The 72,089-nt window shown below is 35.1% G+C and overlaps 1 protein-coding gene and 2 long non-coding RNA genes across 5 annotated transcripts; all 3 read right to left on the bottom strand.

Moving 5' to 3' along the window:
• Positions 1–18,175: 18,175 nt before the first annotated feature.
• LOC123317737 lies at positions 18,176–19,135 on the bottom strand. The gene has a single exon (XM_044904345.1). It carries the CDS (start codon positions 19,133–19,135, stop codon positions 18,176–18,178), a length of 960 nt encoding a protein of 319 aa, XP_044760280.1.
• Positions 19,136–32,391: 13,256 nt separating this feature from the next.
• Positions 32,392–32,933, bottom strand: LOC123317395. Its single transcript, XR_006538164.1, has 2 exons — positions 32,750–32,933; positions 32,392–32,483 (listed from the first exon to the last, which is right to left on the bottom strand). It is a non-coding gene; the product is annotated as an uncharacterized LOC123317395 (long non-coding RNA).
• A 3,155-nt stretch (positions 32,934–36,088) lies between these two features.
• LOC123317524 lies at positions 36,089–39,064 on the bottom strand. 3 transcript variants are annotated; one of them, XR_006538179.1, is made up of 4 exons: positions 38,775–39,064; positions 38,417–38,508; positions 38,120–38,240; positions 36,237–36,273 (listed from the first exon to the last, which is right to left on the bottom strand). It is a non-coding gene; the product is annotated as an uncharacterized LOC123317524 (long non-coding RNA). The 3 variants fall into 3 exon arrangements; XR_006538178.1 differs by lacking the exon at positions 38,120–38,240 and having other exon boundaries at positions 36,089–36,273; positions 38,775–39,043; XR_006538180.1 differs by lacking the exons at positions 36,237–36,273; positions 38,120–38,240 and adding an exon at positions 37,404–37,625 and having other exon boundaries at positions 38,775–39,051.
• Positions 39,065–72,089: the final 33,025 nt, after the last annotated feature.

The raw sequence follows: 72,089 nt of genomic DNA, 5'->3' as shown, positions 1-72,089 counted from the left end.
TCAAAAGAATTCAAAATCATTACCAAAAAGTTTTTACTTCAGAACCAGGAATACTTCAGCGATTTCTTTTGATTTTTGTTGTTAAGATTGTACTGTTTTTGCTCGCCCGCTGTGCTCTCTTCGCTCTCATTGTTGCTTCATTTTTTTTCTTCATTTTGCGTTCATGGGTGGAGGTTTTTAGGGAACTTCGTATCACCACAAAAGACTAGCATCTTAGGCTGGATGAATTCCTTCATTTTACAGAGTGGAAAAAAAATAATGTTTGTTATTGAGTACTTTGTTAGTAGTAAGTATAACTGCCTGTAAAACTATTTGATTTCTTTAACTTGTTAATAAAGTTTGATTTGATTTGATTTGATTTGATAAGTTGACATTCAATGTCCACATCCAAAATATTGTGAGTAGATCGTATAAACTGCTAGGATTGGTTATCTGGAATGCCTAAGGTTTTCGCGAGCAGAAAACTACCGAGAATCTTTACAACACATTCGTGTTAAAAAATCGAGGGTGTTATGATTTTTAATTAGAGAGTAGTGGACTGTATTGAAAGATAATTGAGTTGGAGATGGTATAAAAACATTTATTGAGTATCGTTCACAATCATAAAATGAATATGTCACCTGCATGAAGCTAATACAGTAAAAGCAACTAATATTAACAACATCTATAAACTCAGAGAGACAATATCCAATTAAAAACAAGAGATGGTCCAGAGCAGTTCAAATGAGAAGTCACTTGATGTCAGACTTAGACGTTGAGGAGTTCAATAAATTCAATATCAACACAACGGTTACACAGTGATAGGGCAATCAATTGAAAATTGATTGCGAGAGCCTCCTTTTTCTATCAGAAAACGCGAAGGTTAGAATACTGAATTTTAAAGAGAAGACGCGAGAGTACAGAGAAATAGGCCAGAGGTGAAACTGCAATGTCTAAGTCTGATCATCAACGAGAAATCGATACATTAAATTTGAGTTGATCAATAATGTTAATGTAAGTATGAGCAGAACAAGAGTAGCACAAGTTAAATGAGAAGCACAGAATTAATGAATTTGAGAAGCACTAGAATATTAAAAATAATATGAAAAGGGCAATAAATTCTAATTAAATGAGAAGTTCGATAATAATTAATTAAATGAAAAGGACAATCATAATTAATATGAGAAGAACATAGTATAATTCATATACATTGAGATGATCTTGAAGAGTGCAAAAATTTATCAATGAATTCAGCATTTACAGAGACGAACTGCTTACAAGTAAGCACGATTAGAACGTTCATCAGAAAAATAGAAGAAACAATTGATAAATTAAGAGAAGTCATGAGAGTACTGAGTTGAATAAATCTCTAATCGTAGATTTTGAGATGTGCTGAAGGCTGAGAAAACTAACATGCATGTTGAGTCCGCTGAATGAATATAGAAGAGAAACAATGAGAGTACATATTATAAAGAGTAGACCATACCAAGTGAGTAGACATGAGTGTTCAAGCAGACTTTCCAGGGTGGAGCCTAGGTCGAGGTGTATCGAGCATTAACACTGATCGCTTAACGAAACTTGAGGTGTTCATATCCTGTTCTGAGGAAAACAGCTACATCCAGGGTCCACCCTGGAGAAGATGAGGATTCATTCATCTGAAACTCAACACCATGAATTAGTCATATGTATAACGAGGTGATCATAAGAGTTGTCTTAAAAATGATTAAACTGATTCTAATAATAAGGAATATTATGAGCAGACAATGAATCAGTAATCATTTTTATTGAGATGGACTTGAGAAGTTTCAATCCTGGTGCTACATACCCATTTTCATGTGAGAAGATCTAGAGAAGTCTGAAACTCTATATAAATTATGAAATATAATAAAATATACAGTTCTGAGAAGACAATAGTTCGAGTTGAGTTGAGTAGACGATTCAGTTGAGCAGTACTAGCAAGGATTCGGAATCTATTTCTAGATTCTGAATCTCTTGCACGTGGACTAATTTCTTTAGAATGAAATTATCATGAAAATGGTGTAATTTATAATTTTGAGCAGTCTGAGTGTACTTTACCTTATGAGATGAACAATTTAGCACCAGGATTGATGCGAGATGATTTGAAAATTGAGAACAACTAAAAGAGGTGAACTTAAATGAGGTGTTACAAAATCACATTGATAGCAGCGCGAAGTCAATTCAACCGAGCTAACAAAAAGAATCTTAAGAAAAAAAAAATGTGTGGTTTTTCACTCCTGAAAAACACTGAAAGTGGGGCCGCTGCGTCGTTCAACCAGCGCACCGCCGAATCGGAGTACCATACGCGGCCACCGGAGCTGGTCAGGAGCGTAGACTAGAGAGAGGTTGGAGGAGGGCTTCGCTCAATTTTTAACACATTCGTTAGATCCCTTTTAGAATACGCTTCCATCATATGGTCACCATTCTACTCATAGGCGAAAAATGTTATCGAGAAGATTCAGAAGAAATTCTTGCGATATTTATTCTATAGAAAACGTGGGGTTTATTATTTCGACCTTCCCTATATGACCTTCTTGAAGGACCTATCTTTCAAGAAGCTGGAATCTAGACGCATTATATCAGGTTTGCTTTTCATGCACAAGATCATAAATGGACAAATTAATTGCCACCAATTGTTGGCTCGCGTTCAGTTTTCCGGTTCCCCAATTCGATCATAGAAATAATATGCTTTTACGTGTCTCGGCACCCTGTTCGAATTTGGGCCTTAACTCTCATATGTCCAGAGCTTGTCATGCTGTTAATTGCTACTTAAATAATGTAGATATATTTTTCTGCACATATGGTGAATTCGAAAAACATGCTGAACGACTCTTTTTGTTTTGATTTTCTAGAAAGTTATTACTGTATTTGTGTAATCATGGTAATCGAGATAATTGTTCACTATTTCATTTTTAGAATGTAGTCTATTATTGGACTCAGTTCTGTTGATTACAAATAAATAAATAAATAAATATGCTACATTTCATTTTGAATGTTAATACTCAATGCATTTATACAGATGCAAGATGAAAGCGTTTTTACTCTTTGACATAAATGGGCAGAAAACAATATAGAAGTCGTATAAATTTGTCTCGCCCTTTCCGCGTGGTAGACGTAACCGTGTGAATATTGGTGGACATTTTCGAGTGTTGAGAGACATAAGAAAGAAGATCACTGATCATGAGTTGATTGTTTCTAGGGCAGACAAGGGTAATTGCTTAGTCATTATGAACAGAGCAGACTAAATTGCCAAGGTAGAAACTTTTCTTTCACAAAATAACTTCCAGGAGCTCAATAATAACCCTTAGAATGGCTTTATTAAAAAAGCTAAAGAACATCTAAGTATGTGTGAAGAATTCCTTACCGAACACAACAAACTACACATTTTACCCAGTAATCCAGCAATGCCCAGACTGTACGGATTACCAAAAATCCACAAATTGGATATCCCAATAAGACCAAAAGTGTCCCAGTGCATGATCTCTCCACCTTTTTGAACTCCTTTATAAAATCAATCACCGATTATAAACATAGGTATTCAGTACTCAATTCCATGGACTTGACACGTAAGTTGCAGGATCTCGAGATGAACGATACTTACATCATGTTATCCTTTGAGGTTTGCAACCTGTTCACATCGATACCTAGAGGGGAATGCATTCCCCTAGTTTCTGAGTTGCTCCGCGAACATGACGTTCCTGATTCCAAGCTCGCCGACATCCTTACTCTGTTGAAGTTAGCGTTATCCCAGGATTTCTTCATTTTCAACGATATTGTGAATAGACAAATTGATGGACTGGCCATGGGTTCCCTCTGTCTTCCCTCCTGGCTGACCGTTTTCTTGAGAAGCTTCAGACAAATGATTAGGTGGAAAATAATAGTGCGCTGGTACAGGTACGGGGACGGTATCATCGTCTGAACGGCGTTCCTGATGATGCCCATGCTTGGTTGAACTTCATCAACACAATCCACCCGAGGAGTTCATCCTGGAGCTGGAAATCAACAGATCTGTAAACTTCCTCGATCTCATTATCTCCAGATCGGAAGATAGCTCCTTGACGTTCGAGATATATATATAAAGAAGACACAAACCGATCATATAATACCAGCCCGATCGTGCCACCCCAGAAGCCATAAGATGGCAGCCTTGCGTTGTTACATTCATAGAGCCCTCAACATCCCCTTATCTCAGGCTAACAGAGAGAAAGAGCTCAATATAATTAAACACATTGCATTGAATAATGGCTATGGCCCAGAGGTAGTTGATGTGATCAAAAACAGTGTACTAACAGAGACAGAGACAGAGAAGAACCTTAGCATACAATTCAGATGTTATGGACAACACCTCGAAATACTGCTCTCTACCATACATAGGACACTTAGGCAATATCTCAAATCTTCGAGCGTTCGGTTGACGGATTTAAGATCTCCTGTTCCGGTGTACGTTCACTAGGCTCCTTAATAGTGAACTCAAAGGACACTGTCAAGAAACTGGACCGGAGTCCAGTAACTCAATTGTGGTGATTGTGACACATCTTATGTGGGCCAAAACAGGAGAAAACTCATCACAAGAATAAAAGAACTTTTGAGCAGACCCCGGATATCAATATTTGGCCTTTTCCTGACACCAGATCAGCTCAAACCGGAACTCTCAGGTTCTACACAACATTACGGGCAATAAGTACAACTTGATGATGAACCTATTTGAGGATCTTGAGATCAGTCGAAAAATGCAGTCCAACAATTACTGCGTAAATACACAAGTGAATCTTGATAACGTCTTGACCCCATTGTTCAAGAGGTTGCTCCCATGGTGATCTTCCCCGGCTTTTTGAAGGCGGCATTTTACTGCATTTCATTGCATTACACTTATTTTAACGTTTTGTCGATGTGCTATATTAATTTGTTGTATGTTTGTTGACATCATAATTTTGTTTATAGATTATGTCATTGTAAGGTGGCGCCACCAAATTTGCGTGTCACTTGTTCTACTTGTCATAGGTCACGCTTCATTTAAAAGTCATTCATCATTTCTCTGTCTTGTCATCGAATGACAGATACCTGTGTTTATATTTGTTTGTTCTTTCTGGCGAAAGACTGGACTTGATTCTAACATTTAATTTTCTGTATCTGTTGAATTGTGCTGGTTGCGTAGATTTGACTCTCCCGCATGCCGCCTGTGATGTTAGTCATGGACGGGTGATTATCAAGATAAATTCTGCACATCTCTTTTGTGATAACCATAGTTCCCTTCCAGGGAACCCTGATAATGACAATTTTGTTGAAAGCGCTTTAACTACAGATTAAAAACTACACACTGAAGTACTTCGTTTCAATTATTCTTATAAAGTTGTCGTTTGATTTATTAAACTTCGGAAACATGCATGAAAATACCAATAAACCATCTGAAATTTCAATGCTCAAATTCAAATGACTTGTATAGGTATTTCGAAAGGCGGATTCAAGCTCCTGAAAATATAACATATCGGTAGGAAAAGCACTAACAAGTCGCGATTTTTTTCTGAAACATCTGTGCGTAGTGCTCGAGATTAGTGGGTACTTTCTGTTAGTCATTATTTCTTGAAGCACTTCTTTTTTTGCTCTGTACAACTTGGAAGTTATATATAGAGTGATTGATAAATATTGCGAAGAAATTCAGGATATTTTTCCCTAGCTTATCGGAGTCGGAAAGGCGTTTTAGGTGTTTGTCCGGATTGCTTCGTCTGAAAGATAACTTATGACTTGAGAACGAGTTGTCCGATTTTGATAAATGAATTTGTGTGATGATTGATTTTCACTAGCTCACAGAGCTTCTCTAGGGTATTTCGGTACCTATACGGAGAATCAGGATAACATGATTGATGATGTTTGATGACATATCAGAATCTATATTTTGTGCGGCCTTTGAAGAACTTTTGTTTTCAGCATTGAGAAAAACATATTTTTTTCAAACAAATTCAAATTTCACTTCGCATGGCACACTTGTGCAAAGAGAAACGAACGAACGAAATCATATTTCAGGGTCATTTGTCGGAATACAGCCCTGTTTTCAAATATTTAGTTATAATTTCCAATGTTTCCTGCCGAGATTATGAATAATAAAAGCCGTCTTTTCAATAACTTATCATTCTGAGTTATTCACACACCGAGGGTGTTTGTCCTAAAAACTATATTTAAAAATATTCATTATTGAACTATGATATTAGGGGATATGGCGGGTGATATCTTTTTTCAAAATTCACATAATAAATGTTCAATGTACGAAAATTCCATTTTTTCTGAGCAATACGAACTTCCTTATATTGCAAACACACTTGAGAAATATATCGTACTTATCCGTCATTCTATCTATTATGTATTTATTTGATAATTTCGAAAGAACTCATATAGTTCAATAACACATTTTTCAAATATATTTCTAGGCAACGTGCTCAAACAGTTATTGTGGTGATGTTTTCGATTGAAAAATAATTAAAAGGAGGGATTTTGATATTGGTCACTTTCAGCTTAAAAGAATAGTGTGCATTATTGAAAATTATATTATTACAAACAATAATAATACGAGGAAAACTGTTAATGTGTAAACATCTGGTACGGCCAGCGACGATAGTAAGTCTCTATTCATTGGCGTGCCTTTATCAATCGACCGCTAATTATGGGTGGAAATAAGAAAAATAGAGCCCCGAAATGCAAAAGTTGCAACAAACCATTAGAGAAGATTCATCCTAAAATTCGCTGCAGGGGAGAATGTAAGTGCTGGCACCATGTACAAAACAATTTCTGATCATAAAGTGTTAAAAATATCAAAATCAAATTCAATAAAAAATGCGTTAATCTCAAACATATAAAAACCATTTAAAGAGTTGATTATGATGAATTCCGTAAACATCTGCTTAATTCTATTCAAAATTTGAATACCATGGATGAATTGGATCGAAAAATCAGTGAAATAAAAAGCAAATGCACATCTTTTAAAACGATAAAAATTATAAACAACAATAAATGGTACAACCATGCAATTCAGAAACAAATGGAAATGAGAGATAAAGCCTACAGAAAAATGACAAAATACCCTAACATCGAAAAATATAAAAACCAATTTGACGTACTCAAAAAAGAAACAAGTTATATGATTAAAAAGGCCAAAATAGAATATTTCAATAAACAACTAACAAAAACAGGAACAGACTGAAGAAAAATGTGGAAGTTACTGAATGATTCAATAAATATTAAAAAACCAAATCGTTTAGACATCAACAAATTGAAAGCCGATGGGAAGGACGTGAAAACAGATCATGAGATTGCATCTTCAATCAATGAATATTTTATAGAGTCCGCAACCAACCTTCACAAAAAGATACCAAAACTGAACAGCGACAGTAACCATCGTGTATCTAACAACAAATGCCTATACTTCAAAAAATGTACTGAATCTGAATTGAAAAAAAAATTGTTTTTTCATTGAAAAACACATCCTCGAAAGGAGATGATGGAATTTCTGCACGTGGCATGTAAGAAATATTTTATACAATAAAAGTAATTCCAATTAATTATGGATCATTTTTTTCATCCTTGAAAATATCTAGAGTACTACCAGTATTCAAAAAGGTAAAGAAGGATGATATGGGTAACTACCGACCAATCTCAATCACATTAACAGTGTCAAAAATAATAGAACGAGTAATAAAATCGAGACTGATCGAATTTTTGGAACTTTCGCAATATCAATATGGTTTTCAGGAAGGAAGCTCTACCTTGGGTGCTACAGCGGATTTGATAGAGGATATCATAGAAAAAACGGAAAATGGTCATTTTGTTGCCGCAGAATTTGTTGACTTTAGGAAGGCATTTGACACTGTAGATCACGAGATACTTATGAAAAAATTGTCTGATATGGGTATACAGGGTCCAGCTTGGAGACTTCTCAAATCATTTTTGGAGGAAAGTCTACAATATGTGTTAGTAATCAAAATGAAAAGCTCTGCGAAAAATGTTAGATGTGGCATACCGCAGGAATCAGTTTTGGGACCACTGCTCTATTTGTTGTATGTAGAAAATCTTGTAGAGGTGAAATTGCGTGCTAGATACTATATGTTTGCAGACGATACAGTTCTGGTGTTCCATGGAAAGAAATTATTTGATCTACAAAATGAAATAAACAGCAATTTGGAAGCATTTTACAAATTCTATATGATTTTCAAACCAAAACCAAATGAAAAAACAGAAATCAACCTCGATTTAAAAAAAAATAGAGAAAATATCAGCAAAGTAACATACTACAAATATCTCGGACTGATCATAGATGAAGACTTGAACTGGGGAAACATATCGACATGATCTTCAATAAACTGTGTGGATTGATCAATTGTATGAAACGCACAAGTAACTTACTTAGCATGAAGAACAAACTGATGTTATATGTATAATGCACATATTAATAGCGTTCTAACAAACCTCATAGCAATTTGGGGAAACACTACACAGTTCAACATTAACCATCTTCAGAGGTTACAATCTCAAATACGCGACAAGTACAGAATCATTATATGAAAGCTTCCCGATCCTTCCAATAAAGAAACTGATGAAAACTGGACTCTGTACTTTTGTATACAAAATAAACAATAATCTTTTGAAAAGTAATATTACCCTTGAGAATTCACCACACAACTATCCCACAAGGTACAGAGACAAGTTTAACTTAGATAAAACTATTCGATCAAACTATGGCAGAAGTAGACTTACCTAGCTTTTCAGAGCCAACTCTACAATGAACTCCTGAAGGCAAAAAGACTTTTCGAATCCCTACATCAATTCAAGATAAAACTAAGGACATATATTGAATTATAATAATAAGCCATTATTCTTTTCTGTTCTTGTATATAGGTACCTTAAAAATGTATATCTGCGATAACAACGCTTATGTTGATTTGCAGTATCATCAATAAATAACAATAATAAATTTGCTAAACAAAATATCGGCAGGTGGCAATAAAAACTATAACTAAATAATTGAAAACAGGACTTCATTCTCAAAAATGAACATGCAATATGATTTTTCTTCGTTCATTTCTCTTTTGCTACAAGTATATCATGCGAAGTAAAGAAATTAGTTTTTAATTTTTTTCTTAAAAGTCAAACAGATATTAAATAATAATAAGTGCAGAAAAATCAGGTGATGAATAAGAACTTCGATAATAGAGATGAGGTGTCGAAAAATGACTTTTGATATTTGTATTTTGTCACTCAAATTCCTCATTATGGAAGTGTGGTATGCTATGAGTTCACCTTCGAATGTTTCAGGTTTAAACCCATTAAAGCCCCATCGAGCGAATCAGTATTTCCTGACAAAGCGACAGAAGGAATGTCATCTTTTTAAGAATTGTTCTCGCTTTTCTATTTTCAGTCAAGTTGATATGTCGGCCCTCTGCCGACTGAATTACGAAACTACTTTGTCAGTACTGCAAAGTCAAAATAAGTTTTGTTTCTTATGTTTTCTCTCATCTCAAGTTGTCCAACAAAGTATTATAATTATTTCAGATAAATTATCGTTCCGAAGATTTAATTCGATGGTGAGGAATATCCGTCAGAGGTAAGATGTCTAAAACACTGGTGTGTGCACTTGTCCCTTTTTGCAAGCATCAACATTTCAGAAAATCGGGGATATGGGATCAGTTTCGTTTCGGCGCCACCATGTCATTTGATTCGTTCTATCCTTGTTCTACCACAGGAATTTCAATGATACTCTGTCGTTTTATTTTGTTTTGCGTTGATATCGAATATCGATCAACGAGTTCAAAATATGAACTAGCCCATTTTGTCAGCTGTTAAGGAATATTTGTGATTTACAGTTTAATTTTCGTTGTAAAAACAAATCTGTCAATATTTTAACACTATGGAATAAGGGTTCGAAGGAGTATTAACAATTCTTCTTCAAGATAATTTCCGTTTGACAAACGTCAATGTGTTAATTCAATATGATATCAATAAAACACAGTTGATTGGTCAAATATCCAATAAATTCAATTGACGGAAAGGGAATTTTCACTACATCAACTCAGGAAAAATATTTGAAGAACAGACTCGAATAGATTTATGTATTTCTGATTCTCAATACATGCTCACAATTCACATTACGTATTTCCAATACACTTTCTTCGAAATATTGCTGAAGTCGCCAAAAAACTTAGCTATGTATATCCGTCCCGAATATTCGTTCATCTGATTTGGTTATGCCTCAAATTCCAACAACACCGAATTCTGAGCTGTAGTTCTTGATTGCCCATACGGAAACTGAACTTACTGAAGGACATGTTGATTAAATGAATGTTTTACACCCTTTCTCGAAACTAATACAATTTCCCACACTAATAATCGTTTATAAATTCAACATATTCGTAAGTCGTAGAAAAGTATTCAAATTATATTCAAATATCAATTGACAATGCTCTGTCAAATTCTAAACAGCGCTACCTACAGTGGGAAAAACGAAACTGGTCCCATATCCCCACGAAATTAAAAACAAAATCGAATCAGTGAATACACCAGAGTTTTAGATATCTTAGTCATAGGGAACAGTTGTATACAATTTATTCAATGGCATGCTCAGAAACGTTGCCATTGAATAAATTGTATACAACTGTTCCTTGTGACTGATATTTCTCACCATCGTATTATAATTATTATTTGGAGAAGTTATATTGGAATTATTGTCTGGGTTTCTGAATAAAAATATTGATTCCGAAAAAATATTTTTACCAGTGTTTTCAACTGGCAGGAGTTAATTTAAACGATTTTTCCGTGCCAGAGTTTTCTGCTAAATTCAATTGACGATTTAGAAATACAATTTCATAATTTTTATACTTCCAAATGAATGCTTTTTCTCATCTGTAGAACTTGTTCCATGAGCTGAATTATATTTATGTCTCTTGAGATTTCAGTATGAGGAAAACCTATTTCATAACATGAAATTGAAATATTTTAAATAGAAACTTCAAAACTTCCACATAAACGCTTTACTTATCAAGATGTTAAGATGTTTAGTATCTACTTCCTTCGCAAACTTAGTATACGCTACCTCAACATTATTACCTAGGTTTACTTCAAGAAAGAATCTATGAAATAATAGGAATTTGTGTGTAGGTACACCAATATCATCGCTCGATTCACCCCTTTCAAATGAAGTATTTCTAAAGAATGTTTATCTTTCTTTACGAAACTAAATCAATCGTCAATTCACTTCCGATAATTCCGATAAATATCTTGATTCACAAGAAAAACACAGTTAGGCCGTAGAAATCTCGAAAATAGTACTGACAAACGTCAAAGTTTGTTTACATTTCGCTGCGCCCTCAACGGATTCGCGAATTGGTCATATAATCTGTCATAGAAACTTAATAATACGAGTTTATTTGTCATAGATCGAATGTCGGTACGTCATTATTGGTTGAATTTTTTAGATTCTTTATATATTGTACTGTCCTGACCTTAAATTACCTTGCGCTGGTCAGTGATGCTTGTAGAATTCTTTTTACTTCGAAGATACTTACGAATGACAGCACTTTAAAGACACCTTACTACTCTATGGCCAAAAATCGTGATCGTCTGGTTGTGGTAGGCAGGGGCTTGACACTTCCTTACCCCCACCCCAAATACGGTTTTTAGTTCTGCAATCAATCGCTATGTGGCACTGCATACGAAAATATATATCATATTCTCCACAGATTACTGTATTCTGGCATATTGGATTTGTGAACGCCAACAGTGTCAATGTCAATATGTTTTAATGCAAATTCTTGTTTACAAACGAGATCTTATACGAGAGTAAATTAAAAATACCCATTTATTGAACTCGACAGTTTTATAAGGAAATCAATTTTCTTGTAAAAAATATTTGATTCAAAGAACCACGTAATTATAACATTAATCGTTTATACTTAAACCAATCCAACCAAACCCTTTAAAAATTGTGTTAATGGAAATGAAAGTCAAACTGTGTAGTCAGTTATTAAGCCACTCCGTGGGGTCAATGATGAAGCTCATTTCTCAATGGGGTAAGTATTTTTTCAGACATAATAATACAAAAATTTACTATTTTCCTTTTTAGAAATCAAGCATTCGCTTCAGCTTCACAGAGAGGCTATCGACACTGCTGACTTTATACTATTCTTGGATGAGTTATTTGATTCGTTGAATGTATCCAGAGCTTGGACATCCACTGCGAAACTCTTAAAGAAGACGGTTAGTATTCAAACAGAACACAATGTTTGTTGGGAGCAGGCGATACAAATTTTCAACATTATTTCATTTTATTGTCCTCGAAAGAAAAGATCCATTGTGGTGCCCACTTTGAAGAATATAGTGACAACATTGAAAGCATTCCTTTACCTTAGGCAAAAACTGTTCAATGATTATCACTTTAAATATATTCTCACTGGGGCTTTCAATCAAGATTGTTTAGAAAACCTTTTTGGGTACATTAGAGCACATGGCGTAAGGAATACTAACCCAAATGTTGAACACTTTATTACATCATTCAAAACTTTAGTTATTAATAATTTCATGTCAGTGCATACCTGGTGATCTAACTGTGAGGAAGATAAAACAGGGAGTCGTTGTTTAGAGACTTTGAAATCTTTCCTGCAGGAAAATATAAAATCCACATAGGTCTTTGGGCAACTAATTTTTTCTTTTCCAAATTATTCATGCATTCTAAGCTTTGGCATGCTGTTTTTGATTTCTATTGCCGACTCCCAACAAACATTGTGTCCTTTTTGGATAATGTTGAAGATTTCTGAACATATAATAATTTCAACCTCATTTCCTATGAACAATATTATTACTGTTTATTATAATTATTGTCTTACGAAGATATGTGACCCTATTGACATTTTACCTCTGCTCATATATTCATTGCCATACTTATAGCTTATGTATTTCCATATTTTTTTTTCCTGTGCTGGAAATATCAATATATGTATATTTTTCATGAGATGTTTTATTTCTCCTTTAAATTCGCCCTAATAATCCATATTATTCTATCGACGTCTAAAACACCAGTGAATGGGCTAATTTAAATTTCGCGCCTTGCAATTGCAGTTTCCTGTTATACCGACATTACTCCCGGTTAGTTGGGTGGCAACCGCATGGGGGCGCTGAGGGAGGGATAAACTGTATTTTTCACCGGAGAACGTGAGTGTCAGATCTATTCTACTCTGTAATCTGTGGTGGTAGGACTCCATATTACGTAGGCAACCCAAAGTACTTACCCTGATTACTAATAAAAAAATTGACGGGAGGTTGGGAGATTCGAAAGAAAAAACACATTCAAACCCAAACAAGAAACGTTTATTTCGGGTTTCATTGGGGACGATTTCCAATGTCATAGCTCTAGGGCGCAGCAGAGGGGAGGAAAAAGAGCTGCGAGAAAACCTCCCCTTGGAACAGCAAGAACTACATAATCTACTATACAGGTATGATTTTACGTAGCTACGGCAACAGGTTCAACTGGCGAGAGAAAATCTCATGTGAAATGCACACTTGGTGGAATCAGTTACATCTACAGCTATCAGCTCCTTAATGATGACTCTTAACCGATATTTCAGTGAGATGAGTTACGTTCAGCATGCAACAGTTCTGAATTGGGTAGGGTTCAGTCAGGCGGTTGTGGGAAGGATTAGACTCAGATGCAAGGGCATCCAGCCTAAAGGGTTGGAGACGCAGTTACAACGGTACCCGGCCTCAAGGGTGAGAGACGCAGCTGCAAGGGCATCCGGCCTCAGAAATCGACGCAGATACAACGGTATCCGGCCTAAAGGGTTAGAGACACAGATTTCATAGCTACATGCTTAACAAAACACGTCACAATCATTGCGATCCAGTCATCCAGTCCAGACAACTCGGTCCACCTGAGTACCACCAGTAGGTGGTGTTTTTTTTTGCGCTTTGGGTGCAGAAGGTTGTACAAACTGCTCCCTTGATGAAGTAGATGCAAACTGAGACTGTTGGAGATCATCTGCCTTCATGACAACATTATCCTCGTCCTCTACATCAACAGTTGCTGTGCACTCCAGATCCTCAACCTGCTAACACAAAAAGGAAAAAGATGTCAAATCTCTGGAAAATGATACGTCGTAGTGAGGTAAACCATTGTAAGAACAAAACCGCCCAATTCGAGTACATTTTGACGATATAAAAAAATCGACCTGACACGACGTTTTCGACAAATTCGCCACTAAATAACTATGTTTCGTTTTCAAACGGCCACAATGTACTATTTAAATGAAAAGTGTTTGACATTCGTTCTTTATTTCGTTGTCATTGTATGTTAGGTATTAATTCACAATGTGCAAAAATGTACTTTTCTCATTATTTTACAGATGCCAGAAAATGAAGAATAGTGGCAGCGCGTTTCCCAGGTGACTGAACAAAAGTGGAACTTTCCCCATGCTGTTGGAGCTATCGACATGTCATCATACAATGTCCACCTAAATGTGGCAGTGAATAATTCAATTATAAATCATTTTTTACTGTAGTCCTATTTGGTTTAGTTGACGCGAAAATGCTTTTTTCATTTTATGTTCGGTTTTTCGTGTACTACGAAAACCTCCCCTATTAGAACCAGGGAAAGCCAAGTGGGTTCTAATGGCGTGTGTGTACCTCCACAATTTTTTACGCTGAAGTTCAATTTCGCATAATTTATATTGTCCTTCAGGTGCTATGGATAGAGAAGAAAATGGGGAGATTATACCTGGTTCCTGGAGAAATGATTTATCAAGTTTTACATGTGATTTATACTGTCAATTCATGTTTCTGTAGATTTGAATCATGTTTTGTTATATTTAGGTTTTGTTTGCAATAAAATATCTTCTCATAATTTTTCACTTTTTTTGGCCCTTTTATGCACTGCAATATATCTATACTTTTACAGTACCTATACTACAGTAACTAAAGTTATTTGCTACTCACCTTTTCCAGTTCCCCTTGATACTCGTTCCTTGTTAATTTCTCTCCTGTGGGAGACAAGCAAGGAGAGCATTTTTCCTTTTGCTGCATCAGGGGACACCCCCAATTTGTTGGAAATTTCTTCCCAAGCATCATTTTTTTTAAATTTGTTATGATGGTATTTATGATTGGGAAGCCACAGTTCTGCCTTCTCCTCGTAGAGCCCAATCAAGCCAAGGCATTTTTCGTGGTCCCACTCTATTTCAAATGGATTAATTAATAACGAAATTAAGATTCACGAGACCTCATCCAACTTCAATAACAAATTAAATACCAAGACCCAATAACTTATCACGGTCCTCAGGTGTTTTCGATGACATGACGCCAGATGTGCAAGGAAATCCGAATGCCTTTGATGATTCGTCAGTTTACCGACATGGGACGGAACGGGATCGAGCTTTTTTAAACGTTTCGAAACAGGCTTCGTAAACTTTATTCAGCGTCGATGAGTGTTTACACCGCCTGTTCATTTTGCGTGCATTGTTCGCAAACAGTGCCTTAGCCCGGGCGTACTCGAGCGGCTACGCGCTCACGCGAAACGAGCGTGAACGTGCGGCAAGCCGCTACAGATCCCAAGTAACGTATTTCAATACAGCGTTGTCCACTGCAGGCGACTTCGAGCGGGCGTTTTCAAGCAGCTACAAGCTCGTACGCGCGATCAGCCTGAAATGGGATCTGTAGCGAGTGTAGCGCGTGCACGCCCGTTGGCTCATTCATTTCAGTCCTGTTAAATTGAGATTCAGTAAGGATTTTGTGCCTATAAAAGCTTGAATGGCTTCATCAGTGACCGAATTAAATCATCTTGGAAATCATCTTAGCTTTTTTCCTTCAAAGGAATTGAGCATAACTTTTGGCGGCCAAGAAATGGGGTTTTTTAAGTTTTTCAATCATATGTCTTCAAGAAATACGGATATCGACTGATTACTTGCGAGAAAAGCTATATAGTACTGAATTCTACGTCGAATGAGATCAAGTGTGAACTTTTTCTCACTAATGGATCCCAAAGTTGGGACAATTTCCTGAAACATTTTAAAATGTTATATTTCATATTGATTTCTCGGAAAAATCTTTGAAAGCAGCGTATATATGAGAGAAGTATAAAAACGTATAAAAAAGTTGTAATAAAGCATTAAATTTCACATCGATTGAAAACACGCGTTCATTACACAAATACAATTTTTTCGTTAAGATTCCAGATTTAAAACGTCATAGACCATTTCGTGGTCATGGACAGTCAAGGACAATATCTCTGAAATTTTGATATACATTGATATACTCTAATATCGAAACGGGTTGAGGAACGCCGCCTCAATCGAGAATTTAGTGATCTATAATAAAAAAATTGAGCTTTGATTATATTCAGTTTTCCAGGGGAGATACAATCGAAAAAAAAACGAAAACACGCATTTTTGGCCACCAAAAAATTAGCTGAGGAAGAAACCTAGGATAGTTTTTCTGGATGAGTCGTTCAAACAATTGAATACTTATTGGAAGAATTGTTTCTCGTTGTTTTCATCGCATTGTCAGTAAAATAAAATTCGATTCATTCAGTAGTAGTTGGGAAATATATAAGGTCCGTTCTTCGGTTGACAGTAGAAATGGTTGAATTCTCGATTTTATTTTGGCTATAAAAATTGCAGCCATCGCGAACAACAAGCAATAGTTGATTGAGAACGATCCTTCGGCTCCAACACTGAAATGAACGCACGTAGCTGCCTCCAGTGGACAACCTCTGTAGCGCCGCGCCGCCTGTTTTGTAGCGGCTACAAACGCTCGTTTCGCGTGAGCGTGTAGCCGCTCGAATACGCTTCCAGTGGACACCCGGGCTTATAATGAAACATTACTTTACCGGCATGTGGCGAAATGAGCTCGAGCTCTCTACTCTCTACACCGCCCGTGCTACTGTTTGCAAACAGTGTTCGCGAATAATGCTCGTTTGGTATAAATGCGCCTTAAGAAATAAACTTATGATTGATCTCCAAATTTCCGGAAGAGTGTTGGACTTTTGTCAAACATTTTTTCAGACTTTTTACTCTATTCTTCTTCCTTCAATACCGTATTCCATTTATTCGAAAAATTTTCGTCCATTTATATTTGACTTTCATACAGAGGTATATTATGTAGATATGAAAAAAAAAATTATTTTATTTTATAGAGCATCAAACCGCATTTTTAGGAATTAATATTCTACCTACCTGTACAAATACAGTAATTGAAATTGAAACCCTTCAAAAGGCGTTTAAATAATCTATTGTTTAAAAAGTCTTATTATTCTTATTTTATTGTTGATGGGTAAAACCTTTACCATTTTGAGCTTCCTCTAGCAAATTTGTAACCATTAAAATCAAGTTCTTTTGAACCTGTTTGTGTTTTTGTCTTTCTGTATTTCCGTGAACAGTTGTATCATACTATGTCCATTTGAATGTTTATATCAATTGCTACATGACTTGTCCTATACAGTTGTTACTTGTAATTATTGTACCTTTTGGACCAATAAACACTATCACCAATGTATAAAGACCACTTGGTCTTTATACAGTGCTATCACTACCATCATGTTTATTATTCTGAAGTAGAATTCAATTATGTAAAATATTTTCTTGTCGAACACACATTGAAACATGCAATGAAAATATTCTTAATTATGCTTAAATAAACCGAAAATACACCATCATTTTCTTGTTTCTAATTCCGGCCAAAGCGAAAAATTTGTGGATATATTTAGACATTCAAACTATAAGTTTTTATACTCCAAATTCTCTCTGAGAATAAAATTCAATCAACATATCTAGAGCTCAACTATGAAGGGTAGATCCTCCATGAGCTCAACCGAAACAGCATTAGTACTTGGTAACTCAGGGTGGGGGATTGTTTCACCACTTTTGTAATAGATTAAAACAACTCGAAATTGTAAAATGCTTTATTGAAGAGCATTTCATCTCTTCATCGCAGTGGACTGTACTATACTGACTCGACTTGCACACTCGCGGTGCTCATCTGCCTTATTATTACTTTTTACAATGTTGCCGGATCACTAACATACCGCCGGCCTTGAAATGGCTACATTTAAACAAAAAACAAAAAAATACTGCTACAGATAATGTTTTTAAAATGTTGTGAATGCATGAACAATGTAAATGGTAAGTATGCATACAACTAAGTCTTTTCTCTTTCAATCTTAAGTTTTTAACATTCCTCCTTCTCGCGACTTGAGTTCATTTTCAGGCCTTTTGAGAATGCTACCGCCGCTGTAGCGCACTGACACAACGCGCACAACGCTGTCATCACCTGGATGGAGACTTACGATTCTTCCCATTTTCCACATCAGAGGAGGTAGGTTGTCTTCCTTTACCAATACCAATGCTTCATTCTTGATGATGCTGGAACCATTGACCTTCCATTTCAACCTAGTCTGCAAGCCATTGATATACTCATTGCTCCATCGTTTCCAGAATAACTGTACCATCTTTTGCCTCTGCTGATACACCTTCAATCTACCATCAGGAATATCTACATAATTAGATTCAGGCAAACTTGTGAGGGGTAGTCCAATGAGAAAATGCGCAGGCGTGAGTGGAGACATATCATCAGGACTAGAGGAAAGGGGGGTAAGTGGTCTGGAATTGAGTATGGATTCAATCTGACACAATATTGTTGAAAAATCTTCATAACGCAATTGACTATCACCCATTATTCTTTTTAGATGATGTTTCGTACTCTTAATGCATGATTCCCAAAAGCCTCCAAAATTGGGCGCCTTTGGTGGAATAAATTTACAAGTTATCCGCTCATTACTAAAATGCAAAGTGATCAAATCACCATTAGACTTGAAGAAATTCAAAAGTTCATTGTTAGAGCCTACAAACTGGGTTCCATTATCGGAAAAAATCATGTTTGGTCTTCCTCTTCTACTTATAAATCTCTTAAAACATAAGAAAAATGCTTGAGTACTCAATTCTGTCACTAACTCAATATGGACTGCTTTTGTAACCATGCATACAAATATGCATATCCAAGCCTTGGTTACAGTTGGCTTACGAGCCTTACCTTCCTTCAAATAAAAGGGACCAGCGTAATCGCATCCTATATTGATAAAAGGAAATGCCTGAGATAGTCTTTCTGAAGGTAAATTACCCATAATGAACAGGGTGGGCAAAATTCGTTGTCTACTGAAGGGATCTCGAGAACTATAGCAGCTAGAAGGAAACGGATGACACATTCTCGAGCTCTTTTTTCCTTGCTATTCTAAATCTGAAAACAGTCCAGCCTAACGGTAATAGATTTTGAGTTATGAACGAAAATTGATAAATTGTCATTTTCAATGAAGCTGAATAACTCGCTTATTTGAACTCGAATTCGAAATCCGTTGTTACATTCTACAGGCACTTTTTTAAGGGGAATTCGAATATGATATTAAGAAATTTTTCGATCCAATCATTTTCGAGATACGAAAGGGATTTCTGATTTTTCAAATGTGAACTATTGTTGAAAGTTCTTTCATCTTGCTGCAATTTTTTTGCTGATTTCAAAAATGTATCATATGTTGGTATTCACATGAATGTTACACGAGAAAGAAATTCAATACTTTTTCCTGCTTTTCGATTCTCTGTTGAATTATATTATAAGTAGGCTGGGTTACCATAACAACAGTTGAATATGCATTATATTTTGTGAATCTGAGCCTCTATCATTGGAATCACGGATTGCTGAATAAATATTTCGATGATTAATTTGCCATCGTTTGTTCTTCGGATGTTTGGCATGCTTATCTTATGATGGTTCGTTGACAGAAGTACCTTTTTTTTATCATCTTACTTCTGTAAAATTGTAAATATAGAGAGCTATCGTATTTGATTTATAATATTACTAAATCTTGAAGTTTCTTTCACGAATAGAAAAACGATAATTGAATAAATTTCCTTCTGTAACAATCGGACGAAAGTCTTTTACTCTCTTTAAAAGGATATCGATCTCGATATCGATATATAAAAGAAATAATTATTCGTCAGTCGGTGATTCCTATCGCAGAAAGTTAAGTTCACATAGGATTATGTCGAGTTCACGAACCATAATACATTTTTGATACAAATAACAATATCCAAGTAGGAAGTTGTTTATTAAATAAAAAGATCTGTTACTTCCTAGTTCGTTTATTGAATGCCAATACCAATAAACGAACTAGGAAGTAACAGATCTTTTTATTTAATAATACATTTTCAACGGTCGCTATGGTTACGCCAGCCTACTGAAAATTCAACAGTGAATCGAAAAGCAGGAAAAAGTATTGATTTTTTTTTCTTAAGTTATATTCATGTGAATAGAGATATATAATACATTTTTGAAATCAGCAAAAAAATTGCAGCAAGATGAAAGAACTTTCAACTATAGTTCACATTTGAAAAATCAGAAATCTCTTTCGTATCTCGAAAATGACTAAATCGAAAAATTTCTTAATATCATATTCGAATTCCTCATAAAAAAGTGCCTGTAGAATGAAGCAACGGATTTCGCATACGAGTTCAAATATGCGAGATATTCAGCTTCATTGAAAATGACGATTTTTCAATTTTCGTTCATAACTCAAAATCTATGAACGTTAGGCTGGATCTATTTTCATTTTTGGATCAGTCAAGAAAAAAGAGCACGAGAATGTGCGGTCCGCTTTCTTCTAGCTGCTATAGTTGTCGAGATCCCTTCAGTAGACAACCAATTTTGCCCACCCTTTACTCGCAAGCCTTTGGGTTTGCCTTAAAACATCTAACGCATTGATGGATAATTTTGCGGGCCATATTTCTACCTGCCAACGGCTAAAACTTTTCTCTTATCGTGAATAATAATTGTTGTGGACCACAATGAAGTAATTTTTGATGCTCATTGCGCATTATAGAAATTGTAAGTGGATGGTTTTTAGGTAAAATTATTGGATGCTTTTTATTATAAGCATAGTTCGCTCTCGAAATCCTGCCTCCTACTAGTAAAATATTTTTTGAATCAAGAAACGGACATAAGCTTACAAGTGAACTTGAATTTTTCACACATTTCCGTTTTCTTAAATCAGATATTTCTTGACTAAATGCATCAAATTGAGCTACTCTTAATAGAGTGTCGAATGCTTCATATATCTCGCTTATACTTGAAGGACCAGCCTTCTTATGACTAGACTTCCTTGCATTTAATATAAATCGCCTACAATAGGCAACAACTCTTTTCAGTTTTCCTAAATCCAAGAATTTCGTGAAAATTTAATCATCATTGCTCGAAGCAATATTTGAAACCGTTCTTGTTTCTGGAATTTCTTCCAAAGTATTACAGTCCTTGCCTATAGGGTATTCATTACTGTTTAATTGCAACCAACAAGGACCTTGAAACCAAAATTCAGTTAGATCACTCACTACGGCGCCCCTTGATATCAGATCAGCAGGATTTTCTTTGGATCTGACATGATACCAATCATTGCTGTCCGTCAAATTCTGTATTATTGATACTCGAATTGCTACAAAGGTTTTCCATCTCTCCGGCGAACCTTTTATCTAATGGTATGCTACAAGCGAGTCTGTCCAACAAAATTTTCTTTGAAATTCTATTTGCATTGAAGTTTTAACCTTATTTAATAATTTTGAACCTAAGAATGCCGCACAAAGTTCTAATCTCGGTAGTGTTAATTGTTTGATAGGTACAACCTTACTTTTTGAACAAATCAAGTGACATTCTCTTCCGCTTGAACCTTGACTCTTTATATATATGCATGCACCGTAACCTTTTTCAGATGCATCAACAAATAAATGAATCTCTAAATATCGTGCATTTTCACAAATAACATGTCTTTGAATTTTTACAATTTTTAATTCTTGGAGATGAGTTAAGAAATCAATCCAATTTCTGTTCAAACTGTCTGATACTGAATCGTCCCAATTTCCTTTTTCTTTCCAAACCAACTGAAGAATGAATTTAGCCTTCATTATTATAGGACTAACCAAGCCCATGGGATCAAATAGCTGACTGATTGTGGATAAAATTGATCGTTTTGTTATGTTTTTACTCTGTTTCAAATCATTTAATTCTCGATTTATTTCATACTCGATAGTATCAGAAGATGCATTCCAACGCACACCTATAGTTTTGATTTTCACTCAAATTAAGTACGCTAGATTTAATATCCCTATCAATATCGAAACGACCAACAAGATTAGGTGCGTTTGTTGACCATTTTCTTAATTGAAACCCTGATTCTCGCAATAAATTTGTTACTGTTGATTGTAACTGTAAAACATCTGATTCATTGTTTCCGCCATCTAAATAATCGTCAAATTAAAAATTATTTTTATAGATTTAGCAGCTGCTGGATACTTTTCCGCATTCTCATGAGCTATTTGTTGCAGTGCTCTACTTGCTAAAAAAATAGAAGACTTACTCCCGTAGGTAACTGTTAATAGTTCGTAACATTTTAGTTTTTCTGTTTCAGAATTCCGCCAGAAAATTCTTTGAAACTTAGTTTGACTGTGGTGAAGCCATACCTGTCTGTACATTTTGGAAGTGTCTGCCGTTATAACGTAGGTTGGTACTCGAAATCTTAAAAGTATATCAATCAGTTCACTTTGTATAGAAGGTCCTGATAATTGTAGGTCATTTAAAGAAATATTATTGTCTGATTTTGCTGAGAAGTCAAACACAACTCTGCATGGGATGGTATCACTATCCTTCAAAACTGGATGATGTGGAACATAATATGCTGAACCATCATCTTCGAGATCATTAATATCAATCCCTAATTCCCTAAGGTGTCCTAATCGTAAGTATTCGTCAATGAAATCTATGTATTGCTATTTAACGTTTGCGCTCTTTGCCAGTTTGCGTTCTAAGTAATAGAATCTTTTAATTGCCATTTCCTTTGATTTTCCCAATTGAAAAGAGTCATCCTTAAATGGAATTTTTACTACAAATTTATTGTCTGGAGCCCTACTGAAATTTGAAATGAAATGTTTCTCACAAACATCATCTCTTATGTCAATGTTTGTACAATTTTCAATTCGCCAAAACTTCTCTAAGTTCTCATTCAACAACTCGTTCGCTTCATTGTCATTAATTGCCACGTTACTAGAAACATGATTCGTTGCTCTTAATCCAAAGTTACTTATCTCTCCGCCTAATATCCAACTTAATTGGGTGTTTTGCAATATCAGACCGTTGTCAAGCCTTATTTGCTCCATGAGTAATGAATGATAAAATATACCTACTCCGCACAAAATATCAATTTCTTGACTCTTATTGAAATCTGGATCTGCTAATAACTTGTCTCCCGGAATGTTCAAAACGCTTGAATTAAAGTCATGACTTGGCAAATATTGTGTGATCTTAGGTAAGATTAGATATGGAATAGTTTCAGAATATTCATTTACCATAGTGTATATGCTAATTATCATCTTGTATCTAGCGATTGCACTGAAACTGTTACCAATACCTGATATACTGTATTTTATTGGAATTTCTTCCAAACCTAACATATTTGATAATTTTTCAGATATAAAATTACTTTGTGAACCTGGGTCAAGTAACATTCGTGCCTTTATGAATTTTCCATATTTATTTTCAATATTTATTATTGCAGTTGATAGTTTTTTTTTATTATAGTACGTATACAAGCAATCAGAATGTACATTCTATGGGCCTGTTTGCTGGTTCAGAGCTGAGGCTCCTAAGTGGCGTTATGAGGTCTTATCCAGATAAGTCCTCAGGCATCCTTCAGATCTGCTGGCCAGTTTCTCTTCAGTCGTCTGGTATCTGGGGGTTCGGTCAGTGGTCGGATTAGGGCGTTAGGATGGCTTTCGAGTTTTGCGTGATGTCTGCAACTTCTGTCCTGGATGACTTCTTTCACGTATGGGATCTTTAGATCTGTATGGAGCGTTTGGTTCGTAACGTACCAGGGTGCGTTTGTTAAGATTCTTAGAATTTTTGATTGGCTTCTCTGTATTATGGAGACATTGGATTTACTTGAACATCCCCAGAGCTCAATTCCATAGGTCCAAATGGGTTTAATGATGGTTTTGTATATGAGGAGTTTGTTTTCCAGAGATAATTTTGATTTTTTACCAATTAGCCAATAAAGTTCCTTGACTTTTAAGTCGACTTGTTTTCTTTTCTTGGTTATATGTTCTTTCCAGGTGAGTCGTTTGTCAAGATGCATGCCCAGGTATTTTGTAGATGTGGATTCCGGTAGCTGGATATTATTGAATTGTATCCTAGGACATTTTTCCTTGCGAAGAGAGAAATTAACTTGTACTGATTTTGTCTCATTGATTTTTATTCTCCACTTGTTGGACCATTTTTGAATTTCTAGGAGGTGGTTCTGAAGCATTTGAGAAGCTATAGTTGGATCTTCATGGCTTGCTAATATAGCGGTATCATCAGCGAATGTACCAGCTGTTGTTTCTCTGTGTATTGGTAGGTAGGCTGTGTATAACAAGTACAATAGAGGGCCCAGGACACTTCCTTGCGGAACTCCAGATGTTATAGGTAGATAGTCTGTGATGTTGTCGTTTACTCTGACCCTGAATTTCCTTTCAGTAATATAGGATTGTAGTAGATTGAAGTAGGTTGATGGTAGGAGCTTTTTTATTTTGAATAGCAAGCCAGGATGCCAAACTTTATCAAAAGCTTGGCTGACATCCAAAAACACTGATACACAGTATTTCTTTTCTTCAAGTGCTTTATTCACCTCTTGAGTGACTCTGTGGACTTGCTGCACTGTCGAATGCTCTGACCGGAAGCCAAACTGATGAAGTGGAATCCACTCTTCTGTATTTGGGTCGTTCTTTATTCTTCGAAGGACCAGTTTTTCGAGAATTTTCGAGACAACAGGTAGCAAGCTGATTGGACGGTAAGAGGTAACACAGATTGGGTCTTTTCCTGGTTTTAGAATCATGATTATTTCCGCAGCTTTAAAGTGTTCTGGCCAGTAGCTTTGCTTGATGATGGCGTTAAATATAATCATGAGTTGGGCAATTCCTCTTTCTGGTAGCTCTTTGATCATTTTTGGACTGATTTTATCCACTCCAGAAGCTTTTTTTACGTTTAGGTGGTTAATTTCAGATTTTACTTCGCAGTATTTGAAGGGTCTAATGAATCTTGTTCTATCAGATGTTTTCTGTAGTTCTCTGTCGATTTCGCTGTCCATAGTATTGCTGTTTGGAGTAAATACCTTGGCTAGATGGTCTGCAAAAAGTCTGGCTTTTTCTCCATCACTTCGGGCCCAGTTGGAATCTGAGTGGTTACGTAAGGGTGGGATGTGTATTATTGGCCTCTTGCGGTTTTTTATTGGTCTCCAAATGGAGTTGTCAAATCTGTTCAGGTTCGAAACATATTCATAGAAGGATGCTTCTTTTGCCTCATTAATTTTAGCCTTCAGTCGGTTGGTCACTAAGTTCAGGTTGTTCTTGTCAACTGGAGAATGTGTTGAATGCCATATTGCTCTTGCTCTTCTTTTGTGCGCAATAAGTTCTTTGATTTCTGTTGGGATGTGGTAGATTTTATTTGGCTGGGCTATTGTTGGAGTTGCCTCCTCAACAGCTTTAGTGATCACGTTGTTGAATGTGCTTAGAGCTTCTTCTATGTCTTCCTGAGTTTTGAGACTTATTCCCCGAGGTAAATCGTCTTCAATTTTTGTTCGATACTTATCCCAATCTGTTTTTCTATTGTGTTGTCTGGTGGTGTGTTTTCTGTAGATAATAAAGCTGCTAAATGTCGCTATTATTGGTGAGTGATCTGAAGACAGGTCAAAACTAGATTTTACATCCATGTTTGTTGAAGAAATGCCATTAGTAACAAATAAATCCAGAAGGTCAGGAATTTTCTTTGGGTCGGTTGGCCAATAAGTGGGTGACCCTATCGATAAGAAGGAATAGCCTTTTTGTTCTGCAAGACTTACTAGTTGCCTTCCTTTTGGAGTTGTCAACCGGGAGCCATATGTGGTATGTTTGCTGTTGAAGTCTCCACCTACTATAAATTTATAGCCCAACGTAGAAAAGAAGTCATCAAATTGTTCTTTTTTGATGCTGTGTCGTGGCGGACAGTAGACTGCTGCAATTGTGAGATTATAAGATAACGATTGTACGCTTATTGTTGTGGCTTGTAGAAATTCTTTTTCGTACTTTGGCAATTCTTCATGTTTTATGGTGTTTTTTATCACAATTGCAGTACCTGCATGGGCTGTTTTGTCTGGATGGTTGGTGGTGTAACTTTTGTACTGTGGTATGTTGAAGTACGATTTTTCAGTAAAATGTGTTTCACTCACCAGTAAGACATCTATCGAGTTATTACGAAGGAAAATTTCTACTTCATTCTTATGTTGTAGAAGGCCATTGGCATTCCATTCTGCAACTTTTATTATGTTATTGAATTTTATTTATGAGCGTTGTCAATATATTCATTATCATACTGTTTTGTTGGATTATTTGCTGGAACATAGCTTTGAATTCCTCAAGAAAATGATTCATGGTGTCGTTGATATTTCCTAGTTGCTCCCTGTTGTTGTTGACCGCATCTGCATAGCTTTTCCTGGGTTGTGTATAATTCTGAGAAGTTCTTGTTTGTTCGTGTTGATTTTGTTGGGTTTTTGGATATTGGTCATATTGTGTTTGCGTTATTGAAGTTGTATTATTATCGGTTGTTAACTTTTTGTTTTGTTGGATATTTAGTCTGTTATTTGTATTTTGTTTAGTTTTCATAAGGTTGTTATAGAATTCACAACCTTTGTAATTTGCAGGGTGGGCTCCACCACATAAACAGCACTTTGCTGGAAAGTCTCGGCTTTTCTTGAATGCAGTTGTGTTATGTGGTCCTCCACATTTCACACAGAGGAATGGTCTGTTACAATATGTCTTGGTGTGGCCATATTGTTGGCACCTTGTGCATTGGGTGATTCCTTTCGATTTCCTCGGTGGTTCTATTTTTATTGCTCTGTTACTTAGGTACTGTATTTTATACACATCTTTATTATTTGGGGCTGGTTCCAAGTCCACAAAAAAGATATTTAGTATTTCTTTTGTTGACCTGTGTCTACCATTCATTATATTCCTTGTTCTGTGTCCAGAGTTTTCTAATTCCTGCTTGATTTCATTTACATCAGTTGTGTGATGTAAGTTTTTTATCACTATCCTGAAAGCTCTCTCATCTTTGGGTTGGTATGTATGATGGATAACATTATTGTCGCGCATAAATTTTATAAATTTTCTGTAAGTTTATGGTGTTATGCTATTCACTTTGATAGTATTGTCGGGCAAGCATTTCGTGGTATACTGATCATCTTCTGCTACGCTTTTTAGTTTTTTGGCCATTTCAGGGTAGTGAACTACCCCGTAAATGAATATTGGGGGTGGTCTCGGAATTTTCTCTGAAGCGGCATCATTTCTTGTTGTACTTGTTTCGTCGACACTCTTTAGAACATCGAATCTATTTTGGATTGTAATGTTGTTGTTGTTGTTTTTGTTGTTAATTTTTCTCCTCTTTGTTGGCGCCGACCTTACTGATTGCCATGGATTTTCTTCAGACTTATTTGTCTCAAATCCTAGAAATTCTTCTGAACTTGTTGATGACGTTCTCACTATGTAAGAATTGTTTGTTTTTGTTTGTGTTCGATTGAGGTTAATAAGAATATCTTCTAACGTACTTGAGTTCTGTGATTGGTCACAGAATTGTTCGGTTGACGTATCCATGCTCATATTGAGTAATTTGGCGGCACGCCAATGAATAAAGTAAACAGACGTTATCTGGATTCAAGAAATCCAGACCATCTGTTTCGATTGTTTGTTTTCTTTCACTTTCGAGTCTTTTTTCTCACTGTTGTTTTTGAACTTGTAGTGTCTTTTCTCACTATTGTTCACAACGTTTGAAACGTTTTCTCACTTGTACTTAACTTCAATTGTTACTGGATCGAAATTATTATTTTTCACTTCTCAAATTACACGATTTGCGATTAATTTTCCCGGACCGTCGTGAATTACGACCGACCTGCGCTCAGTCCACCGGAATACGATGCAGTTGATAGTAAAGACAATGTTTTGCTGCCTGCTGTGGCTGATAATGATATTGATTCAGAAGTCTTTATTTCCGTTGAAATGCCACAAACATTATCTTTAGTATTGTCACACTTACATTTATCCTTATCCGTGCTATTGACTCGACTCTTAGCATTAGATTTATTTTCGCAGTGCAATAAATAGTCTAAGATCCCGCTGCAGAATCACTACGTTCATTACGTACAGAGTCAAACACACATTTTTACATACGGTTATGGATATGAGAATACACTGATAACACCGCAGCCTGTCATAAGTGGCCCCAAGTAATTTTAATTAAATTAATATTAATCAATATTCGAAGAGAAATTTCGTTCACTCCGTATTGAAATAAAATATCATCCACATCATAGCAGTGCATGTAGAGAATACTAAAATCTATGGCTGCCGTTGCACACATGGCCGCAACTACCTCGCAGCCAGGTGTAAGCAGGTAACATTTCGATGTATTTCTACGTTCTACGTACACGGGTGTTTTTGATATCAAATTGAAGCTAATTTTTTTTCGAAAATGATGATGTATGGCTGCCTGTGAAAAAATGGCCACAAGTTAGGTCTGCCATCTGTTGAAAACGCGAGATATCCGAAATAAAGTGAAAGAGATGGCGCGCAACGCCACTCGTTAGATTAGGAATGTGTATGCTAGCCGTGTGAGTATTTAAAGCCTTTGCGCATATTCATATTTAAATATATATATATATATATATATATATATATATATATATATATATATATATATATATATATATATATATATATATATATATATATATATATATATATATATATATATATATATTCATATTCATATTATCCTGATTCTCCATAGATACCGAAGTACCCCTTAGAAGCTCCGTAAGCTTGTGCGAGTTCGGAGAATCAGTTGTGTTCTGTGCGTCGATAGATAGGGTTTTTAGTAAGGGGTTCAAACAATAGTAGAAACGACATTACATTTAATCCAAAATTATAATTACCTAATGGATACTATAAAAAAAACTTAAAGTATAAAGAGATTTATTTTATAACAAAAAATTGTTCATTCACTAAGTATCACTTGAATCAAGTGATATCTCAAATCAGTATATTACATTTTCCTCCGATTCCTCGCTGCTTTCATAATCGCAGTTGTCATTATCGTCGTCGCAATCAGACTTATCTTCATCATCTGAAGATTTGTTAGCTGAGGTACGTAATACATTTTCAACCTCTATGGGAGTTGAACTTCCCAGAAACCATGTTGGTTTGATGTAGTATTCGGCAAGCAAATTTGTAAATTAGGAAATTTGTGCAAATTACGTAATAAAATAACAAGTACATCAGTGTCTGCCGCTCTCACCAAAATTTTAGAATTTTCCGTTATTTTGCTCACGTGATATACAGTTCTTGTGTCGGCTTCCTCATGTTTGCATTCAAGCTCAACTTCTTCATTTTTTACAACAATATTTCCAACAGAACAATATGAAAAACATTGCTCTCCAACAGTTATAAAAATTTTTTTGTTCCCCAATATTGAAGCACAAGAATTGTCTTCCTAATGAATACTCAAGAATCTTACCAGAGCTTCTTTAAAGCGAACATTTTTCAAACTTTTCAAAAGATCACTTGGTCTTGATTGCAGCGGTCCATTCATTATATTATATACGGTATATCGATACCTTCTCGATTTTGCCTTTCAGCATCTTTGATAGAAGGCGTTAAATATCGATCAAATATTAAATGTACTTCACGAGCATTTTTATAGCAAAGCTTCATTAATATTGATTCAGCTAGCTTTCCAAAAGCTTGTGGTAAAGTAGAACCGATTTGATATATATAATAAAAACCATCAATAATTTCTATATCAATGTGTCCAGGATTAGCTGGTGTAGTCTTTGACATCAATTTTTTACTCAAAGCAGATTTATCTGTCTTCAGCATGTCACCTGAGCAGCTGAATAGTGAAGGAGGTATAAGTGCAAGAGGGAATGATAGGCAATACTCAATGTCGACTTTTTGATCGAAAGAAATTGCTAGCAGTCGTCCGAAAATATCTCGTTCCATTTTAATGATTGTTTTATCTACAACACTACTCTTAATACTTCTTTTCACACAGTCTGAAAAAAAGTTGTATATTTTGTTACGTCTTATTGGCCTTACGAATCTTTCAGAATCCTCAAAGCATTCGGAAAAGAAATTGAACTTTTGATCTTGACCGAATAGTTTTATATTTAGTAAATAATTTACGACATTCATCGATGCCGCTTTACCAGTAGATATATTAAATAGGCTATCTGTGTGGATTAAATGTATGTAAAGTCATTTCTACTATTGTTTGAACCCCTTACTAAAAACCCTATCTATCGACGCACAGAACACAACTGATTCTCCGAACTCGCACAAGCTTACGGAGCTTCTCAGGGGTACTTCGGTACCTATGGAGAATCAAGATAATATGAATATGAATATATATAAATATGAATATGCGCAATGGCTTTTAAAACTCACACGGCTAGCATACACATTCCTAATCTAACGAGTGGCGTTGCGCGCCATCTCTTTCACTTTATTTCGGATATCTCGCGTTTTCAACAGATGGCAGACCTAACTTGCGGCTATTTTTTCACAGGCAGCCATATATCATCATATTCGAAAAAAAATTAGCTTTAATTTGATATCAAAAACATCCGTGTACGTTATGAACGTAGAAATACATCGAAATGTTACCTGCTTACACCTGGCCGCGAGGTAGTTGCGGCCAAGTGTGCAACGGCAGCCATGGATTTTAGTATTCTCTACATGCATTGCTATGATGTGGATGATATTTTATTTCAATACGGAGTGAACGAAATTTCTCTTCGAATATTGATTAACCTTAATTCAATTAAAATTACTTGCGGCCACTTTTGACAGGCTGCGGTGTTATCAGTGTATTCTCCTATCTATAAACGTATGTAAAAATGTGTGTTTGACTCTGTACGTAATGAACGTAGTGATTCTGCAGCGGGATCTCGTACTAAAAGTGTTGTGATACTTATTGCATTTTTTACAGCTCGATCTGTTGCATTCATTAACGCTGTGATTGGGATTTGAACAATTTTTACATAACTTGAGCCTTTCACTTTCTTTCACTCTATCCTCAATATTTAAACTCAAAAACTTGTCACATGTAAATATAGAATGATCCTCCTTAAAAAAATGACATGAGTACTCTTGATTTGTTTCTTGTCTCGTCATAAATACATTCGTTTTTCTTTCTGTAAAATCTATCTTATTATTTTCTTGTTTTTTCTCAGAATATAATCCTAACTTATCTGATAATAAAAATTTTTGGTGCAGGAATTCACTAATCTCGTCCATTGCGGGTAATTCTTCTTTCAGGTTAAAACCTTCCCAGTCTCTCCTGGTCCTGTTATCGAACTTTGAGACAATTAAATGTATAAGAAGTGTGTCCCACTCCTTCACTGGTTGACCAAGATTTTCTAAAGATCGCAAATTCTTAGTGAATGAATCGTAAAGATTTTTTAAATCGGAACTATTTTCCTTTGTCATTACTGGTATTTGGAATAAATTATTGACATAGGTTTCGATAATAATTCTTTTATTTTCATAAGCATCCTTGAGAATTGAAAATGCTACTGAATAATTAGCACTTGTAATTGGGATGGATTCTATTTTTGAGAAGCTTCGCCACTCAAGCATGATTTTAGATAATAAAACATTTGAATTTCATCAACTTGCTTATTGTCATGAACTAATGAAATTAATAAATCTCTGAATTCAAGTCATTTTTCTTACTTTCCGCAGAAACTAGCTAACTTTAATGGTGGTAATTCAACTGGAGTTAAGCTGTTTTTGATACTGGATATGCTTTTAATTGATTTATTATCTGGGTCACTTAATTGCTGTTCATAGTTCAATAAAATTGATGAATTCTAGATGTAACTTCGAAAAAACCATCTTCAAACATTTGCCTTTCTTTTTCTTCTTGCTCGTAATCACCTTCTTCAGATTTTTCATCGTACTGAACTAAATATTCAATATGACCTTGATATTCTTCAAATTGTGAATATGTTTCATTAATTGCATCTAGTCTTACTCTCAATTGCATAATAATACTATCATATCTTTTTCTAAATCTTGTTTTTCTAAATAATGTTTCAATCGAGTCAATGCTGCCTTGCATTGACCACGCTTAATACGTAGTTGCGTTCAATCTAAGTCCGCCATTATTAAATTCAAAATAACCGTCTAACTCAAATAATGAAATTGTCGGAAGGTGGATGCGAGTTGGAGGTACTGTTATGGTTTCAAAATTATGATGTATGTTCAGATACATAATCCTTACCAGTTTTTTCTGTGAGGAATTATAATTTCTGAGATTCAAAATTCCATAGTTTCTATTTACTTTATTTCAATCAGGTATGTCAAGGTAAAGAGCTGAAATGAAAGATTTAAAGAAAATTTGTTGTAATTATTCTGCGACTCATTTAAATTAGTGATATGAAAAAAATCAAGATAGGATAAAAAAAAATTGAAGGAAAGAAACCGGGGAAACGGGATAGTTTTTGGTTTTTGTTTTTGGGGGGTTGCAAGAAAAGAAGATTGTTATGAGAAGTTATGAAAGAAAATTGTGAATTCTGAAGAAGTAAACCTGAAGCAAACTTGAAATAAAAGCACATTAAAAGTTGATTAGAGGAAATTACCTTTATATAACAGAAAAACATTAAAATTTTCACCGAAGATACAACTTGTTATGGTCATCATACCTTTATTCAAGATCAAGATATCATAAACATTGAATTCAAGGAATCATCGTAAGTTTGGACATCAAGAGATAACCACATCGACGAAGGAAGCAGAGACAGCTGATTAACCCAGGATTAACCGAAGAAAGAATAACATAAACTTACAAATCAAGAGAGAATTGAAATAGAACCATAGATAGCTGATAGAGCATAGTGATTGATAAAATGAAATAAGGACTGTAGCATAGAATTGTGAGTTGAATGAAAATTATTTTTTAAACCGTATATAGAATATAATAAGAATTTTTAGATAGGTTAGATAGGAATCATTGATTTAATTTTAAAATTTGTTATTTGGAGAATTAATTAATAAATTGTTAATTTTTTTTAAATCTTTCAAAATTACATACTCGGACCTACCCTGAGACAATTCAAAATTCATCCAAATTTATAATAATCAACGCGGCGCATCAATACAATTTGGCTCCGAACGTGGGGCATCATTACAATTTGGCGCCCAACGAGTTGGGCATTTTGAAAGATATTTTTTTTAATTATCACTATCTGAAAATTCAACTTTCTAAATTTAAAATTCTTTAATTTATCAAAATGATGACTCGTAGTAAATCGATTATGTCTGAGAGTGAGGAAGAGGTATCTGAACAAGTACAACAAAAATCTATTGGGGATAACAATGATGAAGACCAAAATACAACTACATTGGAACAAATCATGAAATTTTTACAAGTACAAAAATCAGATTTGGCCAAAGATTTTAATTCAATTAAAACTGAAATTAGAGAATATAAGCAAGAAATACGAAATGATTTGGAACAATCGATAGAAAATGTTAAACAAAATATAATTTTATACACCGATGAAGCAATACAGGAAGTTAGACAAGAATGTATGGACAAAATTGAGAAAGAAGCGGAAAATATCTCAATCAATTTTAGGCCTACAATAGAAATTATGAATAAAACAGTTTGTTATAACAGAGAACAAATTAAAATACTTCATTCAGAATATCAAAATTTACAAAATTCAAGTAATACCAGTTCAATGTTGTTTCAAAATTATCAAAATTTAGAGTTTAAGTTTGATGGTAATTACAAAAACTTGAATCCAAATTCATATTTAGAAAAATTGAAAAACATTTCTCAAAATTGGCAAGTGATTAAAAATGTAATAGATAAAACTATTATAGGAGAGGCAAATTTGTGGTGGTCCATTCAATCAGAAGAATTTGAAAATTTTGAAGAATTTGAAAAAAATTTCTTATCATTTTATTGGAGTGCTTCTGTCCAATCAGAAATTAAAAAATTATTAGTAACTGGAAAATATCGTGAACATTTTAAAGATAGTTACGTTGAATATACTCTGAAAATATATCAAAATGCACGATACCTAAGTCCTAAATTAACAGAGTAACAGAGTTAATTCAAGCATTGGCAAATCATTACCCGGAACAAATTTGTCAACATATTATGATTACAGAGATACTTACTTTAAAGGAATTGATTAAATATCTGCAACGAGTACAAGGCATATTGAATAGTAATAATAGAACTAATCCAAATGAATATCAGAGAAATTATATATCTAATGATCCAAGCAAATACCATCAGAATTACCAAAATGGACAATATAATCGATATAATAGACAGGAAAATCAATATAAAAATAACCGTTGGAATAATAATCATAAATCAAATCAGAATAGGTATAACAATAATGAAAGGACTAATCAAAATTCACATAATACCAATTACAATAACAATAAATTTCAGGATAGAGACAGACAATATCAGAACGATCAGACTTATAACCATACTAGCAGACAAAATACATATAGACAAAATTCTAACCGATATAGAGAAAACGTAGACACGACAGAAAAACCAAAAACCGGAACATATAAAACAGATCCAGACAGAATAACACTTCATGCTGGACAGGATTTTCAAATACATGCCTCGGACAATTAAAAACTGCTTACGCTCATCCTAGAGAATTTATAACGTTAGATGATGAGACTGAACCGATAGAAAAAACCACACTTTTATATTTAAATTGTAACTGTAATAATGTAAAATTTCAAATGTTGAATGACACAGGAAGTGAGGTGAATCTGATTAATGAGACTATAATTAAAAAAATACCAAATTACCAACAATCAATAATGAAAATACCACAAATCAACATGATAGGATATACCAATAAAAAATTAGCTCAAAGTAATAGAATTATACATTTAAAAATTCAAATCGGTGACCAAAATTTCAATATAGAATTTGTGGTGGTTAAAGACATGATATACGAGGCTATTCTAGGCATTGAAACCATGCATAATTTAGAATTAGTATTTGATATATCAAACAAGAAGATTTTCCGACATGGCAAATTATTAACAGAAATGATAGATTCAATAGATAATACAGTTGAAAATAATACCTATAATCATGATAAGAAAATAACTAATAATATTTCATTCAATGATCCTACTATGGAAGCTATTCAAGTAAAGCCCATAGAGGATACAATTATATATGAATCTCCTATAAAGAATCCACATAAAAGAATTGATTATTTTGAAGTCATAAACTTAAATGAAAATTATAATTGTGATAATTTTGCCAATGACGAAAGTAGTGATATACCAAATTATTTGAAAAATGAAGAGAGAATACCTCAGTATGATTTGTCTTTAAAAGAAACCTTTACAAATTATAATACAGAACAAGACATTAATGATTCAAATATTGAAAAGAAAGTTTCTACTTTTAATAATAGATTATGCCAAAATGAAGATAATAGATACCTTGAACGTGATAAAGAAGTGATATATGAAGATAAACTGAAGATAATTATAAGACAAATGATATGCAAAGAGGAACATAAAAATTTATTATTTAATAATATATTAAAATTTCAAAATTTATTCAACAACGAAAACAGAATTGCTAAGAATTATGTGCATAAAATTGAGGTTTTTAATATACAAAATTTTAAAAGTAGAAACTATCCTATTCCATATTGCTACAGGGAGCAAGTTAAATTTGAGTTAGAAAAGCTTCAACAAAAGGGAATTATAGTTAAAAGCAAAACAAGTTATATAAATCCTATAGTTATTGTTAAAAAAAAATCAGGTGACATTAGAATTTGTTTAGACGCTAGAAATTTAAATCAATATACGAAACCCCGATATGAAACTCCCATAAATATAAATAATGTTTTTGGCAGAATAACACATGCAAAATATTTTACTAAATTAGATCTTTTACATAGTTTTTGGTTGATCCCTCTTCATGAGGAATCACAACAATATACCGGATTCATGATAGATGGACAAGTTTATCAATTCTTGGTTGTACCATTTGGACTCCAATCAGCTTGTTCTAGTTTAGTTAAAGCTCTGAATAGTATACTAGACAAATTTGATCCATTTTGTATACATTACATAGATGATATTCTTATTTTTTCTGAAACAGAAGAGGATCATGTTAAACATGTGTCTATTATTTTAGAGAATTTAGAAAGAGAGGGTTTGAAATTGAACATAGATAAAATAGAGCTCTTTGTAGATAAAATTAAATATTTAGGGTTTGAAATTAATAGAGAAGGGGTATGTATGGATGAGGATAGAATTGAAGCCATAAAAAATTTACCTAGACCCACTAATATTAAAAGTTTGAGAGGTTTTTTAGGAACCATAAATTATTACAAGAGACTAATACCAGACATATTACAACACGAAATCATGTTGTTAAATTTATTAAAGAAAAATTCACAATGGAAATGGACAGAACAGCACGAGACTTCATTCAACGAAATTAAAAATATATTTGTCCAAAATTTGAAAATTTTTCATCCAGATTACAATTTGAAATTTATCATAAAAACTGATGCTTCAATAGACCGTTTGGCAGGAGTTTTAATACAGATACAAAACGGTGTAGAAGTTCCCATAAGTTTTATTTCTCGTATAACAAAAACATATGAAAGGGGTTATAGCATATCAGAACTTGAGTTTTGTGCAATTATATTTGCAATATCAAAATTTAGATTTTATATATTGGGAAAAAAATTTACAGTTCAAACTGATCACTCAGCTTTAGTTCATATTATGAAGAATAGATTTGGTAATTCCAGAGTACATAGATGGATATTGTTATTGATGGAGTATGATTTTGATATAGAATATATTCCAGGAAAGAATAATATCATAGCTGATTTTCTAAGTAGGCAGACCCAAAATAAGAAAATAATTAAGAATTATCAGATTGGTTTAAACATTTTAATGAATGGTAGGGGAATTTTTTCAAGTGAGTTAGTAAAGTTAGATCAACAAAATTTGGATTCAAAATTAAAACAAAAATCAAAATTTAAAAAGGGGTATTATGTTCAGCAATTAAAAGAAAAAGAATTATATATCATCACAAATGATTTGAGTTTTAAAATTCTAAAGGAATTACATGAAAAGTTTGGTCACATAGGTGCGAGGAAATTGTGGATTATATTCAGAGAAAACTATTTAAGTGAAAAAGATTATAAATTAGCTAAGCATGTCACAAGAATATGTCATACATGCCAACTTGCTAAAACAAAAATTATTTCAATCAAAATGAACCAAAAAGTATAATTTCTCACCAACCTCTTCAGATAGTGTCTATGGATATTTTAAGTGACTTGGTAATTTCTAGATATGGTAATAAACATTTGTTGGTAATAGTAGACCATTTCACTAAATATGTAAAATGCTATTCGTGTAAACGTATTAATGTAAAAGTTCTTAAAAGCAAACTCATTAATTATTTTCAAGTAGTGGGAAAACCTGGAAAATGTATATTAGATAATGCTACTTATTTTAGATCTAAGAAATTCATTAATTTTATGCAACACGAGAAAATTGAATTATCATTTACCAGTATAAGACATCCAAATAGTAATCCATGTGAACGATACATACAAGAGATAATTAAGTTCATGCGAATAGCATGTTACAATAAACAGAATTTATGGGAAGATGAATTAGAAAATATTGAATTTTATATCAATCATGTTCCTAACAATATTACCGAACAAAGCCCAATTAAATTAATGTATAATATAGAACCAGAAAGAACATGGAAAATTGCAGATATTATCAATTACAATAATATTCTTAGTAAGGTCAATAATCGAATATATATCAATGCCAGAAAATATATCAAAAAACAAAAATTCAAAATTAGAAAACAAATTACTTTTGAAAAGGAGATTTAGTCATAGTAAAAGCATTAAGAAAAACTGATCGACGTAAACAACAAACAGCAAAATTGATGTTACCATTTCAAGGACCATTCGTTATTTTAAACGATAATGGTTTGAACAGTTATGAGTTGGGATATCCAGAATCTAAATTGAAGAGAGGAATTTTTCATATTTCTCAAATTTATGAGTATCAATCCTAGAAAATGATAAATCAATGTATTTGTATTTCATCTTCAAAATTATGTAGGTATGAAAGAAAACAAAAGACTGCAAATTTCCCAATTTACAATTAGGAGAATTTCCAGTATTTTGTTTTGGGGAATTTGTTATGGTTTCAAAATTATGATGTATGTTCAGATACATAATCCTTACCAGTTTTTTCTGTGAGGAATTATAATTTCTGAGATTCAAAATTCCATAGTTTCTATTTACTTTATTTCAATCAGGTATGTCAAGGTAAAGAGCTGAAATGAAAGATTTAAAGAAAATTTGTTGTAATTATTCTGTGACTAATTTAAATTAGTGATATGAAAAAAATCAAGATAGGATAAAAAAAAATTGAAGGAAAGAAACCGGGGAAACGGGATAGTTTTTGGTTTTTGTTTTTGGGGGGTTGCAAGAAAAGAAGATTGTTATGAGAAGTTATGAAAGAAAATTGTGAATTCTGAAGAAGTAAACCTGAAGCAAACTTGAAATAAAAGCACATTAAAAGTTGATTAGAGGAAATTACCTTTATATAACAGAAAAACATTAAAATTTTCACCGAAGATACAACTTGTTATGGTCATCATACCTTTATTCAAGATCAAGATATCATAAACATTGAATTCAAGGAATCATCGTAAGTTTGGACATCAAGAGATAACCACATCGACGAAGGAAGCAGAGACAGCTGATTAACCCAGGATTAACCGAAGAAAGAATAACATAACCTTACAAATCAAGAGAGAATTGAAATAGAACCGTAGATAGCTGATAGAGCATAGTGATTGATAAAATGAAATAAGGACTGTAGCATAGAATTGTGAGTTGAATGAAAATTATTTTTTAAACCGTATATAGAATATAATAAGAATTTTTAGATAGGTTAGATAGGAATCATTGATTTAATTTTAAAATTTGTTATTTGGAGAATTAATTAATTAATTGTTAATTTTTTTTAAATCTTTCAAAATTACATACTCGGACCTACCCTGAGACAATTCAAAATTCATCCAAATTTATAATAATCAACGCGGCGCATCAATACAATTTGGCTCCGAACGTGGGGCATCATTACAGTACTCACAATTGCGTATGTACGCTATCTCGCGACAATGTTGCCGGATCACTAACAGTACTTGAACTGTATATTTGAAGTACGGCTCTGCAGCTCGCATTTCTTACAGTTCAACAGTGATATTATACTTCGGTTTAGTTAAACTGTCCCCTGATGGATGGCCAATGGCCAATGACTGATTTTTTCGAGATTATCCGACTTCCTGTGGCGGTCTCTGCGAACTACAATAATTTTGGCTTCACTTGACTGAACTGAGTTGTCGCTCTAGGGGGTTGAATACTCAAGAAGGCAATGAAAGTGCTGTTGTTGGACCTTCAAACATGATTTTATTCCCGGACTCAAACAAGACTGATGCTGGACACTCGTCTGAACCTATAAACAGAAATATTCTTCAGCTCTTAAATCTTAATGTTTGAAGGATCCAGAAACTTCAGATGATGAAGAAATGTGTCTTATATGTGGGGATTATGGAAAAGGTCGAGAAACATGTTACAGGTGCACCATTTGTGGGAAATGGGCACATAAGGAATGTAGTAGTAACATTCCCAAGGGCTACATTTGTGATTTTTGTAACTAACATTTTCAAATAAAATAATTATCATAATAAAGCCTTCAATTATTTACTTATTTATACTTGGTTTCGTAGCTTGTGGGGTAATCTAGTCAGGGGTGGCTTGATTACCCCAGACCTGGGGTAATAAGGCCATCTGAAGGATTCATATTTTATAGGGTGCAAACTGAAAACTAGTTAAAACTGGCCCTACTTATAGGTATAAATGATGACTATATATATTAAAGACTCTTAGAATGAACTGTTTTCAAATTGGTTCTAATAAAAATATTATTGGAGCAATCCCTTAAGGTGGCCTCATTGCCCCGTTCTCCCCTACAATGTACAGAAATATTATGGAAAAAAAGTGAAATAATTATGATAATACATTCAGTGTTGCATATAACATGGGACAGACAAATTGGAATCTATATACCTACTTTCACTCAATATTTTCTATAGGCATAGTTGAAGAAGTAGCAATTCAAATTTTACCAATTATAAATGGTGAAAATTTCTTTGAACATTGTAATTATTGCAGAAAATGGACAAATTCATTTACATATTCTCAAACAAGGAATCGGTGAAATCATGGTGTTCAAAGCTTCACCACAATCGTTAATGAGATCCCAGCAACACTAAGCTTAACTGTCGTAACATTAAGCATCAATAAGAAATGGGGAATCACTTTCTGTTGCGTTTCGTCCAAATCAGATACATTTGGTTGACATCGGGAATATTTGGTTAGAATCTGTTATACAGTGGCATGGTTCCTGACATCTAGCGTTTGTACGTAAAAATATTACATTCCAATAAAAAATTTTACAAGGATACGGATTGAATTCTTCATATTTCAAACACTTTGAGAATTCAATTTCGGAAGGAGCATAAACTAAACTATCAACTATTAATAAATACATATCAGGTACTCACATAGCTCATTCATTTACATATTGAATAAATATATAAAATAAATAAATAAATGTTTTATTTATTCCTCCTCAAAAATATCAAAAAGATACATAGAATATGTCAACACACAAAAGGTAAATAATATTACATATAATAATCTCTTAAAGAAGCTTATCTGAAAAATATTGAACTGTGTTATAGAAACTTTTAGCGTATAACAGTGCTTTTATATTATTCTTGAATTCTCGTAATTTCATATTCTTGAATCTATCTGGTAAGTGGTTATACAATGAAATACCTGCGAATATGGGAGAAGACCTAAATTTGATGGTGGAGTGCCTGGGTACACTGATTGTATTAATATGTCTAGTGTTGTAATCATGGAAATCTGAACACTTCTTGAGATCATGCAAATGCGATCGCACATACAGGAGGCAATTTAGAATATACGCATGGTAGGGTGAGAATTTTAGAATTTTCGAGAATTTCTCTGCAGGACTTTCTTGGTGGTACATTAAATATCATTCGTATAATTCTTTTCTGTAAAATAAATACTCTACTTATTTCGGGCGAAGCAGTCCAAAAAATAATATTATAGTCGAGATACCTGTTAACTAAAAAGTATTAAACATTCAAAAGTGCATCTCTTGGGAGTGATCGCTTCAGCTGATGTATAGCATAGTACGACCTGCTCAATGTTTTGCAAAGATGTTCAATATGCGAGCCCCATCTCAAGAACCTATCAACATTTAGTCCCAGAAACCTAACATATTCCACTGATTTGATTTATCAGCAACGGACAAAACCAGTAGAGGAGATTGAATTATCTGCCGATATTGGAACCGAAAAATTGGGGTCTTATTTAAATTGATCATGAGAGAATTACGTCCACACCATGTTATGAACTCTTGAACAAGCTCCTCACAGGTTTTTCTCAGTTCTTCTAGATTCCTTGATCGTATAGCTATAGAAGTATTATCAGCAAATAAAATAATGATAACTGCCTTTAGGTGGTCTGGTAAGTCGTTAATAAATAATAAAAACAGTAACGGTCCTAGAACTAAGCCCTGAGGGACACCAAGCTTGGTGCGATATTCTCTTGAATTACAGTTGTTATGATCGACAAACATATTACGATCCGATAGGTAACTCCATATCCACTCAAGAAATATCCCGTGGAATCCAATCTGATAAAGCTTATCTATATGGTCCGAAGATATAAGTATATGTTCTGACAGTGAACATTTTGAAAAAAGTAATTGTGGTATTGGCAGAACCACTCGATTTTATAGTCAACCAATGTTTTGAACAAGGATATTTCCCCGACGAACTTAAAATCGCCAAGACAACACCAATTCATAAAAAGGGAGATATCAATACGTGTAACAACTATAGACCTATATCAGTACTGCCGGCATTGTCTAAAATTTTCGAAGCAGCAATAAAACTTAGACTTGTTGATTTCATCGAAGCAAATAACCTTCTGAACGAGAGACAACATGGCTTCAGAAAGGGAAAGTTCACAAAGACCACATTGGTAGAGATGACAATGTTTCTCATGGACGCTTTGGATGATAAGGAGGAGGCTATAATATCCAGCATGGACCTTAGCAAAGCGTTCGACTGCATAAACCACAGCAGACTCTTGCTTAAACTGGAAGCCCTTGGTGTTAGAGGACCTGTACTCAGGCTGATAAGATCATACCTGAACGACAGACAGCAAATTGTAAAGTGGAAGGGCAATATATCATCTGGAGCTCATGTCCGATACGGCGTACCGCAGGGCTCTATCCTGGGCCCAATACTTTTCATATTGTACATAGATGACTTGGTGAGTGCAGTAGATGCTGACTTGGCTGGGTTATTTGTGGATGACTCAACTTTCATCAATAGATCAAGAAGTGTGAAGAATCTCGAAATGTAGGCAAGTATATCCGAACAACAGGCGGTGTACTGGTTCAGCAGAAATAAGTTGTCAGCTAACGGAGAGAAGACACAAAGGCTACTGACAACTTTCAAGCAGACTGAGGAGAAAAACAAAATTACAATTCTGGGCTTGACATTCGACACCAATCTAACATGGGCTGGACATATAAATAATCTTGGTAGAAAGCTCTCAACGTCCATCTTTATGATAAGAAGAAAACGATCAATAGTGGAAGAAAGTGCAGCAATACTCACCTACTATGCGCACTTCCACAGCTAAGCCACTTACGGCCAACTACTGTGGGGCTCTTCGACTGATGCTACCAAGGTATTTCTGATACAAGAACGAGCAATGAGAGTAATAGCAAATGTAAACAACAGATGTAGCTGCAGGGATATATTCAAAAGGTACCAGATACTTACCATTCCTAGCTCTTTCATGCTTGACTGTCTTTTGTATATTTACGAACATGAAGAGCAACTCACAAGACACTCAGACACCCATAGCTACGCGACAAGAGGCAGGTAAACATCAAATATGAGAGAAAAGCAACTATAGACGTGCCAAATTATACCCTGGCGTTTGTATGCCGAACTAAAAATCCGAAACCAGAAATTCGCTGCTAGTTGGCGGTCTAGAGGGATTATTTGTCTGCGGTCCTTGCCATTGCTACACATTTATGATTTGGTCTTGTCAACCACAGTGTTTCCAGAGAAATGGAAACCCGCTCTTGTGGCTCCGATATACAAAACTGGTAATAAAGAGAGTATAGATAAAGACCAATTTCTATAATTTTTGCTACAGCCAAATTGTTCGAACAGCAGTGGTACCACCATCGATCGACAAGCTTTCGACAACTTATCGATATGGGATTCGATAAGGTGTTGTCGACAATCTAATTACAACCGACAGTTTTTCTGTCAACAAGATGTTCATACGGTGGAAAACGATCATCTGTGGTACAAATTTCCACCTACTCGACTTAAAGATAAGGTAGGGGAAAAATGGAAAAATGCGATTACTGTCGTGTCGTGCGCTTGTCGTGAGCTTGTGGTACGTACTCAGATCTTTATTAATTAACACGTTGAGCGCCATCAAAATATCTATATTTTTTCTTGTGGGGCAAAATTTTTTGTGTCGATATGTTGTTTTGCTCTTATATCATATAGATAATCCCTTTGGTCAGATTTTCCCTAAAAGTGCAATATCGCCTGATAACAAGAATATTGATGAACGGTCCCACGGGACCGCTCTGGTCCCCAGAAAAATAGAAACGCACAGCAGATGCGGTACAGGTGAAATTTGTCGAGTCTAATCTCCTAATTATAACCATAACAACACCTGTTCAATTTTTTTCGAATAGAAATTCGGAAAAAAACACTACTAAAAAGTAGTCGTAAATTCCAAAACAGCGGTCCCTACGGACCGCCGTGGCCCTGCAAGTAAGACTATCAGCGGTGCCTATGGACCGCTGTGGCGCTCAACGTGTTAATACTAATCATGTGGAGAAATGCGTAACGTCAAAGCAATATGGATTTATGTTTCTGATATCTGTGAACCATAGACATAGAGACATGGACTGTGCCTTCCCCATAGATTAATAAAACTATGGCCTTCCCTTTCTATTTGAGCATAAAATATGGTCAAAAAAAGTGACAGAGGAAAACTAAATATCGGGCCTGCTAGTTGCCTTTTTCTAGAATTTTGGTAGGTATTGGCCCGACAATAAGACTATAGAAAAGGGGACAATCCTAGTATGTAACGTCAATCAACATAAGTCCAGCCTGTTTTCGTATTAAAGTTTTCAAGGATGTTTTCTCATTGTTAAAATAACGCAGTCATATTATTATAATAGTAGAAAATTTCTTCCAATTAATTTTTGGTATATTGAGCGAACCGTCCAAACTGTGAAGGGACTACTGACGAAAGCAATAGCAGATAAACAGGACACTTTTCTTGCCATCTTGAACTACAATGGTACGCCTCAACAAGATCTACCGGCTCCTTGTAACCTGCTCATGGGAAGAACACTAAGAACAAAATTCCCTATCAATAAAGAACTTCTGAAACCAGACTATTCAATGAAGGATTGGAAGAAAAAAAACAAGAAAATGCAAGATAAGCAGAAAAAATACTATGATAGATCGACGAAGAAACTACCGGAACTTCATTCTGATCAACATGTGCTAGTTCAAGAAAGTATCAGAAAATGAAAACCCGGTGTCGTGATTAAGAAGGACCTAATGATTATAATGTCCGCTGCACTGATGATAGCCACGTTTCAGTAATCATGATGAATTTCAAAATTTGAATAATCGAAAACCACCATCTGTTATTGACCAAAATCCAGACGTGGAACTCATTTTCAGTGAGAACAAGATGTTGAAGATTGATAAAACGTCCATCCAGATTTAATCTTTAAATATTTTCTCCTTTAAAGTTTCAAGTTTAATTCAAGTTTCACTTTATTTCATTTTTTGAATAGAAAGAGCATATAATGTATTCATATTTGGATCAAACCTGTTAAGATCAGAAATGACCGTTTTCAATAAAAAATCATCTAATGTGGAAGTAATTAAAAAGCTTCAGGTGAATCAGCCTATTATTAAAAACTATCTATATATTAAGATAAATACATAACATAAAGTACCATTATTGAACTTTGTGAAAGAAATAAAATAGCGCAGTCATTATTTAAATCAATATGGATATATGTTGAGTAGGAAAAAATTAACATATGGTTCAGGGACAAACTTTCACAGTTCTATAAGTTGGTTTGATGGAGTGAAACCAATGTAGTTATGATCACCTAAAGAAAAAAACTGTAGTAGCTTAGAAAATTATTTCTGACAACACAGAAGCTTATCATTAAACGAGTTAGTTAAGAGAGATAACTGAAATTAATGTGAACCTCGATGTGAACCAATGTAACCATACCATCCCAATTGTAGCTTCTCATTAATGTTCTATAACTGTATCTTTTCATACATGTTCTGTGAGTAATCAGCAGTCCCCTATTTCAATATTGCCTTAAAATGTGCTGTCATAATATAGGTCAAAATTTTTAAAATATAGTATTATTTTTTTATATACTTTAAAGTAATATATAGGGTGTTTTATCTGAACAAACATATATGGTGGGTAAATGACATCGGGAGAATCACTTTTGCCTTATGACATATATCAAGAGTCAAGATGGCGTCAAGTGAAGACGAACATAGCGACGGTGAAAGTGTTAAAAGTGATAAAATATCAAACCTACGAGAAAACAACTATAAATGCTGTAACAAGAAAGTATGCACAATCCAAATATGCATAAATTGTGATGGACTATACCATGGATCATGTGCCAAAAAGAAAAATATCAAGGTAATCAATGGAAGATATATAGAATGTTGTGATATTGAAAAACCAAAAAAAACAAATAAAGAGGAAATTATGGCCCTCAAAATTGAATACTTAAGTAAGTTACTCACAGAAACACAGGAAAAGAACGAAATCCTTAAAGAATATAACTTAATTCTTAAAGAAAATAATAAATTACTAAAACAACAATTGAACAACAGTGATAAAAAATTGAAACACAATACTCTGACATCGTCAAAACAAGAACTCAAAGAAGCAACGTCAACCAAGAAACAATAGTCCCAAAGATAGTAGTTCAAAGATCCCATACCCCCCACAAATCTAACCAAAACAATGATAACCTGAAAATTAAACCACAACAAGAGAAGAATCCATCTAATACACTACCTAAACATCACAATGAGGAAATATCCGAATCTAATAGAGAAACAAATACACAACATGAATCAGACTTCATAGAAGTACATAAAAGGAGACGTCACACAAAAAAAAGGTTAGGAACGGGAGAAGCCTCCGACGAAGTTATTAAATCTGGTTTCGCAGGCCCTGAAAGAAAAGTTTGGCTTAATATATATAGACTAAACAATCATGTGACAAGTGAAATGGTTCAAGAGCATATCAAAAAACAACCTGGCTTCGAAAATGAGAATATAACAGTAACCGAACTACAAACAAAACCAGGACAACTGAAAAGTTTCTGTGTAACAGCCCCCCTAACTAGAAAAGACCCTATGTATGATCCATCTTTTTGGCCCCCAAACGTTGGAATAAGAAGGTTTAATTTCGAAATCCATAAAAGAACTCCGGAAATTTTTTTGGGGAGTAAACAGAAATAATGAACATCAACCAGACAAAACAACAAAAAATGAACCAAAAACCACTAAAATAAGCCTTATCCACCAAAATATCCAATCTATAGGAAATGCTTTGAATAAATTAGAATATGGACTGAATGAACATAAAGATTGCAAAATATTATGCATAACAGAACACTGGAAATCATACGAACAACTACCCACATTCCCTATACGAAATTTCAATATAGTAGGAAGCTTCTGCAGACCTGAAGGAAAACATGGAGGTTCAGCACTATATTTTCACAAAACACTTAAAAGTATTACAAGAACCAAATTACAAAAGTTTTCTCAAATTGGAGAGTTTGAATGCGCTGCAGGTGAATGGATCAGAAAGAGAGGAAATATAATCATTTTGTCAATATATAGACCTTCCGGCGGCAACATCCATACCTTCTTCTCAAAATTAGAACAAACATTAAACAAAATAATACCTGAAAACAAACAAATAATAGTAGCTGGTGATTTCAACATAGAATTACGAAAAACAAATAGAGATGGAACAGAACTGATAAACCTTATGAGATCTTTCAACCTCAAACATGTCATAAATCAGGATACTAGAATTACGAATAAAACAAGCTCATCTATCGACAACATCTTCACAAATATCCAACATTGGGAAAGTTCGGTCATTAATATACATATGTCAGATCACACAGCACAAAAAATTATTTTTGCTACAGAAGAAGTAAAGATAAATAACATCTATTTCCGAAGATTTTATGGCCAGAAAGAAAAAGATGCATTTTTGGAAAATTTATTTAACCAAAACTGGGACCTTGTGCGAGAAATAGATAGATCCGAAGTGAATAGACAATGGGATGTTTTCATGTCTGAATTCATAAATATATTCAACGAGAATTTTCCCAAAAAACCATCTCTAAACAAAAAGCGAGCCTATATTCACAAAACACCTGAAATTGAAAAAATTAAAAACGAATTAGACATCCTCTTAGTCTTAAGTAATGTGAGCCCACAACATCTTGATCTTTACCAAAAAACAAAAAAAGAATATGACAATGCATTGAAAAACCAGAGAACCAAAACATATGAGGAAAGAATAATCAAGTCAGACAATAAAGGTAAAACTATGTGGCAAATATGCAAAGAGATCACTGGCACAACAAGATCCACTGAAGATTGGCAATTGGAAGGGACTCCTGAAGAAATAGCAGAAAATTTCAACGATCACTACAACAACACAGTAAACACCCTCCTAAATAACATATCTACAACACCTATAGATTATTCTCACATGAAGCGTATAGAGAAGTCCTTCTACCTGAGACCAACAACACCTTCCGAAATAGAGAACTTATCAAAAAACATCAAAAACAAATTCAGCAGCGGAGATGACGAAATTCCTATTATGATAGTCAAGTTATCATTACCAGCAGTCAGCGAAATACTATCATACATCATAAATAATTCTTTCAAACATGGTATATTTCCAGATTCCTTGAAACTAGCACTCAAAAAACCAATATTCAAAACAGGCAACCCAGAACTTCTCAACAACTACAGACCCATAAGTTTACTACCAGCATTCTCCAGAATTTTTGAAGTACTAGTCTCGACAAGATTAACTGAATACTTTAAAGAAAACAACCTTTTTTCACATACCCAACATGGATTTCTACATGGACGCTCAACACAGACAGCTATCTTTGAATTCTTGCAGTACATTTTGGAGGATTTTGAGGACAGTAAGATGGCTCTGGGTATTTTCCTAGACCTCTCTAAAGCCTATGACTCATTAAACAAAGAATATCTTCTTCAGAAATTAGAGTTTTATGGAGTGAGAGGAAACACAATTAAATGGCTTGATTCATTCATGACTAACAGAAAACAAAGAGTTACCATCACTCAAAATAAAAATCAATCAAAGTCAAAAATATTGATAAGAAAAATAGGAATCGACCAAGGAAGCGTCATCGGCACACTCTTATTCTTAGTATACCTGAACGATCTAGGCCACATAGTACTGCAAGATGAAGGAAACATGGTAAATTTTGTCGACGACACAAATCTATTAACCAGTGCCGAGGATTTTGAAGAGCTCTCGAGACAAGCAAATCACATCTTCTTGAAATCAAAAACATGGTTCAACCAAAATAACCTAGTTCTAAATGAGGACAAATCAAAAATCATTCTTTTTGATACAAGTAGGTCAAGCAAGGAAAAATCAGATTCAGTAACCTTATCCAACTGTAACTACCAACTATCGAACTACGTCAGATTTCTGGGAGTCTACATTGATCAATTCCTCAATTGGCGTCAACACACAGAAATCATTTCAGTGAAATTGAGTAAAACATGCTTTGCACTAAGATCAATAACCCAATATATGAATGAGAAAACCTTAAGAACAGTATATTTTGGAAACTTTGAATCCACCTACAAATATGGAATAATTTTCTGGGAAACAAATGAAAACTTAGAGAAAATATTCCTAATTCAGAAGAGAGCAATTCGAATAATTTACAAAATGAAATTTAGGGAATCATGTAGAGGAACTTTTAGATTTAGAGGAATTTTCACTGTTTATGGCCTGTATTTGTTTGAATGCCTTATGTTCTTGCATAAAAATAGGAGTAGTTTCATATCTGAGAATATGAATAGTTACAACACAAGAAATTTAAATATAATGTTTCCAACCCATAGATTAACATTAACTGAGAAGAGCGCTGCTTACATGAGCATCAGAGCTTTCAATAAGTTACCAAATGATATAAAACGCATAAATAACTATAAATCGTTCAGAAATAAAGTTAAAAATCTACTGATTGCATTGGAACCATACAACCTCAGGGACTATTTTGAAGCTACTGAATGAACTAAAAATTTTTGTGACGTCATTTCATTTAATTTTGGATTTATTGTAACTCTTCATGTAATTCGAATTTATCTGAAATAAAGAAATATCTTATCTTATCTTATACCCCGTTTTCGACGCATAAGCTAGATATAGGGTGTCCAATGTCGTATTTGAGCAATATTCTAATGAGTGTGGTCAGTCATGTATAAACCTCAAAGTAACGGTTTCTGGTCACATCGGAGTATTTTTGAGTGCTCAATTTAGAAGAGATTTAGAAATCCGAAAAAAAAAATTTTAAATAACGGAAAACCTTCAATGTTCGTGATTTTTTTTTCGGTTGCCAATTTGAATTTCATTTATTGAATGAACACAATTTCTGACAAGAAATTTTTTAATAAATCGAACACCATTTTTTTTATTTTGAAATGTCTACAGCGAAAAAAAAATTTCACCCGAAATTGTTGAAATGTTTCCCGATTGTACTTGCTTTTATACATAACACGAATATGGAAACAGAATCGAAAAATATCAAACCGTTTCTTTACTGCAGCCGTCCAAATATTTCGTAGGAACCTCTAACATAATCAGAAAAAAAAACTGGTTGGGCTTTGAGGCCCAAAATTTTTAAATAGAGCTGCCGAAACATTTCAGATGGTAATACGAATTTATCAAAAAAAAAAATTCGACGAAACTTTGTTGGGAGTCCAATTCGCGACATAGTGTTATTACTCCATTCACAGAACTTGACAGTGCATTCGAATTACCGTTGCTTGGTGACGAAAATTCATATCCTTCGATTAGTTTCAATTTACATTCCACAGGTGAGCGTAATACCACAAAGTCGCGAGTTGGACTCCCAACAAAATTTCGTCGAAAATTTTTTTTTTTATAAATTCGTTTTACCATCTGATGTGTTTCGACAGCTCAATTTAAAAATTTTGGGCCTCAAAGCCCAACCAGTTTTTTTTTCTGATTATGTTAGAGGTTCCTAAGAGATAAGTTTTGTTCGATTTATGCAAAAATTTCTTCAGAGAAATTGTGTTCATTCACGAACATTGAAGGTTTTCCGCTATTTTAATTTTTTTTTTCGGATTTCTAAATCTTTTCTGAATTGAGCACTTAAAAATAATCCGATGTGACCAGAAACCGTTACTTTGACGTTTATACAGGACTGACCACATTCATTAGAATATTGCTCAAATACGACATTGGACACCCTATATCTCGCTTATGCGTCCAAAACGGGGTATATGTCATAAGGCAAAAGTGATTCTCCCACCATATATGTTTGTCATTTACCCACCATATATGTTTGTCCAATTTATGATGAAACACCCTGTTTAAAATATTCTCTCCACTGATATATATTGAACCGAGGTGAATGAGAAATACTCAACAATCATCCTATATCATTCAAATAGGAATAGGGCCTACTCCTTTTGACGTAAATGATGTATTTTTTATGAAATATCTTTGAAAAAAATATTTCAAGCACTGAAAAATGAAAAATTAAAATGGGTATTTAAAGTTTAAAGCGTTTTGTGAGAATTGCACAAGCTGGCAACATCGACTGAAACATGGCTTTATAATAAAGGACAACAAATGCATTATCTTGATGAGATAGACAAAGAAGAATTTGTAATTTATATAAATGATAGATATTGGCATTCTCGCACCCTTGCCCTTTTCGGTTTCATCATTCCTGATAATGGAAAATGAGTTCGACATAAATTATATTTACCCCAAAATGAAATAATTCGTATTGTCATCGAGTATTAAAAGTTTAATACTTGAGTATTAAAAGTTTAATACTCAATGGTATTGTTAAGAATCGTTCGAGTTCGAGGCTCGTTCGGGTCGAAAATTTTTCACTTTCAGTTTTGTTTTGAAATATTTATTCTACTTTTTTGTGAAATTCAAATGCTTTTATATTTGTGTAAGGGGTTACCGGATATCCTATTACAGGTTATACAAAATAATTCGCTGAGTTTCTCATTCATATCATCAATTTTTCCTATTTTCTCCCGTACAAGACTTCGTGAGCACGAAAAAAAAATTGTTTGTATGGAAAATTTTATCAGAATGAGGAGAGCACACGGCGGTGGTCTTCGATATATTTCATAAATATTCCATTCATTTCTGCTTTCACTCTGAAAAACTGAATAGATCGTAAAGTGATGCAGCTGGTGCCTGTTTTGCAGCAAAATCCTTTGTCGGCCCTCAATAAATTGGTATAATTTCACGGTATGGGTTATGGCATGAATGGGTGGGACAATTCTCTTCTTGTTGACAATTTCCTAGGTACAGTTTGTTATTCTCATTATTTTGGACCAAACATTTTTAGTTAGCATTCAATGGTTATATACAGGGGATTCATAACTATTGATAGAACTAAAAGTGCCTTGAAAAGCTATTAGAAACCCATATATCCTAATAGTTACGAATCGCCCTGTAAATAACAAAGAGTTTCAAACTAGAATTAATCGAATACAACTGAATCCTGTGTGAAAAGATATAAAAGATAATTCGAAATTCGATATTCATATTCTAAAATTTTTCTTCGGTATTAAAACCTCAACTTCAGAATATGTGGAATGAGGCCGAAAATCGGAAAATCTTCTCCGGGAAGCACTCGATTCATTCATCAGATTCAAAAGAATCATAACTAGATATTTTATTTCTGATACTTGAAACAAGTATGTACAATAATCAATAAATAAATTTCATATAATATTATAATTATACTTCCAAAGGCTAATTATTAAAAAGAATAACAGATAAACTGGAAATTGCGATATAATCATTAGATTTGAATATTCCGCTTTGAAAAAATTTTATCAACGACGAGACCACGAGACTTTTACGAGACTCTCGAACGAGACTCGATACGGTATTGTGGTCATCACTACTCAGCACTTACTAACGACAAGGTTAATCTTTTCTAACGATTATTTTAAACAATTTACGTCCAGTTAAGATACGCCACTGCTAACGACACCAGTTCTGTCAATTTAGCTTGACATAAGCGTCCAATGACGTCATCAGTTTCCCGACGAACTGCTAACCTGCGCCTCCTTTTCTATATCTCCATGGTGTCGTCAATCATAATTGAGACAGTTGACTCTGACATCATTGTCACATCAATTTTCGATACGGAAAGACATAGACGTATATAAATTCATATAAATTACGCCACTGCCTTAAGGCGGAAACATTATTAACACGCGACGCGAGCTGACGCGTAAATTGTACGCGCGTGGCGTCGCGTCGGGTGTTCGTTCATAGTATGATTCTGGTCTATAGAAAGCAATACATTTGATTCGACTCAACACGCATCTCGTTTCGTCGGGTCGCGTTGCGTTTTAATAAGGTGTTTCCGCCTTTAGTGTTGCACTTGACAGGAAAGCATCGAATTTGTATATCAAAACAGATACATTCGTAGCACTCCAAGGCACGTATTAATAGGCAGATCGCAGATCTCAACTTGTGAGAATGTCTTGAGATGTGCCTTGAGACACATTTGCGATCTCATTTTAGTAGGCACTTTGACTGATGCTCTCGAATGATCTTAAAATTATTGATATGTCAAATTTCCAGTATGGTCCGACCCAACTAAAGATGTGAACTGACTCTTTTTTCTCCTTTGTGTTTGCAAGAATCGGCATTGTCGAAGTAAAATTTGGAATCCATGAAAGAACTGGTCAACTACTACGATTCAATTGATCATTTCGACGAACAAGAATGTGATGTGACATGTTCATTCGTTCGAGATAGAAAAATTTGAATTACACTTCATTGCAAGCCACAGTGATGAAAAAATATCAATAAAAAAAATCATCTCGAGATGCTGTTACTACCTTGAGAAAGTATCAACTGAGATAGGTCTTGAGACCCGGTTTGAGATCTTATCGTTAATACGGGCACAATGGCCCTTTCGTGTATTCATGTTCCAAGATGTACGCAATATTTTTATACAAAAAGCATACGTGCAGGTGCAAAAATCCCCGTCCTCCACTCGGATTTTTGTTGCCACCAGCACTCATGCTTCTTGTTAAAATATTACTTAGCAACTTGATTTTTTCGATTTATTTCTAGAAAATTAGATGCCCTTATGATATTACTCACGAATAAATCTGTTTGTAATTTCCAAATATTCTTTCAAAAATTGTATCGGTTGGTCCGGGCTAATATCCGTATTGGCCAAAGCGGTTTTCACGGAAATTTTAACATTGGAAAGAGGACTCTCCAAGGAGAATTTGTGGAAATATTTCACATTTCAACTTCCGAAGATTTTGCTTCCATCTTGGAAAAAGTAAACAAAAATCGTTGTGAGAAACAGGTAGAAGCAGTTATACGTTAATAAAATTAAACATATTCATTACTCAATAAATTATAAGGCCGAGCACATGCTGTGAAAGACCCATAAGGAGTATTCGTGAATAAATAACCATTCCGAGATTCATAATTGTGATTCAAAAAAAGTTCAGAAATATAATGTTTTTCTCAAATTTGAATGATAAAGGGTTGCAGAACAAGCCTAAGGGATATACTCATGAAACTTGAAAAATATCTGTTTCAAAATGAAATATCACCAACTGAATGGCTTCAGCTTATGAAGGTACGCTTGCTCAGGTATAATTCGAAATTTCGTAGCCCACTCTGGAATGAGTCATAGTTAACAATTTCCAAGAAATCCAATGAACCGTTGCTTGTTATTGTATGACCGAAAAAGAAGAAGAATATCTGGAATTCTCACCACCATAGGGAAAGGGTCTCTACTCACCACTCGGAATGAGATGGGTATTTAAGACATCTGCGATTTGAATTTCACTAGTGAGAAAGATACTCTGCACGATACAAGTCTAAAGTTAGTCATGCTATCATTTGTGTTTTGTGTTGCTTCCAAAATGTTCTTAAGTGTTGAATTCATTTTTCTCATGTTTTTGATTTGTGTCTATAAGGTAAGTCAAAATAATTTTCATTCTACGGGCCTGTTCCGATATTGCTGGTTTTACTGGCCAGCAATCGAATAACAATAGAACTCGAACGACTGGGCCAATAGGCATCGTCTCTGAAATACTGACAGTACTGTTCAGGAATATCGGAACAGGCGGTATGCTATCATATAAAGCTACTGATAAACTGATTCAGTTATTTATTTTCATAACATTATTCGGGTAAATAGATAATTTGTAGGATTTTTATGATATTTTATTTCATCCTTGTGAAATCTTTTCATAGTTTTGTTCAACTTATTTTGAAGTAATGAAATTGAAACCTTCATGAATATAAAGATGAATTTTTCAATTATCAACTCATTATTTTTCATTTCATGAAAAAAATTGCTTATTCTGTTTCGAAATTGATATTTGTTAACATTGTTATTTTTATCGAAAATTTCGATGATAGTTATTGTTGATTTTATGCTCAATTTTTTTTATTTCGTCTTCATTTCGTACATACATCTTTTGAACTCGATTATTTTATGATTCGGATTAATATGATATACATAGTTTATTTGTAAATCAGTGAATAATTTCAGTTCTAACTACATCAATGAGTTAATGGTTTCGAAATCAAAATAGATAGGGCTTCTTTGAATCTGTGTGATATTAATTAATACTGAGAATGTGTAATATAAAATCTATTCTGTTCCTTCTCACTTCAATATCAGATGGAATTGGCTCATAGAAACTAATGTTTCGGAATTTTCTGTTTCTGATTCATATTTTTCGAAAATTCGCGGTTCTATAGGGAACTCTAACGATTTGTCAAAATCAGCTAAGCATTCGCTGTCGTGGGGCACATAAGCTTTTCCCTCCATTGATTCGCATGCTGTTTTGGTCGAGTATTGTGTTTTGTGCATGTTTTTGGAAAAAATGTTCTTCCCTACGTTAGATTAGAGTGATTAGACTATAACTTTCTAAGAAATGCCTCTTTATACTGATAATAAAAAGCTTTGTGTGTCCCACGGAAATGAAGGGACAGCTGATTTTGACAAATCGTTAGAGTACCCTATTGAACGAGTAACCTATTTTACGTATCTCACAGTGTGAGTGATTAAAGGCGGAAACACATTATTAACACGCGACGCGAGCTGACGCGTAAATTGTACGCGCGTGGCGTGGCGTCGGGTATTCATAGTATGATTCTGATCTATAGAAAGCAATACATTTGATTCGACTCAACACGCCTCACGTTTCATCAGCTCGCGTCGCGTGTTAATAATGTGTTTCCGCCTTAAATATCGACCCCCTTTAATTTTTTTTGTGTCACATTATACAAAAGTTTTATAAGTGATAATGCATCTTGGAAAATACGTATTTCAATATATACACAGTGTTTCAGGAAGCCTGTGCGATATTCAACTTTCTTATTTCAAATGGTGAGGTACCCTATTTTTTATTCGATAATCCATTCTACTGAGAATTCTAAATCATTATTTATACCCAGGTTTGATGTATGAATAGATATAGTAAAATTAACTCTTTATAATATGAACAAATAAATCAATATATCAATATATAATTGTGGGTGTTCAATATATTCAATTCTCAGACGAGTTTTTTACGGATAATTGATTTAATAAAGATTTTCATGAACAATTTCTTTTCATATGTTAAACCTAGGTACCTATATACCCATGTCATATCAAGAAGATTTAGAATTTTCAGGAGAATAAAGAGGTCAAATAAAAAATAGGGTATCTAAATGAAATTAGATTTTCTGCTAAATTAGTCATGAATGAAACTTTGGCACGAAGAAGAAGTATTTATAGTCATCACGCTGTACACAAAATTTTTAATAAACTTTAGCATTTCTTTGAATCCTGGAGGTGGAGTTGAATAGAATGAGAAATAACCTAGATTGTTAAAGACGAACTGGTCACGCAACATCCATTTCAGATTGGAACTGTATTAATTGGGTAGTAAAGGAAATAAATGACGATTATATTTAACGAAGAATTGCATCAACTTGAACTTAAGGTGTGGTTAATTTTGAATATTTCAAACTCGAAATGAGTGCATAAGTGCCTTACAAATCTCTTTTGATACTGTGCAGAGTGCTAAGTCAACACACCTATCACCTCTGGACGTCTTCGCCACTTTTGTGATGTTTTGGACCTTTCTTTCTCAACATTTTATTTATTGCTTTGACTTTTCTTCGACGACGTTCGATTTCTTTCCAGGGGTGTGAGGTATAATTCTTGGTCTGTTCGTAACTGACGCAGATGAAAAAAATTTCAGAAATTGTAGCTAAGTAATTATAAATTATTTCGTTCCTTATTTTATTTTAAGTGCTGCTTTTACCAAACCTAATTGAAGGCTTATTCACTCATCTGAAATAGGTACTACTGCCAGTGAAATTATGCACCCACTTCATAAATTGCTTCAATATTCCGATCGATTTTCTTTCATTTCGAGATGGCATTGGCCATTAGAGAACTGCCTTTATGAAAGCGGAATAAAAGTAAAGCACCCATAATTATTTTCGGCATTCCCGATTAATTCGTTATTATTTTCTTCACAGAAAGCCTTACTCTATATAGTAGAGGAAATAAAGAAAAAACTGACCCAGAAAAAATACCAGGATAGGATTTCCTCAGCATTCAGACTTTCCATCTTCGCTGGACAAGAAGACGCAATGTTGAAATTATTGAAAATGGGGGCGGATGTGAAATTGACAGATCTGATAGGCTATAATTGTCTTCATCACGCAGTGGTATGTGGAAATTATAGTTTAATAAAACACTTGGCACAGTACGGCGCTGATTTAGAGCAAGAGGGCCATTTTTACGGGTACAAACCAATTCATCTATGTGTTTATCCACCAAACAAAGACAGATGCTTAGAAGAACTACTGAAATATGGTGCTGAACTAGATGCCGTTGATTGTTCGAAAAATACTTTGTTGCATTTAGTGGTAAAGTTTAGGCCCCAAGAACTGGGTTTTATCGAAAAACTACTGAATTACGGTTTAGATCCAAATGCAACAAATATAAAAGGAAAGAATTGTCTCCACATTATTGCAGCCTCTCGCTTATGCACCGAAAAAGTTGTTTTGTTTCTGGCGAGGAAATTCTTGAAAAGAGGCGTTGATATCGACCATATGAACACATCCACTGGTGAGACACCTTTACAAATAGCATCCCGTACAGGAAAGACGGTTTTGGTCGATCTTCTTCTTCGTGAGGGGACGGCAATAGACGTGAGGAGCCATATTGGATTCACAGCTTTCGAACGATTGTTCCTAGGCAATCATCAAATGACGGACATTATCACCATCTTTATCAAGCACATAGTCCTCAAAAAACATCGTGGGGAAATTGTTGAAGACAGTGTATTACTCAAAATATCATCCGATGTGAACCTTCAAATCATATATCACCGTTACGATGAAGATTTGAACCGCCTGAAATCCATAAAAATAATCGTTACACACTGGGTTACACTACATCATATATTGTGCTCCAAGGAAAGTGAGGTTATCAATTACCTGAGGAGCGCTAGTGTCAGAAATAACATTTTCTCACAAGAGATTTTCACTTTTTACTGGAAAGAAATTCGACACAAATTTTCGAAGGTCATAAAAATCGTTAAATTTCAAGAAGAGGCCTATGAAGTTGTTAATGAAATTTTCAATGGTCGACTTCCCCAATTATGTGTGAAGAAAATATCGAAATATTTGTCCGAAAAAGATGTAAAAGTATTATCCGCATTTTCGACATACGAAAACATTAATTGAAAGATTGTGAAAAGAATTTTTTTCTTCTAACTGGAAATTCTACTTTTTTATGTTTGGAACAGCTGTCGCCATATTTTGTAAAAATAATTATTGCCAAATTGATTATTTTATTGTTTCTATTGAAATATGGCTCATTTAATGAGCACTCTGTACTTTTATATATAATATAACTACATATTACCATTAAACGTTGACCCAAAAACATTTTTTATTGAGTATTAAGTAGATTTACAAGAAGGTAAATTCAGGAGGTGAAATAAGTATGATGTTTACACGTTCACGCAATATTGAAACTGGTATGAAACAGTAATATAAAACGAACTTGTTATTATGCCACTCATGAGTTTACTGAGTATAGACAATACCATTCCTATTCGGCACTTATTATTACACAAATCATTATTGTAATGTTTTCAGTTCTTGAATTATTACTTTTTAAATTACAACCAATATTACTGCATATATAATTTATTCGACTACTATCATTATTCATGATAGGTCTACATCATGAATGGGATGGAAAAATGTTCCAGTTCCAGATTTATGAAGTATTGCGTGATGCGCAATGACAACACATGACAATAATAATATTGGGTAATAGCTATTTATGTAGCAAGTCTTAGGTCTTTTTGGACGAGTACAAAAGTTTATGGCAAAGCGAGCGAGGCCAATAACTTGGTCAAGTCCATAAAGCCTAATTATGTACGATTTATTTTCTAAAATGGCTTATTACTGAAAAACATGTGTAATTTTGATTTCCTTACCTTAGTAACCAGCGACCTTAGCAACCTTAGTAAACACAGTTGTTTACTACCACTCGGAGATTGCCTTTGATAGATAACTAATTGAAGGTTTCGGATATAGGCAAAGAAGTTAATATAAAAACGATTTATTTCGCTACAGTTTCGGATCTTATTTGATCCTTCTTCAGGCTGCAATAAAATTCTTATGTAAGGAAAACAGATTTTATAAAATACAGAGGCGACTCACCGAGACAAACCAAACGAACCTTTACTTGTATCAATCATGAACTAAAAATCCAGCGACATTGCGAACTCATAAAGGAAGTCAAAAAACACATAAATTTTTTTAAAAAACCGAAATGAAATCTGTCAACACATAGAAAACATGTATCGAATCTCAGAGAAAACATTAAACAATATTTCATTGACCAGTTAAAAATAAATAAATTAATAAATAAATTAAATCAACCAATATAAATATACGATGTACATATAAGTAAAATATTTGAAAATGTCGAAGAGATAAAAATATATTAAATTAAAGACAAACATCAAGACTATGCATCAAAAAGGATAGGTCTTTTGAACGACTCAATCATAGATTGTGTACTTCTCTCAATAAGAAATTGGATGATCTTGATGAGAATCGTGGTGTGCTCAGGTTGAAGGAGAATTCGGATTGGTTATTTAATTGCACAGCGGTGACTCTGCCTTTCAATGTCTGTTCTCTGTTAGCATTGGGAACTAAATTCATAGCCCCTCAAAAAGCAAAGAATATCTCTTTCTTGGAAATTTTGAAAGACGTGGAGAATATAGTCCAGGAGAAAGCTTCATCAGAAATAAGAGACGAAAAGCGGGCTTTATGCTCGAACATTATAACCAACTTCATGAGTAGAACTTCGATTGATAGATCTTTAATACCAATTGACCATCACCTAATCGATTTGGTCAAAGAAACCAAAGTTTTCTTGAGAAGTCATCCAGAAATTATTATGACTTTAGCCTTGCGGCTTTCACACTCCTCTCCAGAGGAAAATTCACTTATCCCAGATATCTCAGATATCAAAAGGATTAAGCTCTGTTGGAGCCCTTTCCAGGTTTTCGAGCTCTTGGTGGGGGTCGGGTCCGGGTCGCTCCTCGCCTCCCTGCTGTAGGTTGGATTCCTGCTCCACCTGCATTTCCTGTCGGCGCAGACGGTGTTCCTCTGCATTCCCCATGTACTTGCGTACAGTTCTCGCCGTTCCGAGCAGTACCGCCTTCTGCATGACTCTATAGATATTTTCGTCCAATTGAAGTTTCCTCAAGTTCTCCAGTAGTTTCCTCGGTATCAGGCCTGTAAACGAAATGACAATAGGGATGGTCTTGATATCTTCCAGCTTCCACTGTCTTCTGGTTTGTTTCTCGAGATCTCTGTGTTTTGAAATTTTTTCAGTGTGCCTATCTAGAATATTGTTATTATTTGAAATCGCCACATCGATGAATAGTGCTCTGTCCTCATCCTTATTGAGCAATATGAGGTCTGGTCTATTGTGAGTTATTTTCCGGTCTGTCAGAACCGTGCGATCCCAGTAGAGCTTGTGATGTTCATTTTCCAACACAACATCAGGTAATAAGGAACCTTTTTCGAACTTAGAAGTTGGTGTTTTAGTGCCAATCCTTGGTGAAGAATCTTGGCAACAGCATCATGTCTATTTTTATACTCCGTGCCCGTGAACATCTGACATCCCCCGGTGATGTGCTGGATAGTTTCATGTGTCGCACAGCCATAACGCAGCTATCGTCCGCCACTGAAGCATCCTTGGCGATATATTTCATGTAATTTCTTGTTGAAATCACCTGATCCTGGATGGCGAGCATGAAGCCCTCTGTCTCAGGAAACAACCTTCCGGAAGTCAACCAGTAGTTCGACGCAGATATGTCGACGTAATCATGGTTGACCTCGTTCTGGTGCCTTCCATGCAAAGGTGTGTCAATCAGTTTTTGCATTTTAGTTTCTGCAGAGTGTTCGACGGTTTCCAAGTGATCCTGTTGTAGCTTTAACGGTGTAGAACTATCAGCAACACATACTACTCGATGGAGTTCTGATGAAGCAGTATTGCTCAGGAAATATTTTCGAAGTCCTTCAATTTCCTGGGAGCTTTTGGGGTGATATTTATTGTGATTAGTCAGCATCGTCCTTATTTTTCTCTGTAAGGCTGCTAAATCGGTGGTCGTCCAAGAGATGATACCGAATGAATAGCTCAGCGCCGAACAAGCGTAGGTGTTAATCGCTTTTATGGGATTCTTGCTGTTAAGACCAGTTCTCATTATCCTTCTCAATCTTGTAGCGTTCTACACGGTATTCTTATTCTTAATTCTCGAAAATACATAATGAACTCCGAAATTTGGTGGTACGCATGTATCGTGTGTGCGTGCATATGGATGTGCGAAGAGTGATTGATCCCCTTCTTTTTCCTTCTGGCTGCGATCGAGTCAAGGTGTTAATTGAACTGCCGAGTTAAAATAATCATTTTTCTTCGAAGCAATTATTTTACTTTTATATTTCTTAAGAAAACCCTTAAATAAGGGGTAAGTATGTTTTAAATTTCAATCAATATTGCTTGATGCTTTATATTTTTTCTTGTACTACTTGATTGAAACTATAATTTCTCTTTCTTCTTGCAATGCCTCCGCCATTTTTATTATATGCATGGAATGCTTTTTATACTTCGAATATTTTCCATAATTTGCATTTTTCTTTCTTGATGCACGTTTTATTGGTGCCGGTTTTTATTTAATTTTCATTATGTGATAATTTTATTTTATCACACCTCTGTCCTGAAGCAATTCGAGGATGATTGCCTCGAGATATTTGCATGTGTTTTTTTTGGTCAGTTTTTTTTTGAATGCGATATAAATTACACAAGTGTTTTTTGTTTCAAAATATTTTATTTGTTACTTTGGAGACAGAGGTGTCCAGAAATGTATGCTGCCATTTTTTTTCTCATACATGTACTGTGTATTTCAGCTTTTTCCTTGGAAACTGTCTACTTTTCTTCCCTGATAGAAGCCTACCGAATTTTAATAAATTTCGACCATCTCAAGGCGTTTGGCGTTACTGAGTTCACGGAACTGGCGGTATGACCTCGTCTGATTTGCAGATCCTGAAACCTGCAACAGAACTTCGTCCTGATTTGACACAACATCGGTCAACCTGGTACTCCATTTCAGCAGAGAAGTAGATACTGAGAAAATTTGTATATATATATATATATGTATTATTTAATAAGGGATGTCGATCAACACACTGATGAGGTATTTACTCTTTATTCATAATAGCCTAGCTTTCGGAAACGGTTGTTTCCTTCCTCCGAAAGCTAGGCTATTATGAATAAAGAGTAAATACCTCATCAGTGTGTTGATCGACATCCCTTATTAAATAATATATCATTCAACGATCATTATCTAAAGTATTATATATATATGTATATATCTGCCGTTTACTGCGATTCTAGTTTAAGATAAGACACCTGGTATACCTGTATATAGTTTGTTCTCGTATTCATTCTGGTACCAGACAATTTTATTGTATTTATGTGTTTGTGAAATCAACACTTTTGTAAATATACGAGTGATTTGTTCGACTTAGAGTTGTATCATTTTCATTTGGGGGAGTTGTGAATCAGGCTCACGACCCATTAGAAACCGAATGGGCTCGGGCAAATTAATCTGTTAGTAAGTAATAGATACTTGTATGTGTCTCCTTCCTTCAATGCTTCAATTTCTGCACCTTCCTTGATTTTGAACGTACCATCTTCTATTTTCCCTCTCGTTATGTTCAGCAGTCGACATTTTTCTAATCCAAACTTCATTTTGATGTCTTCCGAGAATCCTTCCACCATTTTCAGCATCTGTTGCATTTGTTTTTTGGTAGATGCGAAGAGTTTCAAATCGTCCATGTAAAGAAGATGATTCAGTTCTAATGCCACTCTTGATGGAAAATCCGTAGTCCGTAGAATTCAATCTATGAGACAAGGGATTCAGGGCGATGCAGAACCACAGAGGGCTCAGCGAGTCTCCTTGGAAAATTCCGCGTCTTATTGGAATAGGTCCTGTTGTAATGGAGCAATCTGCTGCTTTCATTTGAAGACTAGTAGGCCAGGTTGACATGGCGTTCTTCAGGAACATAACAATATTGGGATCCACCTTGTAAAGCTTCAAGATCGTCAAGAGCCATTCGTGGGGTATAGAATCGAATGCTTTTTTGTAGTCTATGTACGCAGCGTAAAGATTCCTCCGCTTGGAGAACGCTTGATTGCAGATAACTGAATCAATTATTAGCTGTTCTTTGCGCCCTCGGCTGTCTTTGGTGCATCCTTTCTGTTGCATGGCGATGATGCTATTCCTTTCGCAATGGTTGTGAATTCGATTTGAAATGCACGATGTGATTAATTTGTACATCTTTGGAAGACATGTGATTGGTCGGTACTTGGATGGGTCTTCTGTATTCCTTTGGTCTTTAGGTAACAGGTATGTTGTGCCATGTGTAAGGAATACTGGCATTCTCTCAGGATTTTCAATGACATCATTGATTGCGGAGATCAATTTGTCATGCATGATCCAAAATTTCTTGATCCAGAAGTTCTGTAATCCATCAGGCCCAGGTGCTTTCCAGTTGTGTAGTCCTCTGATAGCTGATTTTACTTCTTCAATTGTGATCTTGTCATGCTGCATCGGCTCATATTTTATAGCTTCAGATTTTTCATCTTCAATCCATCCGGTATCTCCATTGAACTGAGGTTTCGTTGATAATTGTTCGGTCTAGAATTTTTCTATGGCTTCCTTTGGTGGTAACTTTCTATTATCTACATCAGACGATGTGAGTGACCGGTAGAAAGTTTCTTCCGACTTTTCGAATGAATTATTGCCTCTTTTTCGGCTATAATTGCTTTTATATCTCCTCAGGCGTTCTGCATACAGACTTCACTTTTGCTTCAGAGTGTCGAGGCAGTGGTGAGCTGTAGCATTCTCCGTCTCTCGTTCTGTGTGTTTTGTTTCTATCCATGATTTCTTTGGCAGCTTTCCCAACCTTTCTTCCGCGATTCCCGTTCAAGTACTCCGTCAGTCGTCCAATGTCTCTTCTTAGTCTCTCTGTTTTGTGTTGAAGACGTTTCTGCCATGGTGGCGCATGAAATTTTTGTAATTTTGGACCATCGTTGTTCGTTCGGCGAATTTTTGCCCCTATGGTTTTAGCCGTCGTTAGCGCTGCACAGTAAAAAACTAGATGAAGATATTCCAATGAACTTCCATTCTGTAGGTACTCAGGTAAAACGTCCTTATTCAAGATGTCGATAATGAGTGACAGTTTCTTGGATGTATTGAGTCGGGGAGGTGCTATTCGATGAAGAGGATCTTCATCTTCATCTTCATCTTCCTTCCAGTTCGGCAAAGTATCCCCTCATCTCAGAGTCAACTTGTCAGTGGAGCTCATCCCTATCGTCCTGGTGTTCAGGCTCATTTGCTTTGCAAGATGGACTTTCAGTATCAATGTCTTCTAGGTGTTGTTGCCCAGGCATGTGAATTCCATCACAGGTGTTGGTGTTATTCTCTATTGCTTGCGGCCGCTGAAGTTCTCGTTTAATTGCGTCGATTCGGGCCGTTGGTATTAGTTCATTTCTCAGAATTACGCGGTACTGGTCTGCCACTCGTTGTTCAGTGACATTGAGATTTGGGTAGGCGTTGCAGAATTCCTCATGGAGCCTTTTCCTATAGTTGTTCGTGTTCTGTCCTAGTCCCGTGATGGAGTTATATATGCGCACAATAGTTTCATTCATGGACGTTGTCCACTTCATGCGCTTTCTAACTAACCCCGCTTGGGTGAGCACTGGCTGAATATCCTTCGCAGCACCTTCAGCGGTTCGAGTCAGCAATTGAATTGGACTCGTTGGTTGCTGTTGTTGCTTTGGAGCTGTAGCTCCTTTTGTAGCAGGAGCCCGCTTCCTCAAAATCCTGCCACCGACGTCCCACATGCTGTCATGTCCAGCGCCGGCTCCAGACATGCCCTGACGATCCCCAGGCAGCGACTTGTTTCCGAGGCTTCTCGTTATCACCATTTCCATGGGTTTGTGCTCCCCTTTCTCGGTTTGGGTGAGGGGTAGAGAAATGGGAGCAGAAAGAGCACCCCCATAAAGGATGTGAATGAGAGAGGATAAAGGAATGGGACTGCGGACAGCAGGCGTAGCTGGCTGCACCGTCTACGTCGTTACGATGGCTACCCGGTAGGCCATCTACTAGATAGCTGCCAGGCAGGCCAGACATTATTATTATTATTATTTAATATAATAAGAGTTGAGGTAACAGTACCTATAAACTCAATACATGAAATGTTTGAAAGTAAATTAAAAAAGAAAAAACAAAATTCAAAGAGAAGAGATCCATCTGTCGTAGCGGTTCTTGAAAACATTATCCGATGTAGCGGTCACCACGTCGGTTGGCAGTCGGTTCCAGCGCTCAAATATTCTGTTCGATAGGAAGTTTTGTCGGACGATAGTTCTGAACTTTTCCTTGGCAAGCTTAAAGGGGTGTCCCCGTAGGTGATTAAAGTTCCTCTTGAACATGAACTGTAGATCAGCAACATCATAACCGTGCAATGCTCGGTAGGCAAGGATGAGGTCACCTCGCTCACGACGCTGCTCGAACCTCGGGATACTGAGAAGCCGGAGTCGTGCATCGTAGCCTCGACGGTCACGACCAAACGGTAGCCGTGTACAAGCGCGCTGAATAGCTTCTAACGCATCTACATCCCTCCTCAGTGAAGGCCACCAAGCGGGACAGGCAAACTCCAGCATCGGGCGAACATACGAGAGATGAAAAGAACGATACAATGAGTGGCATAGTTGTTTAGCTCTATTACAAATAGATGTTACATGGCTGGTCCAGGAAAAATTGGATGTTACTATTAGACCCAAATCACAGTGCTCGTCAACACTCTTCAACAATCTGCCGTCGATGAAGTATTCGGTTTTGGGATTTTTCTTGCCCACATGGAGTACGCAGCATTTGTCCAAATTAAGAGGCAGCATCCATTGCCTGCACCACTCATTCAAGGTACTTAGGTCTTTCTTGAAGACATCAGCGCAAGTAAGAGGAAAATTGTATAGCTTCGTATCATCAGCGAATAATGCACACATTGATCGAAGAGAGGAAGGAAGATCCGACGTAAACAACAAGAAAAGAAGAGGACCAAGCACAGTACCCTGTGGGATAATAATAATAATAAATAATAATATCTTTATTCCACTGAATATACAGTGACGTTAGCTGGTCACTCGATATTCGTATGATTTGCTCTCCCCAACTCTGACACGAAATGTCCGATTATGTAGGAAAGATTCTATCCACGATAAACAACCACTCCGTATACCCAGATGTTCGAGCTTAGAAATGAGCCGACGGTGGGGCACACGGTCAAACGCCTTGGCGAAGTAGAGGTAAATGATATCCACAGGGATATCAGAGTCCCAAGCCCTAGTCCAATCGTCGATACAGGGTAAAAGATTAGTAAGGATGGACCTCCCAGGTAAAAATCCATGCTGTTCTTTAGGGATAATCTTATGATCAACTGCAAAAGTTAAAATGGCATTGCAAATAATTCTCTCCATCACCTTACAAGTGGCTGATGTTAAACTAATTGGCCTGTAATTTTTGGGATCCAATTTGTCTCCTTTCTTAAAAATAGGTGTGATAGAGGCGGACAACCAAGCAGATGGTAGTTTAGAAGAGGTGAATGATTGTCGTAAAATGATGGACAATGGGACTGCTAGTGCTTCGGAGCACTCCCAGCAAACCAACGTGTTACATGCGCTTTACTGTTACATAACATCAGAAACATAACTGATACATGTATAAATAAATGTACCATATATATATATATATTTCTCATTTCACATATCTCACATTATAATAGTGATGTACTGTATACATCAATTTGTTATGTTATTCATTGACTGTATATGGTACATAACATTGGAAACATATCTGATACATGTATAAGTAAATACAGGTAGGTACCTCATCATTCGTAAATTATTAAGCTGAATATAGTAGCCTATGATTTTATAATTATCACTACTTCACCAATTTTTATTCAAAATATGTAGTTTGGTCCTCATAAATATGAAAGTCATATTTCAATAAATAATGCAAGAGTAAGTTTTCGACCAAAAACACTCGATAGAAGAAGAAGAAGCCAGAATATTTGACGCAAAAAGTTAATTTTTGGCGGGCTTATCTATAATTCTGCAGAGTGTAGAGCATCACCTGCATTTTGGACGCTGACGCTAAGGACGGTACGGAAACGTGAGAGAAAATTATTTGTGCACTGTGTCATTTAAAAGTTGAAGAAACTGATCAGGTAAAAAGGAAATCTATAGTTTGTAACAATTAATCTGATTCTGGTGATTTTGCAGTTGACGAAGGAACAAAACTGTAGGAGAAAAATAACAGGAATAACTGAAATTTGGTGAGTATTAAAGTTTTTGATATTCCATCATGAACAATAAAACCAAAAGGCGTAAGTTATTATCGGAATTGTCTAGACGACAAAGACGTAGATTGGTAGTTACAAATGTACATAATTTATTCGAAGACAGTCGAGAGAATCAGGCCGATAGTCTTTGTGATACTCCTTCAGCTTCTTCTAGTTCAACAAACGCTCCACAGGCTTCACACATTGACATTGTTTCCAAGCCAGGCATTAGCCAAGAAGTAGGTTTCAGTAGCTGTATTCGGGTTCGGCTTTTGGAGGGTCCGAGAATTGTTCTAGGACTGCGCAAAACTGTTGCGCCCTAGTATAAAATCCTCTGCGCAGTTCTAGAACCATCCTCGAACCGTCCAAAAGCCGAACCCGAATACATCTATTAATGTAGTTTTCGGTGAAACAAGTTCCGTTCAAATTGAAAGTTCTCATAGTTTTTCTCATCATCCCCATTATAATAGTAAAAGCAGTCATTATAATAGTAATTATACTTGTACTTCCAATTCTCCAAATACAGAAGACAAAAGTTTATCAGAATCACTTCGTCAGCCATAAGTGACATTTTGAAAGTTTTAGTTGAACATAATATTGGAAACCTACCTCTCGATGCCAGAACTTTGATGAAAACACAGAGGAATACTAGTTCAAATATAGATCATGTTAACGGAGGGCAGTATTGTCATATAGGAATTCGGCAAGGTCTTATCACTTCTATAAAATCACATTATTAAAACTGCCCTTCAGAAATTTTATTGGATTTCAATATAGATGGACTTCCAATTTCCAAAAGTACGAATGGACAGTTTTGGCCTATATTAGCTTCAATTCATGACAGTTTTTATTCAGTCCCATTTCCTGTTGAAATTCATTACGGAACTAGTAAACCATTAGACCCGAATACATTCTTGAGACCTTTTGTTGAAGAAATGAAAATTTTAATGAGCCGAGGTTTAGTATATAATGGTGGTTTAGTGCCTGTTAGAGTTCATGCATTCATATGTGATGCCCCGGCTAGAGCTTTTATTTGCGGCATTAAAAGTCATACAGGATATTTTGGCTGCCCAAAGTGTGAAACTGAGGGCGATTTTGTAGAAAATAGAGTTGTGTTTCCTGAATTAAATGCCAAATTGAGAACAAATTTGTCATTTGGACAAAAATTACAGCCAGAGCATCACAAAATGAATTCCATCCTCCAAGAACTCAACATAGATATGATTGCTCAAATACCATTAGACCCTATGCACTTAGTTTACTGGGGAATAACTAAACGTCTTATTCAATTTTGGGTGCAGGGCAAAATGGATGTGAGACTCACTAGAGCAAAACTTGAAGAAGCTGAAATTCGTAACAAAGAATTGAAAGGTTATATTCCAAAAGAATTCTCTCGTTTGCCTAGGTGTCTTGCAGATATTGATAGGTGGAAAGCAACTGAGCTTAGGCTATTTTTGCTTTATACAGGAATAGTAATTTTGAAGGATTGCATGCCAAGAGCTAAATACCATCATTTTCTAGCTCTGAGTGTATCTCTTCGCATATGATCATGCAAGCAGCTTTCACATTTAGTTCCTTATGCTGAGAAGAGTCTGAAATATTTTGTGGAAAAATATTCTTTTTTTATGGCGATCAGCATCTTAGTTACAATGTTCACTGTCTGATCCATCTGTGTGATGAAGTAAGAAAATTTGGCCCAATTCAAAATTTCAGTGCATTCAAATTTGAAAATCATATGTATCATATCAAACAAAAACTTAAAACCTCTGGAAAGCCACTTCATCAAATTGTAAATAGATTAAAGGAGGAACAAGATGTAGGTAGCATCCAACAAAAAAACAAAATTTTTCCAGAAATTCATATCTCAGGCTCGGTTGTGAAAGAGGTTGAGTTTGAATCTTTTATAATTTCTTCTCAAAAACCCAATAATTACTTTGTATTGAAAAAGGACAGAATAAGTATTATTGAGAATATTTGGATTGAAAATAACAAAATAATGATGACGTGCAGATATTTCACCAAACACACAAATTTATTTTCTATACCGTGTGAATCTTCCTCAGTTGGAATATTTTTAGTGAGTTTGAAGGATTTAAGTGAGCCTATTAATGTTGAGTTGGTGGAAGACGAAATTTCCAGTAAATGCTTACAATTTCCGAGCTCCGAAGATAGCATTATTATAATGAAATTGCTGCATTTTTAATTTGTATTACAAATATTGACACTTAGTTCTTATTGAAATTTCGCGAACTTTCAGTTTCCAAAATTATAAAAGTTGATGAAATAGTCAAAATATGGATATTTCAAAGCCCACTGCTATATTTAATTCATTGATAAAGACCCATTGTCTAATAGAAGTTTTTTTCAAAATGAGGAAATCTGTATATTGATAAAATTATTTTCTAATTAAAATGAGTATACTGAATTATTAGCAACATGATAAACATAGATGAAACTTAAATTATTATAGTTTTCTTTAATTTGGCCTACATTTGCTCAGAAGCTAGGTATCTCATTTATGTATGGCTTATATGTAGGGAATTATTTATTTATTTATTTATTTATTTATTCATTATGCTTCGCATAATTTATGAACGGTACAACCCATTTGATACATAATAATATAAAGAAAAATAAAACAAACTGCATACAATAAAATTTAAACTCTACAACAAACTCAAAAATAACACCTTCAACAACGATAATGATAAACCAAAAAACTGAAGAGTAGGTGACATACTGTTACAGCGTGTTAAACATCTATTAATATGAAAATGCTTGCTGTAGTTGGTACGGACAGGATCAGGATAAAAATACAAGACTACACGAGACGTCCTCGAAGGTGCATTGAAACTGATCAGGCTCAGCAGTTCAGGGCAATTTATATAGCCATTCAAGAGCCTATAAAGGAACACAAGATCGAGAAGTGTCCTTCTGTCGCTGAGAGATCGCAGACTTAAACTAGTTCTGACAAACTCATAGTTAACGGAGACGCTTGGAATTCTCAACCTATAAGCCACCAGACGGAGAAATCTATTTTGAACACCTTCGACCATTCGGATGCGAGAACTATATGAAGGGCTCCATACAACCGAGGCATACTCAAGGATGGTCCTAACGAGAGAGCAATAAAGATATTTGAATATCTCAATGGAGAACTCTCTACTATTCCTCTGAACAAACCCTAACAACTTCAACGCTCTTTTCTTGGCATAGGTAACATGTTCATCGAAGATTAAGCGCGAATCAAGCACCACCCCCAGATCCTTGACCACGTGAACCCTTTGGAGGGTGACACCACAAAGAGAATAGCTAAAAGAAGGCTCGCTCCCTCGAGAAAAAGTGATCACATTACATTTTGACAAGTTCAGTTCCAGTCTATTGAGCTCGCACCAATCAGAAAATCTAAGCAAATCTGCTCGCAAACGCAAAACATCTTCGAAACAAGAAATAGATTTGAATATCTTCAGGTCATCGGCAAACAAGAGAAAAAAACTATAAAGAAAAACAGAGGATACATCGTTAATGAACAAAATAAAAAGAAGTGGACCTAAGTGGACCTAAGTGGGAGCCTTGAGGAACACCCGAGGGAACGCCACTTGATTCTGAGTAGCAACCACGGTAACGCACAGAGAAGGAACGTCCTCGCAAAAAACTCTCTAGCCAATTCAACAGGGGACCATCGAATCCCATCTTACGTAACTTCATCAGCAGAATGCTATGATTGACCCTGTCGAAGGCCTTGCAAAAATCGGTGTATACTGCATCTAACACTAACAGATTGGTCGATGTCGACTTTCCTCTGCAAAAGTCATGTTGTTCCCCGATGATTAAATTATTACAGTGCCAGGTCAAACGAGAGCAGACGAGTTTGTCAAAAACTTTTGGAATAGCAGATGGAAAGCATATTCCCCTGTAATTAGACACATCGTGCTTGTTGCCAGATTTGAAAATAGGGACAATGAAAGTTTTCTTCCATAAATGCGGAAACACGCCAAGCCTAAGGAAAGCATTGAACAAAGAGGTCAGTGGACCAGCTAGAGAAAAAACACATCTAGTTAGCAAATAGGAAGGCACACCATCAGGACCACAAGAATAGCTAGGCTTGAGAGCGCCAAGAGAATCGAACACCTCAGATGCAGTAAGCTTCAAGAAGTTGAGATCCAGGACCTCGGGGATGTCAAAATCAGGTGGCACAATGTCTTCACTTTTAAACACTTGCCTGAAGAACTCCGCAAATAGCTGAGCTATTTCGTCTGTATTCCCACCCTGTCTCGATTCAAAAAACATGTTCCCCGGTACAGTGTTGGACTCCTTGACAGAATGAACATACTTCCAGAAA

Source organism: Coccinella septempunctata, chromosome 7 (genome assembly GCF_907165205.1).
Source record: "Coccinella septempunctata chromosome 7, icCocSept1.1, whole genome shotgun sequence".
NCBI lineage: Eukaryota > Metazoa > Arthropoda > Insecta > Coleoptera > Coccinellidae > Coccinella > Coccinella septempunctata.
Note: the sequence above shows the minus strand (reverse complement) of the source record. Positions and strands in the feature narration are given on the sequence as shown.

What these genes read in the sequence shown, in the direction of transcription:
- LOC123317737 (XM_044904345.1), bottom strand. Translation starts at nt 19,135, where the DNA reads ATGGGTAATTTACCTTCAGAAAGACTATCTCAGGCATTTCCTTTTATC.